Source organism: Anas acuta, chromosome Z, assembly GCF_963932015.1.
Source record: "Anas acuta chromosome Z, bAnaAcu1.1, whole genome shotgun sequence".
Lineage (NCBI taxonomy): Eukaryota > Metazoa > Chordata > Aves > Anseriformes > Anatidae > Anas > Anas acuta.
The window spans coordinates 51,481,412-51,553,500 of NC_089017.1; positions in this window are offsets into that span (position 1 = coordinate 51,481,412).

Below are 72,089 nucleotides of genomic sequence, written 5' to 3' on the forward strand. Positions count from 1 at the left end.
GATAAATATTTAGGAAATAACATCCCCCCCCCCCAAAAAAAAAAAAAAAAAAAAAGGCCTTTTCAGGTCTCCAATCTTAAACTGACCTTTGCTCTTAAATTCAATTAAAATAAATTTTAATAAAATATCTTCAAAGACAAAGCAAAATACTGCTATTACCATTTGCAGGTGGTGATCCAATGGAACTATTGAGACTTCCTGTAGAAAGTGAAAAGGGGGAAAAATCTTCTGTATGGTCATTAGCAACAACTATTATCTGGGCAGTGAGCAGCCTTGGACAGCAAACTTGATGAGATACTTCTGCTGATTTATCTTTTGTATCTTCTCAGCAGCCATTTGGGATGGAACTTAAGTCTCAGTTTGTCCCTGTTTTATTGTTTCATTGCAGACACAAAAAACTCTAGTGTTGGATTCCAGCTGTACTACTTCATTCTTGGGAACAAGACATTACTCCAATGACAATTTAACTGCAGGTTGGAGGTCTTAGCCTTTATATCTTGCAGTCTTTTACTAGTTCTGTTGATCTGCAAGTAGAGATGAGTCCTTGAGGAAAGCTTTTTCCACTTGCTCAGAAAATACATTAGACTATACTTTTATCTCAGCCTGTCTTGGCATTCTACTTTGCTAATTTTACAAAAACAAAAAATTCTGAAAAGAAAGCTTTAAGGAAGGTGCTACAGCTTCCTTCAAGACAGAAGAGCAAAAACCATTCTAATTTGAAAGAACAGGCAGAGATTCAGAAATGCTCATTCTGTCACAAGCAGTCTTAACAGAAAAAAAAAAAAAAAAAAAAAGAAAGTACTAGAATGTTTATTTCCAGGAGATGGATAGAACAAGACTTGATAAAAGCACACAAGACGAAGAACATTACTAGCATTAGGATTCTGTTTCATATCCTCCGTAAAGTATGAAAAGGGGTACATTTAAAAAACTCAGAAAATAGCTGATAACTGGATAAAATATTTATAAATTTCCTTCCACATAATGTGAATTTACCATATATAACTTACTGTAGCAAATTTACCTGTATCCAAATACTAACAAGACCTTGCTATTTTAGCATTCATGCTAAATACTTCCAAGCATTAATGAAAAATGCTTCTGAAACTGTCTGAAATGACATTAAATACTTGCACTTCTTGTGCATAAAACATCACCTACATGAAGGGGAAATGAATATTTAAAAATAAATTTTCTCTGTGAGTAGCTAGCACTAGCATTGTTTGAAATCTTATGAAGTAGGTTGATCATTGGTCTAATCTGCAGAAAACCTTATAATCTTTCCCATATCAGAAAGAAATCATAATTGCTAAGAAAGACCTGTTTTGTAAAAGAAGAAATAGTTTTAGATGTTTTCATTGAAGTCCAGCCTTACCAAGAGAGTTGGTGATTTACTCTTTTACCCATTAGAAACAAATAAACTCAAATTATCCCTCAGGTACTCTGCTAACTTATTCTGATATTAGAGTTTATAATTTGTATTAAATTGTTTTGTCTAACTCTTTCTTTTTGTATTCTTCTTCAAATGCATGGAAAATATTGGAAAGAAAGTTATTCCTCCATTGGGAGCTTTAAAAATATAAATGCAAAAGATGCTGCTATGGTTTCAGAATGGAGGACGAAATAAGGAAAAGTGCAAGAGTGAGAGAATATAAAACAAATACTAATGTATGTCCACGACAAGGTATAAGAAGTATAAAGTATAAAAAGCAAACAAAAATCCACAAAAAAAAAAAAAAAAAAAAAAAAAACATTATTATTATTATTATTGTTATTGTTATTATTATTATCACTATTATGTCACTTTGCAAACAACGGAGATTTGAAAAATCAAGGGAAATGTAAGTAAGTAGCTTCAGCTCACTCACTCTCACTCTGGTCAGAAATGTAGTAGACTCTGACATGAAATTATTTGTTGAGGCATTGTGAAATCACCAGGCAGAGGTAGTTTTATGTAGTAGAACCTTCTACTTCATTTCACCTTCTCAAAATAAAATAAAACCTATGCAGAATATATAATAGGGATGACATGCTGTACACGTGGACAAAACACTACTAAAAGGGAATATGAATTCATGGAGGCTGTCAGCCTGTTAAAGCTCAAATCCTGGACAGAATGGGAGACAAATTCTAGTAATAGCATGCTTAAAAGTGATAAATTCCTGAAAGACATATGTGATTTCTTCTTTCAACCATCTTTTTACCTAATTTCCACATTTTAAAACTACAACTAAAAAGAATCATTTAAGTAACATTCCTTTTGGTTGAGCTAAGTAAGCGTCTTTGGAAAATAAATGTTAACTTAGACACCTTGAATGTGTCATAGGTACATTTTTCATAGGCATTTAGCTAAATCTGGAATTCAGTTCTAACCACTGATGGAAGCTGACTATGGAAAACCAAAATTCAGAAGTTAAACGGTACTACTGTGATTTGTAATATTACAATTCATAGAACATTGCCAAGCACATAGAACAAAAATCATTCTTGTTGCTCCCACCTTGACATATTCAAAAAATTAGACAAGCTATCCAAAAATATGATCACAATATACCAATCCATGCAGAAGTGTAGTGACCTAGAAGGTAACTATTAGAAAATAAAAGGTCTAGAGAAACAGGCAGAAGCACTATGTCTGTAGGTGGCACATTTATGTGAAACTGGGGAAGGTGCCTAGATGACAAGGCAATGGAAGGAATGATAGAAAGAGAAGGTGTGACAGGGATTTATCAGTTAGGTGCAGTTATAGTCAATTCAGTCAGAATAATGATACTATTATAACTGCTAAAAACATTTTTAAATCAACAAGCATTCAGAGAAGGAAAAGGTGCAGAAGTGAAAAAATAGAAGGAAAATTTCATGCAGAGGGAATATAATTAAACTTATTAATTAAAAAAAATATAAATTATAAATTTTATATATATATATATATATATAAAAATTAAAAAATAATTATTCCTCACAGAAAAAAATATTACAATTCCCATTGGACATGAAAAATATATGAGACTTAGGAAGATTTTCCAGCTAATATTAGGTCATGCAATTAAAAGTATATTCTTATTTTGCTCTCATTAAACTCTTTCTAAATGATTTTATATTTCAAAGGCATAAAAATAAAATTGCAAGTATTCTGGACATTTTTAAAGAAAAGTAAAAAAGCTTTCATAGCTAACAGTCTTCTGTAAGAAATACTATTCTCTTACGTGTGAATTGTATTTAGTATCTCTGCTTCTCCATCAAGGTCCTTATAGCCATATGTATAGGTAATCTTACAAAATAGATGATAAAAACTAAGCACTACTCCCCCCCCCAATAATAATAAGAATAATAAACAACACTAAAGCCCTTACCCAGAATTAATTTAGTTCATATCAACTGTAATTCTGAGACTCCTTATGCACTTTCATGAAAGGTAAATGTGGGGAATAAACACATATATTTCCTTACCATAGAAAAAATGTGCACATGGGCAGTCAGATACCTTGGCTTAATTGAGTCATGAAAGGTCACAAAAAAAAAAAAAAAAAAAAAAAAAGAAAAAAAAAAAAAAGAAAACCAGCAAAAACAACAGTGTTGTTTTTTCTTCAACAGTGTTGAAGTCCACATGACAGCTTTAGCAGATTCACATTCTCTAATAAAATACACCTAAGACGACAAGAAGACAGAACTACTAACAGGTCTATTGGGTATGCTTGGTAAACACTATTTGCATAATTTGACCTAAATACTGGGAATATAATTTCACATACATTCGTTCTAGTTTATACTGAACTTCCATAAATACTTTTTTTTTTTTTTTTTCTCTGACATGAACAGCAGTACTGCCTTCTCTGGGCAGTAATATATTGTATTTCACCTCCATCTTCAAAATGGTGGAGAACTTAAATTCATTTCAACACGTTTAAACAATTTGTGAATTATTTTTCTTTGATCTTTCTATTTTTCAAATTGGAATAGCCAACAAAATGCAACATAGCACTTCATTTTATTGCTTTATGGATGTGACTAGTTACAGAACCTGCTATCTGCAAAGAACAGTTAATAATTATAATATACATTAAAGAAATCTGTTATATTCATTGACTATTTGTGAACTTTCCAAATAAAGCAATTCAATAAAGCTAAATTCAATAAATTAAATAAAGCTAAAGCATGTTTTGCAATAATCTATTAATTTTTTGATAATGTAATTTTGAGGCAAGCATCTATATAGCTAGTGAGCACAGAAAGGTAGCTGGAAACTAAAGCATTGAAATATTACTTTTTTTTTTTTTAAATAATGGTGGTTAAACTGGTCAGATATATAATACTGTCAATGAGAAAAAAAAAATAAAAATAAAAAAAAAATCCAGATCTATTACTTTAATTTAGGAAATCATTCTCTAGCAGCCATTAGGAAGAGTATGCACATTTAGAAAGGTAAGTTTATTCTTCAATAATAAAAATTATTTTAAATACTTGTTTGTCCTTTCAGGTGCTTTTCTGAATTACACCCGACCACTGATTTCGTATTAAAATGTATCAACTGTCAAACCATTGGATGTGAAAAAACATTTGACTTGATAAGGATTCAGATGAACTACAGAAATTAGATTAGTTGGTTCTCTTCTTGAAGCTCTTTATTCTTTGAAGAAGAAAACAGTATGAAGGATAGAAGAAGTATCTGGCAGAAAAAAAGTAAGGGATTCCTGGGAAAAATTACATTGCAGATTTTTCTGTGAGGCAGATGTGGAAAAAAAACACTATATTTATTATAAATAAATAAATAAATAAATAACTTCCATGAAGCGAGGAAGATCAGCTGCAACAATATAGATTGTGTATTTATTTTTTTTTTTAATTTTTTTGGCATTTCTGAAAACATAGTTCAAGAAAAAAAAGAACTTTAACATGTTCTTAAAAATTTAAACTGATTTAAATCTTCTCTCATGCACTGAGAGCTCATCATAACTAACTATAACTAATAAAAATTAGCAACCGCAATTTAAATTATTCATCTTTACTGTTTTCTACTATTTGACTGTGTTACTACACTTGTGAGCTTATCCTCTGCTAGCACACATATGAATCCTCTGCAACATTTTAGAAGTATAGAATAATTCATGTTGGAAAGGACCTGTCAATGTAATCTGGTCCTATTTCCTGCAGAGGCAATGATAACCTCAAAGTTTTAGCAGGCTGTTCAGGGTCTTGCTGAATTTTGATTATCTCCATTCTCTCAGGAGGAACATTCTTACTATGACTTATTTGTTTGTTATTCAGTATTTCCCATGCTGTAGTGCATAACAGTTCATCTCTTCACTAGGCACTTTTGAATGAAGACTATCTTTATCTTTTTTATAATCCCCCAACAGTCAGATTAAATCAGTCATAAAATATCTTTCTCGTACTCTCTCCTCCAGGCTGTAAGAGCACTGAACTTCAACCACACCACAGAGCCCGGGTCTTCCAGGCCCTGGTTATCTTAGGGGCACTGAGTTGTTGCAGTTTACTAGTCTCAGTTTTACAGAATCACAGAATGTTAGGGATTGGAAGGGACCTTGAAAGATCATCTAGTCCAATCCCCCTGCCAGAGCAGGAACACCTAGATCATGTCACACAGGAACATGTCCAGATGGGGTTTGAATGTCTCCAGAGAAGGAGACTCCACAACCCTCCTGGACAGCCTGTTCCTGTGTTCTGACACCATCACTCTGAAAAAGTTTCATCTCATATTTAAGTGGAACCTCACTTAAATCTCACTTGCTTGCACCCATTGCCCCTTGTTCTATCATTAGATGTCAATTAGTTTATCTCTCTTCTTTTTGGAAGTCCCAAACAGGACAGAATATTCAGGATGCAGAATCCATATAGGTAGTACAGAGAAAAATCACATCTATTGACCTGCCAGCTATGCTCTTGTTGTTAATAGGCAGGTGTCTTTTTATACTCAAGGCTGCACTGTCAAACCCACATCCACCTTTTTGTCTGGATGGGCATTTTCTGCACAGATGTAGTACAGAGTTATTCCATTTCAGGCACAAGACTTTTTAAAATTGTTATTATATTCCATAAAGTGCCTTCTTTCAGGCAGGTCCTCCAGACTGTAAGAAGTCCCTTTGTTGAGCATACAGGTCGCTTCTCCCAGATTGGTGTTACCCATAGGCACAACGACAGTGAAAAGATTACTTTGTTCACTTCCTTATCTTTATGCCCACATTAATATGCACTTTCCTTCTGACCCTAACATAATCATCTGTGCTTGCCATTCCTATTTTACTTTTACCCATTGCTCTACTCCAGGCATGCAAGTTATTCCAGCAGTTCTTTGTAATCCCAGAGATGCTGCAGGTCTGTGCTTGAACATGAGTTATCCATTCTGCATCAGTTTATGTACATAGACGTCATCTTTCTTTATTCTTTTTGAAATTCAGATGTGAAGTCATGTTGAATTGCAAGGTAGTTAGCCTACTCTTCTCCCCCCAAAAAATCATTTCATAATATAAATGCATTAGCTTATAATTAATTAAAATTAATATTTAACAAAATCAATGGTAATTAATTAATTGCTAGGATTAAAAGTAATCTGAGAACAAGATAAAAGATTTTCACAAGTCCCTGCTTTTCCTAAAGCCATTAAATGTCAAAAAATAGACAGGATTTTACATTCTGGATATTGCCAGAATATGCCTTGTCATAGTTAAACATAAGGACCATTGGCACATTTTATTTGCCTGAAGAAGAAAGAAATCCACAAATTATCTCTACAGTTCATGTAATACAAAATACTACTTTCCTAGTTTCTTAATGTCAGCAAATGAGCTTTTGTCTCTGGTAAGACATGAAAGATGTGTTTTCATTTCGCTGTAGCAAGAGCTACACGTTTCTCGTACTTATCACCTGGGCCTCTGTCACACTGCATATTCAATTTTTCAGGTGAACACTTCCGAGCTGGACATTAACTGGCAGGTATTACCTGACATTAAACTCTAGCAGGTACCATTAGCAGGCTCCATCACAACTGTCATATAAAATGCCTCAGTTATGTACTATACTTATGTGGCAAGGCTTTGGCAGCAGGTGGCTGCAGGGGTAACCTTTGCGACAAGAATCCTGCAGCTGCCCCATGTTAGATAAAAGGCAGTTTCAGCCAGCTCCAAAAGGGACCTGCTGCTGGCCACAGCTGAGCCAGTAAGTGACCCTGGTTGGGCCTGTGAGAGAAGGTTTAAGAAAGGGAAAAAACTCCTGCACAACAGCAGCCAGGAGAGAGTGAGGAGTGAGAACCAGCCCTGCAGACCCCAGGTGAATGCCGAAGGAGGGCAGGAGGTGCTGCAGGCAGGCAGCAGCAGTTCCCCTGCGGGCTGTGCAGGGAGAGGCCCCTGGTGGAGCAGGCTGTCCCCCTGCAGCCCATGGGTCCCCCATGGAGCAGATCTCCACGCTGCAGCCCCCCCATGGGTGGAGGAGCCCCCGCTGGAGCAGGTGGATGTGGCCTGGAGGAGGCTGCGGCCCATGGAGAGCCCCCGCAGGAGCAGGCCCCGGGCCGGAGCTGCAGCCCGTGGAGAGGAGCCCACGTGGAGCAGGGGCAGAGAGGGACCGAGAAGGAGTGGTGGAGATGAAGTGCTACAGACTGACCACAACCCCCAGTCCCCCTGTTCCCCTGCGCTGCACGGGGGGAGGAGCTGGAAGAGCTCAGATGGGGGGAAGGAAGGTGGTTTTGGTTTCTTTCCTTTGCTTCTCACTTGTCTAGCCTGGGAGTAGTAGTAGTTAGGCCGGAAATCTTCCTGTCTCCCTATGCTGAGTCTGCTTTGCCCATCACGATCCTTGTTGAGCGATCTCCCTGTCCTTGTCTCAACCCTTGAGCCCTTTGCATCGTATTTTCTCTCCCTTTCTCTTTGAGGAGGGGGAGGGAGAGAGTGGCCGTGATGGAGCTCGGCTGCCCACCCACCGAAAAGCACTGCAGCTGCAAAGGACTGGAAAAGTTTTCAGAAGCAACAAGGTGTTTAACAAGGAAATGTATAGTTTCCTTTTTCAGGCTTCCTAAATAATTGGGCTTATTTCATATTCCCAACTCGGAGGAGGAGAATTGTTGATTTCACCTTCTTTTTTCTTCCTTGGAAATCAAAGGTGAACAGCTCTAAAAGTAAGGGGAACGTATCAGAAGCAAGCTTTTTTTTGGCTTGTAATCCTTTCTTAAGGAAAAGATTTCTCACACACCTTCCCCAGATGTAGGGGGGCAGAGAATAATTTTGGAACTACTCCAATTAAAGTCAGCTCGGGGAGAGTGGTACTTCTCTACTTGTTTCTGAGACATTCGCATTAGCAACAGAGAGTGTTGTGTTGCCGCTGCCAGGGGCCTACGGTGATGACTTCAGAAACAGAATTGAATGATGTCACTGTGACACCTTGGTAACAGCTGCCTCTGAGCAAGTTTAGCGAGGAGGGACAGAGAAGTGTGCTGGATGAAACCACGTGAGGACTTGTGGATCCCACGTTGAGGCGCATCGAGAGGGCCCACCCTTCTGTAAGTGTTTGGATGCTTCATTTTAGTCTTCTGTAGTTTGTGTAAAGTCCTTTCACAAGCATGAAGTTTGGTACTTTGGCTCAGTGATGTAGCTGCACAGAGTGACAGGTGCAACATGTGGCTGAGGGCCTCTGCATGTTCTCTCTTTCCCACACACGATCAAGAAAGAAGGGTAGACAAATAAGAGTGTGCTGTGGTCCTGCCATAGACCTCAAGTACGACAGCATAAACAAGAGACTTAAAAGTAGCCCATCACATGAAACTTCAGGACCGCAATGCACTTCATCAGCTGGTCTGGCCTGTTGAGTGGAGTGTCTCAGGATGGAGTGTATGAAGATGCACTCCATCTGCTTTCAGATTAGCGCTTGCAGTGAGCAAGCTGCCTGGCCTTAACATTTTTCATTTCATTTTTCACCCGACTTTTGCTGGTTCTTCTCGGTCTAGAAAAAAAAAAAAAAAAAAAAAAAAAGTGAACTCAGATCAAAATAGAAGGATTTCCTTTTCATTAATTCCATGTTCTTAACTCGACAGGTTTGGTTATTGACGTAGAAGGGACATATCTGGCCTGACTGCAACACCCATGCTCGCAGTGTGGGACAGTTCTCATAAAGGTGATTCAGGGTAGTTTCTGGAAACGAAGACATCAGATGGCAAAGGTAATCTCCAACATTTTTTTTTTTTTTTTTTTTTTTTTTTTGTGCTAATGCAGGAAAGGCAAGTAAGAGTAAAAGTAAGAGTCCAGATAGTGTAAGAAGCAGCAGCTGTGAAGGAAACTTCCTTCTGGCTGATATGGCTCCATATCTAGTTGTGGAGGTCATAGTGCAGGTGGAAGCATGTTCTCGTCCAAATACTTAGCTCTCTGTTTTCACAACAGGTCGAGCAGCAGAATGTCTTTGAAACAACTGTGCCTATGACCAAGTTCATGCATCGTGGTAGACAAGGTAAAAGCTCTGGACAAGCAAAGGGGAGGGATGGACGGGCATGCAATACGATCACTTCAATCTTATTTCTCTAAGAAACCTTACTGAGAAAAGAAAACAGAACAGAACAAAGCAGAACAGAACAAATGAAACAAACAGCTAGCTTGCTGGAGACATTGTCTGGGAAACAGTGAAAACACTTGCAGACAAAAACATATCAAAGGACTAACACTTTGAGCTTAATTCGAAACCAACATCCTCAACTCAAACTCTTGTTTAGGTTCATTACAGACTGGTAGAATAACATGTCACATTTGATGACTTTGCAGCATAGATGTCAGGAATGCAGCTTGGGATCACCTGCTTCTACTTCGAGTTCAGTCTGAAGGGATGAGCAAGTAATTGTTCCTGGGCTGATGGAAATCTGTTCTAAAGTCTGTTTTCTAACACTCTTCTAGATGCTTCTCTGTCCATCGCTCTGACCTGCCAACTCTGGTGCAAGTGTGCAGTTGTGGCAAGAGGGATTTCCTAGTCCTGATTTGACCCGGTGGACACCAACTTTCCTAGTCAATTGCCGATGTTGCTGAGGAGGCAGCAGTATCAAAGCCCTTGTTGATGCAGATAGAACAAGTTTGGGGAGGCTTTGGCATTTCTGCACAATGCTGCTTCCTGATTGTGACCCAAGACGCAGATTCGGAACTAGGCAAAGTAAGCTAGAGTAAGCTAGACTGCATGTCCTGGTCATTTTCTTTTCTTTCTTTATTTTTCATTCGTCGCTTGTAAGAAAATCTAAATCTTGAAACCATTTGTTTGAAAACACAGTTTTATGGAAATGATTGTGGGTGTGCTCCTTAACCTGTTTTGGAACCTGTTTAACCTCGCTTCAGTTAGAGGAGACCTGTGCTCCAATTTATGCTTACCATGATCAAGTGGCATCCTTTTGGTATTCTTGACTTTGGCGCTTGCAAGTGAGGTTGAAAAGAGTTCTCAGGATGATTCTTCTTTTCCTTTGCAGTATCCCAAACTCCAGATTACATCTGATCTTCATCTCTGATCTGAAAAGCTTCGCAGGCCAAAAGAGAATTGAGATGAGGAGTGAAATACAGAATGCTGGTGAATCTTTCCAGTTGCCACCCGTAAGTTTTGTGAGAGAAGCAGGTGCGTTGCTGTAGTGGTAGGAAGTCAATAAGATAAGGATCATGCCCTTGAAGGCGAGTATGGTAGAAAGATGAAGAATGCAAGGCCCTGCTTAAAGACAGTCTTTAGGCTGCTTCTGGATCAGCAGTTTGTTTGGTTCTTGCACAGCCTCATCTCCACTTGCTTAGAAGCTGTGAAGATGGGAAGAACACTTGGTGTTTTTCGTCCACTCTCAACCTCATCTCCATTTCCTCCGAAGCTGTGAATATTGGAAGTACACTTGGTTCTTCCAATGATGTGAAGAGCCAAGTGTCTTGGGTCTTCCATCAACTCAGAGATATCAAGAGAATAAGGTATTTGCTTGATAGGACAGTACTTAATGTAGGTATTTACGAAGTGAAGAAGAACACTGAAACCAGCCAAAGCCGTATCAGACATGGTAAGGCCATGCTTCTGTTAGGAAGTAATTCAGAGTGCTTCCATGGCGTACTTTGGACAGATGAACTCTGGTCCTCTGGACTAAGCACCCCCAAGGGACAATTCTCTGAAAAATCTCTCGGAATGATCTGTCCTTATCTCTTACACTGTAGTCTCCATTAGGAAAGGATAAATATTCATTGCCCATGTGGAAAGGAGCTCCTCATGTAGTTGTTTCTAACCAAAATCTCCTTCTTGTGTTCTGTTGACAGAAACCACTTGGCGAGCCAAGCCAAATCACCGAAAATGCAAGTAGTGGAACTACTGCCAAACCGTGCTGCTGCTTCTAAACCAAACTGCAGTGTAGGTGGGGACAGAGCAAGGGGACACAACCCAGCCAGGGCGAAATTGAAAGTCACCTGTCTGAGCCGCGGAAGGAAGTCAGCGCTTCCCAGTTTGAGACTGTTCCCTGACTGGTCCCACAGCAGCTGGAAGGCTTCCGATTGCTGCTGATGGATTCCCATGGATCAGCCAGTGACACAAGCTGCCAGAGCGACTGAAGCGATGTGGAGTTACGCTTCTCCCCCTTCTGCGTTCCGATCCGTGAAAGGAAGGAGAAGAGGGGAGAAGAAGAGGGGAGAAGAGAAGAGAGGGGGAAAAAAAAAAGGACAAGAAGGGAGGGAAGGGGAGGGAAGGGGAGGGAAGGGAAGGGAAGGAAAAGGGAGGGGAGGGCAGGGCAGGGCAGGGGCATGTAGGGCATTGTAGGGGAGAGTAGGCTAGTGTAGGATAGTGTTGGGATAGTGTAGGATAGTGAGGGGAGCGTAGGGGAGTGTAGGGGAGGGGAGTGTAGGGAGGGGAGTGCAGGGGAGGGGAGTGCAGGGGGTTTGGGGGAGTGTAGTGTAGGGGAATGTAGGGGAGGGGAGTTTAGGGGAGTATAGGGGAGGGGAGTCTAGGGAAGGGGAGTGTAGGGAGGGGAGTGTAGAGGAGGGAAGTGTAGAGGAGCATAGGGGAGTGGAGTGGAGGGGAGGGGAGTTTAGGGGAATGGAGGGGAGGGGAGTTTAGGGGAGGGGAGTTTAGGGGAGTTTAGGGGAGGGGAGGAGAGTTTAGAGGAGGGGAGGGGAGTTTAGGGGAGTTTAGGGGAGGGGAGGAGAGTTTAGGGGAGGGGAGGGGAGTTTAGGGGAGTTTAGGGGAGGGGAGTTTAGGGGAATTTAGGGGAGGGGAGTTTAGGGGAGGGGAGGGGAGCTTAGGGGAGGGGAGTTTAGGGGAGTTTAGGGGAGGGGAGGAGAGTTTAGGGGAGGGGAGTTTAGGGGAGTTTAGGGGAGTGGAGTTTAGGGGAGTTTAGGGGAGGGGAGTTTAGGGGAGGGGAGTTTAGGGGAGGGGAGGGGAGTTTAGGGGAGGGGAGGAGAGTTTAGGGGAGGGGAGGGGAGTTTAGGGGAGTTTAGGGGAGGGGAGTTTAGGGGAGGGGAGGGGAGCTTAGGGGAGGGGAGTTTAGGGGAGTTTAGGGGAGGGGAGGAGAGTTTAGGGGAGGGGAGTTTAGGGGAGTTTAGGGGAGTTTAGGGGAGGGACGTTTAGGGGAGGGGAGGGGAGGGGGGGAGTTTAGGGGAGGGGAGTTTAGGGGAGGGGAGTTTAGGGGAGTTTAGGGGAGTTTAGGGGAGGGGAGTTTAGGGGAGGGGAGTTTAGGGGAGTTTAGGGGAGGGGAGGGCAGGGGAGGGGAGTTTAGGGGAGTTTAGGGGAGGGGAGGGGAGGGAACGGGGGGGAGGGGAGGGGAGGGAGGGGGTGGGTATTGGTGGGAAGTAAGGAATGGGCCAGGGAGGGAATGGGAGGGGAGGGGAGTGCTACCCTAAATAAAATGGCCAAAGAAGTGACATTTTGGATCTGGAGCCAAATATGTATGTTGCCATTCATTCCACAACGCGATTCATCACTGCAATGTGCGTTTTGCACAGTGCCATTAAGGGTTTGGCATGCACAGAGGTGACTGAGTATTTTCAGAACTAACTTTCCTTCCTAACTGATTGGAGACTTTTGCTGGTGTTATAAATGGCTCAGTCTTCAAAACAGGGCAAGAATCAAAGTTTACAAGGTATGAAAGGAACGCATTTCCCTTCAAGCTCTCTATTGACACGAATTGCTAAAACCTTCCTCACACTGGAATGCAAAAGATCAGGTGATTGGTTAACGTAGGGTTGGCAGCTGAGCAGGGGAAACATCTTCAAAACTTCCAAATATTTCCCCTATGCAGAACTCCAACTCCTTCTTCTCTGCTCTCTGGTTGTGAAAGTTTCTGTCACCTGCTCAGGAAGCAGAAGCAGTCAAATGGGATTTCGAGGGATCCAGCTACAGCATCAGTGCCAGTTAGAGGAAGCAATCAAATCCCAGGTAGTCCAGGGTTTGAAGAGAGTTTAAGCAGCTTTCCAAGCAACATGTCCAAGTGCAAAGCAACCAATTGATCTGACTCTCCAGTGAAAGAAAAGGAAGTGCAGAGCAGCAAATGCTTGAGAGAGGGCAACCTTTTGGAAGCACAGCCATTTTGGGCCGAGACCTGTTCATGTGCTAGGCAGTCCCAGGAAGCGTCAAAGTGTGAGCCGTGCTCTCCATCCAGCACTGGCGTCCTGCACTTTCTGGAGGTTCTTGATTCTGTAATCTGTAATAAATTTCTGTAATAAAGAAATAAAATTTCTGAAATAAAATTCTGTTATAAAGGACTGAGATGAAGTCAGGGACTGACCACAGCCCCCATTCTCCTGTTCCCATACACTGCTTGGTTGGTGGTGGGTGGATAGAAGAGGGTGAATGGGGGGAAGGTGGTTTTAGTTTGTTTTTAATTTCTTACCACTCTAGCTTGTCAATAATAGGTAGTAAATTATATTAATCTCCCGATGCTGACTCCCTTTTGCCCGTGGTAATTATTGTTGAGTGATCTCCATGTCTTTATCTAAATCCTTGAGCCCTTTTCATCATATTTTCTCCCTCTTTCCCTTTGAGGAGGGGGAGTGAGAGTGCAGTTTTGGAGGAGCTCTGTTGTTTAGTTGGGTAAAACCACCACAATATGTCCTAAGAATACAATTATGTCATTATTATTTTCACAGTGTCTGCTATGTCCATTACTTAATTTTTGTTTTTATTACATTTTTCGAAGAGACAGGTCTAAATTGAATAAGGGATCCGTCCATATTGTTTACCTATAAAACTTATAAATGTATTGATATTGGAACTGGAAATCTTTGACATCTTATATCCGTCAGTGCCGTTAGTGAATTTTAGCCAGCAGCCCTTTGCTCCACATGTTACTGCTATAAAATAAAGTTTGAAAAAATGCTCCTTTGTGAGAGATTACAACCAGAGTACTAAGCAGTCAAATGTGTAAGGTCTTTACCACAGATCAAAAATGCCAGCCCATATGCTAACTGCGCCCGTGTAAGTCTCTGGCTTTAATGAATATCTGGCAAAGTGGCTCAAAAGAAAAGTTTATCCTAAGATCCTACTAGAGATGGTCACTGGTGTCTCTTTACTCTGCCAATCCTAATGTGTAGTCTCAACTGAACCAGCTTGTGCTGGTTCTTCATACCAACTCTGCATCCAAAAATGCCATCATGGCTATAACTCAAACCTATTGATGCTGTAAGCTGCCAGAAATGAATCTCAGCAGTACAGTTATCAGCTGCTGGGCTGGCTGCTCCTGGGCTCTTCACCAGGGCTGTTTGTTATTTGTGAGAAGTGATGGGAGTGTTCTTCACAAGTCCCTGTGCAATGTTTCAGAGCAGGAGGTTTTTTAGTTGCTGTGTACTGCATCGTTACTAGTGTTGGATGGTAAATGGGTCTCTCAAACTACTGAGCTAGATAATGATACTCAGATGATAGTGAACACACCAAAGACATGGGAATACAGTGTATGGATCCCATTTATAATTCTTGAAAATGGAAATTGGCAAGGCAAGGATTTCTAAACATAATGAAATTTGTAGCTATGTTGTGGAGAAGCTTCACCACCTTTAGCCCCACTTTTCTGCTTTCCTGGTTCTGGTGAAAGCATGAGGGAAGCAAATGAATACGTAGCAAGCACCTCAAGATCTCCTAAAGATGCAGGTATAAGGTAGTGGAAAGAAAAAGATTGTTGTGGCTCCTAAAACAAGTGGTATAATAGCATAATCACACACTTCTGACAACAGCTGGTTTATTTTACCTTTGGGTTGAAACGCAAATCAGGTGAATTTAGTAGCATAAGGTTGAGGTGCTATTAGCTGTCCACTTTGTGTGGTTCTGCTTACCTCACTTGCAGCTCCCTGTATGTGCTAAAAGCTATGAGAGACCCATTGTTCCCATGGTCTAGGGCATTCCTTTACAGTTTTGCCTTGCTTGGATATGGAACGTTAAAAACTTTAATAATGAAGGTAAAAATCCAGATAGATATGTGATGTCAAGTGAAGTTAAATACTCCACAGATTTCTTAGATGAAAAACACTTTAAAAATTTTACTTCAAGAAACAAAATGTAAAAATACTTTGATCTTACCAGAATATTTTTCCTTATTTTCTTTCTAAATCAAGATCTGTTGAATAATATCTTTCCACAAATATTTTCACAAATATTTTGCTTTCAGGAATTCTCATCTAGTTATACAAAAAAGGCACCAATAGATCCATGCATTTTGCCATGGAAAAAGTGTGCCTGAACCACAGGCAGTTGCTGCGCCACCTGGGACACTGCCATAAGGCAGTTCTGTTCTCTGCCGTATTTCTGCCCTAGTGAACCTGGTGTGTCAGGTTTGTGTTGTTTGAGTGACCTAACATCAATCCCTATTTGCTTCTTTTCCACTATCTAATTTCCATTCTCCCTTAGTCAATGAACTTTTTTTTTTTTTTTTTTTTTTTTTCTGAGGTGAAAACCTACCTAATCTTCTCACTTCTGTTGTTGATTTTGTTGATGTTGTTAAGATTTGGGAACAACATGAAGTACAATTGAGATACAGCATGTTAGATGATGTTTTCCCCTGACATTCCATTGAAAATAATAAGAAAAATTAAACATGCATTTAATCTTTTCTTCCTATTAAAAGAGAAATTCCCCTGAATTTAGTTTCCAAGACAATCCTCGTTTAGCTTAGCATCTTGTTGCCTAGAATAAATTCCTACGTATAAGCTGTAGTGGTCCAGAAAATGAAAAATATCTACTAAGGAACTCTTCTTTTAAAAAACAAAAACAAACAACAAAAAAAGAAATCTCTGCCTGGCCTACATTCTTGGACTTGGATACAGGAAAAGATAGTGAAACTCAGAACTTGGTTTAGGTGAGCTGTACATATGTAAGTCCAAAAAATATAATTCAATCCTTGGCCCTCTAAGCTTACAAGCCCTGGTTTTTGATGTGTCATTTTCTGAGGTGCTCCCAGCTGGGCACTGAAATGACTCCATAGGTGAACCTACAGCCTCTCTGGACTTCCAAGAGCCATCAAAGGAAGCACCCAAAGTCCTCTGCCAAGTAAATCTTGATCTAGCAGGAGGACTCAAATAATAGGAATGTGGACACTTAGATATTTAGATTTAGACTTAGATTTTAAATTTTGAAGAAAACAGAATTTCACTCTCCCAAATCCCAGAGTTTTTCACTTTGAAGAACTGTACTGCAGAAAGCAGTCCTGGCTTTTTATCATGTGAGAGAGAAAAACCTGACTGGCAAGTGGAAGTCATAGGTTTAGTTCCTTCCCTAGACTGAAGTAAATTTTATGTATGTTTTCCAGCTTGTATTATGCCTTAAATACCCAAATGTTTTGGAGTGTGCCTCTGTCCCTTTTCTTATTGAATTCAGGAAACTCACAGGCAGACACAGAGCTTTCAAATGAGGAATGAACATAAATCCTGTGACTCCTAGCGAATGATAATTTGATAAGCCGTTATTTTTTGGATGTAGGAAGACAAAGATATGCATTTCACTTTACATAGATTTTGAGAAGAGCAAAATTTTAGATAAACAAAGTATGACTACTTTAATAAATTAATGCAATACACTAATATAAGTGATATTTTAAGGAAACCTATAAATTATGTAGTCCAATTTCTCTTTAGGATTAATTGTTTGAAGCAAAAATAACGGAAGATAGTATTTAAATGCTGTATCAGCAGTTTAAAAAAGGATCATCAATAGTTTACTTTCCTAATAATATACATGTACTATGTAAAGATTTGTTTCTATGCTCTGTGAGAAAAGATTTTCATTTTCCTGGCTTAGGATGAAAACATGCAACCAGATCTCTTACTTGAAGACTAATATGTGTTTGTGAAATCCTGTCACAAAAAGGTTCTTAAATATCTGAATAATTAAATAATTTTAAAAAGTATATAATGATAATAATAATATTTATTAATTTAGGGGATTCTTTTTGTATATATCTTTATATGTATGTTCTGTGTTTTTTTCTTACTAGAAAATGGCTTTCTTCTAACAGCTGGAGTCCACTGGCACTTAAAAAACAGTAAACAGACACAGCATTTGCAATGGATAAAATCATTCTCACTTTAATGGAAGAATTTATCCACACCACACACACAGCCATCTATCTTTCTTATCCATCATCACTGGCACTCTGACTCAAATGTCCATCTTCTTTCTAGCAAGAAAGAAGAATGGGGAATACATCAGAGAGCACAGTTCAGAATGCTTTCCATCTACAGGAAAAAGGATTACTGCAAAACAAATGGGGGACATCCTTCCAGCTACCACTTCTCTTATTTTGATGGGATTTTAAGTCAAAGTACTGCACCAATAGCAGTAGCCTTAGCATGTCAGAGGAAAGGAGCTGCTTTTACAGATTTTAAACATGAGTCAAACTACAGGTGCTTTTTAATCTGATCTGTACAGAAAATGCTTCTACACAGATGAAGAGAAATGTAGTGGTTTCACAGTGATGAGTAGCTAAATTCTACCACACCACATTCTCAATCTCCCTTCTCAAAATAACAGGAGGAGAAAATATGACGAAAAAGGTTTCAAGGGTTTAGATAAGACAGAGAGATCCAATCCAGCTCACCAATCACCATCACAGCCAAAAACAGACATTAGTGTTAGATTAAATAATAAAAATAAATGATACTAATTTATTAAATTAGTATAATTTATTTATATTTATACATTTATTAGTATAATTTATTAAAATTATTTTAAAAAACAGATAAAACAGAAAATAATATCATTTATTGCCCATCACTAGCAGATTAGAACACTGTGAAAATAAAATCTAAAAATCTAAAAACACCTTTCCTCCTCCTCCTCCCTTCTCCCCCCCTCCCTTCACTGAGAACAAACATAGGGCTTAAATATAAATCAGGTATTGCCAGAGGGTTATCTCTCTGAGAATCTGACAGTGCAAAAGATCTAAGGCTCATTATTATTCCAGATGTTTTCACTATTTTAAATTACAACAATTAGTTGTGGAATTAGTCAATAGAACTATTCAGAGCTGTTCACTGTGACATCCAGTAGAGCACACTGTGAAAAATTCATCTGTGATGCAGCTGCTGTGACTTTAAATGAATTACAACAAGGAGAAACATGGCCCCTAACAGCCTATGAATTTAGACAGGCATTCAGAGAATTAGAAACCTATATGAATATTGTACAAATTTATTAACTTTAATGTTTTAATTGTTTTTATTGTTGAAAGATTAAGGTTCAGGAAAATTCTTTTAAAAGATCAGTTATCAAAATAGAATTATTTATTATTTATTTTTTGGAATTTGATGATAACAGCCTTTGTGATTTCCTAAACATCTACTACGAGCAGCACCACAAATATAAGTTTCATCCTTTTGACAGTTCTTGTCTTGAATGACTGAGAAGCATCCCAATACTAAAACATACATGGTTTTTTTTTCTATGGAATTGCCGAGGATTTGTCTCCAGGATGCAGTACAATGAATTTAGAACCATATAGTCCACAGATGGATTTCAGTGTTGAAGGACACAAAGAAAAGTGTCCTTACTGGAAATTTTTCAGAGACATAACCATAAAATTCAATAAAAAAACATTTTCAAGTGTACCTGTTTGGAAAAGGTGCAGAAATATTTTTCTATCTAATAAATATTAAGGAAAACTTCCAAACACAATGGATAAGTTCTCACACTATTGTAATCTACAAATGGACAGCTTATTAGAATAATCCTAGCAATAGAAGAATACGGTGAAAATTGAATGAACTAGGTCTTTTAATACCAGCAAGCACTAATGCCCACATATATTTCTAGAATCTGTGAAGGATCTTCTCATCTGCTTTTTCATCCTGTGGAATAATTAAAAGGCTAAACTGCTGCTTTTTGTGCATCAGATTCTATCAACTTTCATTAAAAATCTTTTTCTTCTACAGTAATTTGTCCTCTTCTTCTTCTTTTTTTTTTTTTGACATATGAATCAAACAAAATACTTTTCTGAGGATTTTAAATAGATTGAAATGCAGAACAATAGTCAATTTAAGAGCTAGAAAAATGCAGTGTGCGATTATTATGAAATAACTACATAAGCAGAGTTTTGTCAGTCTCTTTTATTTCAGTTAGCAAACCATTTCCTTTGTGAAATAAAAAATAATTCTAACATGTCTACTTTGTTACCTGGGATATTCATGTATAGCACAGGTCTGACCTGGTGATACAAAGGGAATTTAAAATTAAAATTAAAATTAAATAATATTTGTCAAATTGTGAATTGACCATATTTTCTCTTTGTGTGCAGTTTAAATAGTTTAAAAAAGGAGTGACCTATGGCTTAGGGCAATGTTGAAATATATCTGCTAATATACATGAAGTCCTCTGTTGGGAGGACTGCATCGGTACTAATTATGCTGTAACTGTAAACTGTTACTCATCTTTAGACTTCTTACCTGCCTACATATGGTTTCAAAGTCTCAGAAACTGTCACACCTCAGTCAGAGGGTCCCAGAGACTCCAGCAGAAAATGAAGAACTGATGAAAAACTGATGAAAAAAAAAAAAAAAAAAGGTGGATTCTCATTATAAGGGATAAGCAGAGGGACAGGCCAAAGGCAGCAGCTGGACATGCTACTACTAAAATCAGTAAAATCTTTTTTAAAAGCTGTTTTAAAGCTTCTTTTCATAAGTTTCAATGTTCTTGGGAACTTGGATAGCTGCCATGTTGCATTTCATACTCATGAAATGTGGTATCTCGCTCTTTAGAGTCACCTCTTATTTTCCTTAGTTTCATTGCTTCTTCATGCATGGACAGTTCCCACGGAGGTTCATACTGACTGAGAGTGAACCTGTTTTCTCCAGGGTGAGAACATTACCCTCTTACTGGAATTACAAACCTTGTAATTCAAACAGCATCTCACCAGTGCAGACATCCCAGTGTTCAGCACATATCTCACATCAGCTATAGACCATCTATTGCCATCTTGCAAGCTCTTTCTCTTTTGACACCTGAGTGCGATGACAGGTGTTCTCAAGACTGTCTCTCTTTCTCTCTCACCCCCCCCTTTTTCCTTCTATTACTTAAATCTTGCATTCAGAGTGAATGTTTTCTTCCACCAGCTTAGTGGTATGCTTGCCTCTAAGAACCTCTAGGAAAGCTCCAGGATTCATTAGGCCAAACTTTGCCTTCCATCCACCATTGCTCATTTTTTCTTTGCTTCTAGATGTCAGCATATTAATTTGTTCCTTTTGCTTGGGCCTCTGGTGGTCCACTAGTATTCTGTGTTTCCCATAAAAAATCTATTACTGTAAATATTTTTGTGATTTTAATAGGACACGCTATGATTTAGATACATAATCCTAGTTGGTAATTTACTTCCCAAATATTTACACAGTCCACTTCAGGGATTTTAACTCAGCTTCAGAGATTTAATTTATACAAAGATTAGGTACAAAGCTCAAGAACACTCCAGTATGCATTCTAGATTAAATCTTTAAGGAAAAATATCTAGGATCCATAGTATCTATTCAGATGTGGCCAATAAATTTCACTTCCTCGTAGTTCTCCTCCTGAATACTCAAGTTCCAAAGACCCAGCTGCAAATTAGCTGCCTGATCATAGACTCTTATTTAATCTCTGTCACAGAGTATAATTCTAAACACTGTATTCAATAGCAGATGCTTAGATTGGTGTCTTAGATAAAAAGAATTCACATTCCTAAATGTTCCACAGTTAGTATTCCATATGAAGAAACCCAACAAGGGCATAAAAAATACTGTTTTATTTAATAGAAATGTGAGAGCCAGGAACCAGAGTTCAATTTGTATAGCTGTATCAGCACTGTGATCGTAATATCTACTTTTTAAGATTTTTTTTTTTTTCTCTGATCACTATCATGCCCTTAAAAGTATAGATTAACTTCTGTGTCTTTCCTAGTTTAAGTACCTATTCACTAATTTGAAAAGATATGAAAATCCAGAGCATTATTTCTGGCATGTAAGCATGAAAATGCAATAATTACCATCATACAAACAAATGAAAATACTAAGTGTAAATGAAAACATAAATAGTTAGTTTCTAAAAAACATATGCTAATAAGAATTAGTATCATGGTCTGTAAAAATCCCAACTTTTATTCATGTGTGATAAAAAATACATTTCATCATAGACATGATAAAAGGCAGACCACTGATATGAAGCTGTTGATCTACCAGGAATGTAAAGAGAACAGATCTGTGTATTATTAGTCAGCATCATGGTAAATTACAGACAGCTAGGGAAGAAATATTAGACCTTTTGCCACAATTCAGGATACTATTTATATTTATAATGCCAAACACATCCAGATCAAAAAATTTTGCTGAATTAAGGAATAGTTTTTTTACTGCTGGCAAATAACTAATAGTGAAGCATCTGTCTTCCTAAACAGCAGCACACCCCCTCTAAGCTTTGCAGTAGGTGCTTTTTGTCATAATGACAATACATCTAACTTCTACATAAATTCTACAAAAATTCTGCACATCCTGTACTCTTAGAAGCTAGGTATATAAAGAATACATTTTTAAGTGTCACCTACATTAAGAAAAAATGTTAGAAGTATCAGCTGAGCTTCACATCTGATTCCCATCCATCTTTGCAAAGTTCAGCTGATGCTGCTTATAGAATCATATAATGGTTTGTCTTGGAAGTGACCTTAAAAATCATCTAATTCCAAAACCCCTGCCATGGGAGGGAACACGGACACCTCCCACCAGACCAGGTTACTCCAAGACCCATCTAGCCTGGCCCTGGGCACTGCCAGGGATGGGACATCCACAGCTTCTCTGGGCAACCAGTTCCTGGTGAATTCATCACCTTCATAGTAAAGAATTGTTTACTTTTATCTAATCTAAACCCACCCCTTTTTAGTTTAAAACCATTAACCCTTGTCATATCACTACACCCCCTGACAAAGAGTCCCCAGCTTTCCTGTAGGTCCCCTATAGGTGCTGGAAGGCCTATAAGGTCTACCCAGAGCTTTCAGGTCAAACAACCCCCAACTCAGCCTCTCTTCATAGAAGTGTTCCAGCTGCTTGATCATCTTCATGGCTCTCTCCGGACTCACTCTCATAAGTCCATGTCCTTCTTGTGCTGGAAGCCCCTGTGGTGAATGCAGTGCTCCAGGTAGAGTCTCATGAGAGCAAAGCAGAGGAGGACAATCACCTCTGCAGCCCTGCTGGCCATGCTACTTTTAATGCAGCCAGCTGGGCTTGTCAGTCATCACTCCCAAGTCCTTCTCCTCAGGGCTGCTCTCCACCCCTTCTCCACACAGCCTGTATTTGTGCTTGGGATTGCCCCAGCTCAGAGCACTTGGCCTTGTTGATCCTCATGAGGTTCACACAGGCCCACCTCTCAAACCTGTCCAGTTTGTGGATGACATCCTTTTTTCCTTTTCCTTTTCCCTTTCCTTTTCTTTTTCCTTTTTCTCCATTCTTAATTGAGATAAAGTTTAAAACTTGAGTGTAAAAAAGTCCTCAGAAGAAACAGTTGTTTAGCAAAGGAGATTTAAAAAGAAACAAGGAATTGAAATAAAACTCCCTGCTGTTTTTCAGATGATGCAGCAAAGGGAATCACAGCAATATCTTCTTCAGAATGTCAAATGATGCAGCACATCAACAGGAACCCTATCTAATAAAAACTGAACCACTGATAATTAAACCAATAAATCAGTCTAATCTTATCAAAAATACTCAGAAGTTCTCATGGTTTCACAGAGCTTAATGTTGCTAACAGTAGAAAAGAAAAGAAAAAAAAAAAAAGATAATAGAAATCTTAATTTATTGATTCAGTCTCTGTAAGTATAGTAGAAGTTCTCCTGAGGCTGCAGTTATGTATAGTCTTATGAATGGTTAAGCAGTGTTACTCAAAACCAAGACATATACCATTACTAAGATTACAGTAAGAAGTAACTATTATTTTCTTTTTAAGACATATTGGTTTAAGATCCATATTGGATTAAGATCCATATTGGCTTGATCCATATTATGTTAACTGTTGTACACACCTGCATACTGAGAGACAGCCCCTACTTGGAAACATAACCGTCTTAACAGATAAAAGGCACAAGGGAAAAAAGACAGGAAATCATTATAGTTTCCATTTCAAAGAGGTAAGTAGATCATAAATTTAGATGTAAATTTGATTGTGTAGCAGCACACTGGATATATTGGTGTTATTTATCCCACAGTACAGCTGATGATGGGCAAACTGCTGATCAACAACACTTTCTGAAATTCACGAGTTACCTGGAGTGATCCACATTTGCAATGAGTAAACAAAACAATCTGTTTTCTCTTTGGTAGTGAACTTCTGAAAATTTGCAGAGACTAGAGGTATTCTTTTCCCTTGTTCAAAAAAGTGTTGCCTCTCTCTTAGAAGATAGAAATCAATATAACTTTCTCAAAGTAAATGTTATGATATAGAGGACCACAGTTCTCCTGCAGTTGTTCATTTTTCATCTGATCATTTATTTTATATAGACAGGAGATATTTCACTGGATTTTTTTCTTTTTTTTATATATTATTTTTATTACAGCATCCCAGAAGACAGATAAGTTTGATTAAGTAACTGCAAGGAAAGTAGTCATTAACAGAGAGACTAACAGCTTTCTATATGTCTTGAGTTGCAACACAAGCCAGAGATAACTGACTTTTTTTAATGATATGACTTTGTGTATCTTTTTCCATTTTACTTTTCCAAATGTTCTGCTCTTGGAAATTTGCTTGTACACTGTTCCCAGAAAACACCTTTAAAAATGTTTATGTGTGAATATTCACCTACACTCTCCAAAAATGCTCTGACAGGCAAGGGAGCAGGAACAAGGAGATGAGCTCTACTCATCTTTGTTGAAGATGAGATATGTGAAAAAAAACAAAACAAAACAAACAAAAAAAAAAACTGGCATTGCAGAAATATGTTTTTCATGTGTTGTTTTTAAACTTTGAGCTTTATTTCTATGGAAAGTGAACCAATACCAATAAGTTCTTGTTCTAACACTGTTCAGAAGTCTTGAACAACAAAGTCTGTGTACATGTGCTGGGGTAAGAGGTCACCCTAATTTAAGGCAGTAACTTGCAGGTTACAACTCAAAGGAAAGAGAAGTGATTTTCTTGTGATTTTATATGCCTGTAAGGGAGAAGAAAATACTTAAAAGCCATCCTCTAAGTTGAGGGACATGTTCTCAGCATGACCTATAGTTCTTCTCCATGAGGAAAAAGGAGGGGAAAAAATGAGCTGAGCTGAGTGTTAGTTGGAGGTGCTAGTGGAGTGAGGCAGTCTAGACTGCAGCTAACAAAAACATGTCACACCATGCAGCATGACACACCTTAGCCTAAATCACACTTGCTATCCAGTAAGACTTAAAGTCATGAAGTGTAATTGGAGATTACTGCAAGGTGGGCAAAAAAATATCTGCTAGTTTCACCACTGCCTGCCTAGATGACCAGATTTTAAATTGTTAGAGCTATGCAGTGGGAAGTAGTGATTGTAACCCCATTTATCTATCTTGTTAAGTGTTCTTTTCTCCCTTAAAGACAAATATTGTTTGTTGGCTATTTCATTCATATTAGTGTGCAGGGTAAGTAAGCATTCCAAACACTAGAAAAGTATATTTTTCAGTTAGGAAAGGTAGTTGCATTTATGATAAGTGAGGTGGAGGTTATTTTCTTCTTTTTTTTTTTTTTTTTTTTTTTTTTTGGTAAAGTCCCTTAAATTAGAGTTGGCTTCTTTTGCTAATGATCGATCCCTGACAGAAAAGTCACATCAGTTTTTTTGTTTGTTTGTTTTGTTTTTTAACAAACAAACAAACACACATTTCTGTGACAATAAGATCAGACATTTGAACAAAAATTTTGCCTTTTTTATAATGCAAAGAGTTGTGCTAACTCTTGTTGAATAAAATGGAAAATACCAACCTGGTCACAACTTAACAGTGCCAACAAGACATGCTTAATATTTGATAGTTATGAATCATTCTTTCTGCTTTTTCCACAAGATATTAGGAACTCAGATTTATTTTTAGTCATCTGTAATCAATTTCAAATGACATCAAATAAGTAATAATGCTTTATATTTCATGCCAGTGAATACGTGCTTCCTGCCAGCTTGCTAGGCTTTATGGATAGATAAGGATATCTGTAAGGTAAAAACAACAGTTAACTGTCCTGCTAAGCACGAGTATATTGCTACTTGCATGATATTGTAATGGGAAGATTAGCATTTAATTATGTGACGAATAATGGAAAATATATATTTCTAGTTTTTACTGACTACTTCTGTTATATTTTTGCATGCTAAACTTCCAAAGACGGTTTCCGCTATTTTGTGCTCTGCAGTGCCTTTGTACCTAGATAAAGACAACTTTAAAATTATTTTCAAGACTTTTCACAAAAGTTTCAATTTCTTGTCAAGACTAAATTCTCTAAGATGTGATATGTAATGTCACTGTAGTATGTAATTTCTAGTCTAGACAGACAAATTAGAATTGAGTTTAAAATTGAGTCTAGATTTTCTCGAGGTCTGGATAGTTTGTGGAAAGAAACAGAAGGTTTTCTTTCCTGTAGGTTAGGCTAAATACAGCAGACTTTGATTTTGATACTGGCTTGTTAGTTATTACAATGAAAAGACATCATTGTCCAAAATTTTGTACCTTTAAACAAGTGAGAAGTTAGCTTAAGGAGACATTTTCTAGGAAAGGGGTTGAATACCTATTTTCTGCTTTTTAAGATACTGCTTCCGAGGGAAACAGCAAATTCTACTTGAATTCCCCAGTACAAGAAAGACAGGGATCTCCTGGAAAGAGTCCAGCGAAGGGCCACAGACAGGATACGGGGCCTGGAGCATCTTCCTTATGAGGAAAGGCTGAGAGACCTGGGTCTGCTCAGCCTGGAGAAGAGAAGACTGAGAGGGGATCTCCTCAGTGTATGTAAATATCTGAGGAGTGGGGGACAGAAGGATGTAGCCAACCTCTTCTCAGTGGTTTGTGGGGATAGGACAAGGGGCAATGGCTGCAAGTTAGAACACAGGAAGTTCCGCACTGACATGCGAAATAACGTCTTCACGGTGAGGGTGACAGAGCACTGGAACAGGCTGCCTAGGGAGGTTTTGGAGTCTCCTTCTCTGGAGATATTCAAGGCCTGTCTGGATGCCTACCTGGGCAGCCTGCTCTGAGGAACCTGCTTTGGCAGGGGGGTTGGACCCGATGATCTTTTGAGGTCCCTTCCAACCCCTACAGCTCTGTGATTCTGTGATCTTATTGGTGGTCCTTCTCTTAAGACTTCCTTGACTTTTTTTTTTTTTTTTTTTTTTTTTTTAATTTAATTCCTTGATTTTTCTGGGCTTATAACCAAGAATATCATGATGTTTTTTACAATCATGAAACTTCTAATTTTTCGTTTCCTGGAGTAGACACCATGATATTCACAAAGGCTGACTTTATAGGACTGTATAAATACACTGAAACACTTATTGCTGAGGCTCTTCAGCCTCTTGTATATGCAGCTCATGGGTCTTAGTCTTGCAGGAAACATGTTTTAGACTTAGTGTGCTCCATAAAGCTGTTTTATATATGTTCTGATGATTTATGGAGGAAATAATTCCTTAGTGTAACTTTGTCTAAAAGAGGATTCTTCTAATCATAAACTGGAAGAAATGAGAGAATTTCCTGTCATTAAGTTGAATTCTTGAATTTTTAATTTATACTGCTACAAAATTATCTGTTTTAAGTAAGGAATTGTTTTTTAATACAAATAGCCTACCTTTAATAAGCTCATTGCATTTTTATGATTCCTATCTCAGGATCTCATAAATCTGAAGCATGTTAAAATATTTTATTTCCATGTTTTAAAAGGGCTACAGGCTAGAAAACAAATATTTTGTTTACTAGCTTTTAGATATAATATAGTACTGTAAGTTAGAAAAAAAAAAAAATGGGGAAATAAGTAACATTTATGCAATTTATTCACTAAACTTGGACATGTGCCAAGGAAGTCCCTGGAGTGTTCCTGAGTACAAGCTGCAAAATTTAACAGGTCCCTTAATATCATAAATGTTAATAGTTTACATAATGAAAGGCAGTATGCGGATTACATATGATGAGCGGACATTTTAACCAATTTTAGCAAATAATGGATCTTATTTTGTTTGCCACAAGTTTATTGGTGAGACATGCTTTACTTCCACAAAAATGTTGCTTTCAGAAGGAAAGCCTTCTTAAGGAATTTCCAATTCTAGTTTTTGCTTGCTCTTATTCTGGCTTTTGTTACTCCTGTCAGAATAACAGCACTGTCATGATAGTGGTCTGACTGAAAAAAATACATATTAGTTAGTGACATTTATTTTTTCTGGTGCCTTTTGTCTAACAAGGATCAGTTTAGTAATTCAGTTTATATCAAGACTGTAATAACAATGATGGGTACAGTTGGCTTCTTGGCTTCAGCCATAAACTATGGCTGTAAACTGACATCTCATAGTAGTGCCTTACACTGTGATTGCTTATATTATAATAAAAATAAACAGAACATAAGACTTTGTGTACTTTTTAAAATGTATTTGTTGGTATCTTTAAGTGAACAATTTTTTTCTGAAGTAGGACTGCAGTGTTTCTGCATAATCAAACTTCCATTTCCCATCCTCCTAGGTATAAGATATTACTTAGGCTGAAGAGGCATTGATTTAAGAAATGACTGACAGCAGACCATCATTTAATGAACCAAATTACACTTTTCAAATTTGTGTTATGAATTGCAGGACTTTCACTGAGTCTGAGAAAGTATGTAACTTAATGTCTTGAACAAAAATACTTACTAAATTCAAGCATTTGAATGCTGAGGGCATAAAAAATTTCCTGGGTGGGGCACATTTTTAGTCTGTCAAAAAGAAAATGAAGGAACTTCCAGTTCAGTCAACCATCCAGCAACACAGCAGGTCTGTGACATCCATCTCAATAGTGGCATATTCTTGGGGGAAATTCTGATAAAGTGTTGCTGAATGTTAACTGTTAGTAAATAAGAATTTTAGCCAAGAAAATTGAAACAGAATAACTTAGAAGTGAATGGAGTAGTACATTTTTCTGAGCAACCTGACAGTATGGACTAGTTTTGGTATTGAACCTAAACAAAACCAGGGATGTGGGAATTTCTGTAACCTTATACATTCTTTCAGCTTTATCAGGTTACAGTTTCCTTTGACCTAGTTCCTTCTTTAATTTCATCTTCATGTACAGATGTCATCTGTTATTTCAGGCAGTTCTTGATTGATGTCACTTATATCCTAGCAGAAAAGAAAAAACTCTTTTGTAAGTATATTCCTTGTATTTTGTTATTTGCAAATTTTATAGATTCCAGTAGTATTTTACTTTAACATAAAATCTCCTACCTGTATATACTATTTCATCCCCTTGCTACTTTGCACTGCTGCTGAGAAAAAGCTGCCTACATGTCTTCATTTAAATATTTGAGCTCAGACCATTCTAAGTCAATAACTGTTTTAAAGGGTATATCAAGACCAGAATAATACTTATAGATATTTGCTTTAAGCAATTGAATTAAAATAGCCCTTCAGAATTTCTGGTTTTCTTGAAGAGTAATAGTAACAAGCAGAAAACTTTGCAGATTGCTCTTAAACTTTCAATGTAATTATTTTGAATTTGGTCTGCAGTAAGGACGCCTAGAACAAAGAAAAGAACAAGCAAAAACAACAAAGCAAAACAAACAAACCCCGACCATTGAAGAGTTCCTATTTCTGATCTTAAAAAGTAGCCGCAATAACAAATTCTCAACAGGAAGTGAATTACCTCACTCCAGTGAGTTTCCAGTGGGTGAGTATGGGGATTGTAGATGGATGTGATTTGCAATGCTGAATGTGAATATGGTTCTGCAGTGGTGTTGCCTGTAGTCAGCTGTAATGAGAATGAACTTTTGTGTGTGACGTCTCTGCCCTTCCTGAAAGTGATAACTAAATATTAATAGAACTGTTATCTTATTTATATGGACATCAATAACATTACATCATTGTACCTTTTTTTTTCTTTGTAAAAAATCAAGTACTTCTGCTTCTCCAAACTTCAGCAGAAATGAATTCATTAGAAATACCTAGCAGTAATTATACTGTTGAACAGCAGTTTCATCCACTACATTTTTGTATTATGTCCTGACCCCCCCCTTTTTTTTGGGGGGGGGTGGGGGTGGGGGAAGGGGACAGAAGTAAGAAATATTAAGAAATATTAAGGATATAATATTAAATTATTTACAGTTCAATAGCCCATTGGATGTATGAAACAGGATTTTAATGTCCACGTTTTTTTTTTGTTTTTTTTTTTTTTTTTTACCTTGCTTGTATTAAAGAGTTATGCAACTGGCAACTTTTATGCAGTTATGGATAAAAATAAAAATATAATTTAATATCTGTTCAGTACCTAAAGTATAAAACCAAAGCTAGGCAATAGTACATAAATGGAGCAGTATTTCAGCAGTCACCACTCCAGCGTATGAGTACAGCTTCATAAAAATCTTTCAAAAATAAGTTGCCTTCATAAAAGGGGAGGAAAAAATCTGTGTAAACAGAGATATTTTATTCTTAGCCTCTTCCCTTAACCATTTGAGAATATCTGCAGATAGTAGCCAAAGCTCACTGACCATTTGCAACTGTAATTTTAATCAGTCATCAGAACCTTCGATGTGCATAGTCTTAATGATGTCTCATACATGAATTTTTAGATTAATTTCTAAAAAAGAGATTCAATCTCACTGATTAATTAAAAAAAAAAATAAAATGCAAGGTTTGTTAGCCTATTTACTGTGAAATATAGTCTTTCCAGTAGATGTGTCTGCCTCTTGGGACGTGAGCTAAAATAATATGTGTTTTGTTTTGTTTTGTTTTGTTTTTTTTCCAGTAATTATAGAGTAGCATATTCAGACTCTAAATCTAGATTTTCTTGTGTTAGATGTTTATATACCAGAAAAAAAAAATATATATATATATATATTATAAATATATATATACATATTTCTTTAGATATATATATATTTATTTTCATCATTTGGGTAGAAATTGAAATTCAGTTTCAAACACTATTGCCAATGACTCAGAAATGTTACATACACTATGGCAGATTCAGAATAGAAGACATAATCTGACCTGTTACTCTGTCTTCATAAAAATTGACACAAGAAGTCAAGGGGGATAATCCCTTTGTTTCTGTATTGAGGATAAGATTTGTATTTAAATATATTGTCAAGGATGTCTCTGTTTTATATAAACTTGTCTTCCAAATATATATTCCTTCATAGCTCAAGACATTTCAAGTGGTAATTCCTTCCCTCTCTCTGGCTGTCTTGAGCCAAAATCAGAAAATAGATAAATAAATACGTAAATAAATAGATAAATCCTTCATTGAAGTGGTTGTATTGTTGGGAAACATTAGGATTTAATGACCCAAAGTGTTCCCCATTTTATCAGATAGCAACACAATTCTGAGAGTGTGTTGCTTGTGTAACACTTACCAGACATCAATGTCCTGTTATAAATATGTAGTATACAGGGCTGCTACAAAGCTAGTTACTAAGGATTTTGGCATATCAAGTCACCAGTCTGAGAAAGCTGTCACAGAATCACTGAATATTTGAAGTTGGAAGAGACTTCTAAAGATCATCTAGTCCAGCCTCCCTGCCAAGCAGGGGATCTGGCATGGATCTGGGTGGGTTTTAAAGATCTCCAGAGAAGGAGACTCCACAAAATGTGTGCAACTTGTTCCAGTGCTCTGTCACCTTCACAGTAAAGAAGTATTTTCTCATATTTAGCTAAAATTTCCTGTTTTTCAGTTTGTGTCCTTTGCCTGTCATCTTCAGAGTCCATTCAGCCTTCTTAGACATCTATTCAGTATGTTGCAATGCCCTCATAGCAGTTAAAGCAGGAATACATTAATACAAATAATGCTGCTGCATCTGCTTTTAAATCCCATTTCTCGATCTCCTACAAGCCTTTGTCAGACATTGTTTTATAGCTATAATCTAAATAGGATAGGATAGGATAGGATAGGATAGGATAGGATAGGATAGGATAGGATAGGATAGGATAGGATAGGATAGGATAGGATAGGATAGGATAGGATAGGACAAGAATAGAATAGAATAGAATAGAATAGAATAGAATAGAATAGAATAGAATAGAATAGAATAGAATAGAATAGAATAGAATAGAATAGAATAGAATAGAATAGAATAGAATAGAATAGAATAGGAGTACCATAAAATAGTTCAGTTGGAAGGGGCCTTCAAAGACCGTCTAGCCAATATGCCTGATCTTTCCAGGGCTAACCAAATGTTAAAACTAGTGAAGTAGATGGGAACTTTTACATGCAGTATGACATAATAAATGATATTGAAGAATATTTAACATTCCTTAAGTTAGCCATACATTTAGTTAACATTCCTTCTTTTTCTGGGAAATACTGTCTTTTTCAATCTGTAATTTTTTTGCCTCTGCTTTCCAAATGCCCCTTTTAGAGCAAGCAGTTAACTCTACTCAACCTAACTGTCTGTGTTAGTTCAGATCAAAACATGCTCATAGATTTGTTTAGATTCCATTCATTTTATTATATTTAAATATTTGTAGCACTCAGTTGCCAAACTGAAAGTTCCAGTCCTTACCAGTATGCTGGCCACAACACTCAACGATGCAAAGATAAGATACCTGCTCCGAAATTTTAAGGTTAAAATTTTAGGTCCCTGCAAACTTCTACATTTCTGTGTAAATGCTCTTACAGTAAATGTCCAGGGGAAATAAGTAACACTGCATTTTGCAGTAAAATTGCAAAAAGATCAAAAGCTTTGGAGGATAAAACCTTAATTTTGCACGAGACATATATATTTTTACTCAGAATCTGGTATCACTTAGCACACTTAGCAATTTAGATAAGTTAGTTAATCTGTTAGTAATTTTATTTATTTATTTATTTTTCCAGCTCTGTCTTCCACTGAAATTTGCTTTTGCTTTGCAAGTAGTCTAGACTTTCTGCTAAGAAAAATTAATTACTGGTGTAAATATGTCTTTTATGTTATCTCAGTTCTGTAGAGGACAGTGTAGTCAGAAATAATTAGATATATAGTGATAAGGTTAATTAAAATATACAGAATTGCCTACCAGAAAATGAACATTTCTGGAAAGACTTATTCTCAGCACTTGGAGTTGAAATAAAATTACTTAGTTTATACTTGTAATACACAGAAGATTTCATGATAAGGAAACAAAATAACCTGACATTATATATTGTGGCAACTATTTTTGACCTGAACTAAGGGGACATTTGAAATATATGGAAATTTTCAACTAAATAAATTATTAAGAGAAAGACAATTTAATTTCCAGGCAACATGTAATTTGTGCAAGTTTGAATCAATTGGTAGCTTTTGCTGAACTCAAGATACAGGCAGCTCTTACACAGAATGTTTAAGTAGAGGAGGTGGAAGGTAAAGAAATTTCTTGTTCACTGCAGTTCTTTTGACCAAACAAAGGTGTTTTCTGCAGGTCTGATATGCTTATTTCCTAGCAATGTCTGCATAGATACTGACATTTTGTGCAGAGTAACATGCCTTTTATTGAGCCTCAAGCCATTGGGAATTCTAGTACAAAGACATCCCTGGTACCAGGCTACCTTTTGCAGTCTGAGTGTGTGGAAGAACAGTGTCTACTCCTTTTTGGGTATCTGGTCCAGAACCATTTTCAATGCAACAATGAATAATAGAAAGGGAGGAAGCGGTAAACAAAAGTGCACAGGAACAGACACCCAACCAACAGAAGATAAGTGATGGGAACCAAACCTGGTAAACCACATGGATTGGTGACAAAATGAAATAGGGTGAGAAGGCTTATTCCAGCAAGGTTATCTGATTGGGGATCTGGTCTGTTGGGAAACTAAGGGATAAAAGGAAACCAAAAACCAGAATATACTGAGACACAGACCTGACAGAATGACATGGAGACAATGACAAAAACAAATCTCTCAGTCACGCTGGTTGATGGGCTATGGAAAAACTACAGGAGTCACTTCCAGGAAGATCAGTCCTGTCTGGGCAGATGGTAGAGCTGTGAACCAGGGGCCTGGGCTGCGAGGGATGCAGGGATGGGCAGAGCTCTGCAAACCCTTGGGGGATGTGCAGGAGAAGGGAAGCAGCGAGGTGCAGAGAGGGGTCTGTCAGAAAGGGGGATAAAAGGGTGCTTTGTGTGTGAAATGAGGTTGTCAGCATGACTGTCTGGCAGAGCCCTGCACCTGGTCAGTGCTGTCTCTCCTGTCTTCTCATTTAATCCTTTTTTACTTTTTAATGTCCTGTGTGCATGGGAGCAGTGGGCACTCAGTGCCAGCTACTGGAGTCAGACCATGAGCATCAGGTGGGCAGAGGTCCTGTGCTGGCACTCATGGAGGGGCTGTGAGAGTGGGTGCCAGTGGGATGAGTCCGTGGGCACTGGTGCATGCAGCCAGCCCCAAGAAGTAGTAGTAGGTAAGCAAGGGCCCTGTGGTCAGGCAAGGGGCCAGGGTGGGGGCTGGGGTGCCAGGTGGGCTGAGGGGCAATGCTGGGGCTGGGGAAGGTGGATGTGCACATGCTAGTGGCCTGGGGACTTTTCCTGTGGGCCTGCACCAGGGTGTGCTGTCTCTGCCAGCCCCAGGGCAGGAGAGGACAAGGCCATTACCCTCTGGTATAGATGCTCTTAGTACACACCAGTAACGTGCACTACAGAATGCTGCAGCAGTACCTGAGCATATTGCCTCCTCTACTTTTGGTACAGAATGCATTTCTAGCATGGGAGAACTCTTTGAAAAGCATCTGTAATAATGGTATACCTTATCTTACTGCATAAAGCCTTTTCATTTTCACAATAAATTTAGTATAGATTGTTTAAATTAATAGACAGAAAGGACTGTCGTGCATCCCAAGACATGCATCCCAACTTAAATACAACGGTAGCCAAATGACTGTAAAAACAATTAACAAAAAATATGACAGTTTTTGTATTCTTTTAGTAGGTATGCCTATCATTTATAATGATTATTTTAGGATATTTCATATAATGTGACAGAACTAAAATTTGGGGTTAGGCATGCTTTTACATAACAAGAGAAAACAAGCTGAGATATAATGATTTATCTGGAGACTGATTTTTTAAATTTTCCTTTTTGATTTTGTTAAAAATATCTTGCCTAACAGAACCCCAGGGCTTGTCTAAATCAGTCCTAAGGAGGTTTGTTTGTTTTTCTTGTTTGTTTATTTGGTATGTTTGTTTTAAAACGTATTTTTAAAAATGTTTTGTATGTTATAACTTTACTCTTTCAACAACTCAACAACAAGAACTTTCAACAACAAGTCCATATCTGATATGTTTCTAGAGGAAAAGACAGTTTGGTCTTCAGTTTTTCTTAAAGAAATTGGTATGTAAAAGTGAAGATGCGTTTGTAAAATGATGAGAAACAATATATAATGTCGTGACAAAACCGTTTAAATCATATTTGCAAATGCAGTGAAATACTGTTTTAAGTAAAACTTCGATCCTGGAGAGAGAAAACACTAATTTATTTTGTATGCATCTAATGCAATCTCAGAAAACTTATTATTAGTGAGTTTAGGGAGTGGAACAATTTAATAGATACTCATTTTATTGCTTGCTGTGTAAGATTCATATAAAAATTATTCTTCATAATATACACTTATACTATCATACATATAGCATTACATATATATTAACATAATATAATAAATGTTAAGCAAATAATAATTCATATATAAATAAAAATGAAAAATTAAAATAAATTCTAGAGGAGGATTCTAAATGTGGAAACTTACAATAACATCTACATGCTAGTTTGTCTAGGCTATCATAAGATTTAATTGGGCACAATTTTGCATCTGTCATCCGCAATACTAACGACCAGGGACACCTATTATATGCTTAGACATTTCCAATTATCTATGGACTTGAAGTTCTTGTAGACTTTCAGCTCGAAAAGGCTAATTACAGTTTGAATTTAGTTAGCTAGGTTTGCTTGAATGGTTTTTAAATAAAAAGGTCTGAGAAAATAAATTTAAAAGATAGGTTATTTATCTGAAACGTCAGAAGTGAGTGTCATTTGCATAACAGTAAGCAATACCTTTGATTCTGCTTGAGTATAATAATTTCCACTTGCTTCAATGTTTTTTATTTTGTTTCTTGGATTTTATTTTCTACAACATTATAATATTATAAATGGAAAATAACACACAATTCTAAAATAAAAAATAATTAAATTACACTGAACATAGTATTCAAAAGTTCTGTGAGAAAAGATTCTAAGTTCAGTTGTTTATTCACACAAAGGTCTGAAAATGATTCTTGGTCATAAACCTGAAAAGTGAATAGGGGCTTTTCATCAGATTTGCTGTGTAATCATAATGAAGGAAACAAAGAAAATGTGGTATATAAATTAACAGCCAAACAGTCAAATTCAGCACTATTTTGACAGAATAATTTGAAAATTGTATTTATTTAAATGAGCAAAGTAAGATCTGTCATTTGTTTTTTCTTGCTTAGTAAACACAAAGAAAACTACTTATTTGTGATAGATGCATTGAAAAATAAATAAATAAATAAATAAAATCTGTTCCCTTCAGGGAAGTATTATCATCTGCTAAGCTAAGTCACAGAAAGAAAAGTATTTCTGCAGTTTAGATCACCAACACAATTCGAATCAGAACATAGCCAAATAGTTTGCTTTGTCTTAGCCATATCAGTTCAAGACTTCTTTTATCAATTGCATCTAGCCTTTGACAATGTAATACAATGGGGAGACACACACACACATACACAGTGTTTCCCTCTGAGGAATGATAAAATATTATGAGGCAAATTCTTTGTTACTTCTAAGCTGCTTTTCTAAAAGCCTCCTCTCACTCAGAGCACTGAAACTGTGTAGAACATCACAGCTCATCCATGAAGGCAGCTTTGTGGGATCCAAAGTTGCTTTTACACTTACCAGTGACACAGTCAATAAAGATGATAAAGTGAGAAAGAGATAAAACTGTTTTCTATTTCACTGTCAACAAACATGATGCCCTTGAAGTTATTTTAAAATGACTGTCTCCACTACTACTTATTGAATAGTTCTATAATAAAAAGGGAGAGAAAGATGAAGTCTAAGGGGAAGGAAGTTAATTCTTTCTTGAAAGAGGTTAAAGCATTTTTGATCACTTTCTCTGTCTATTCTAGAGAAAAAGAACAATCTTTTTATATTTAAGTGAGGAAATACAATCTGACAGGTAGTATATGAAATTAAAGAGTAGAAGAGAAAATGGTTTACATGACAACTGGTTATAGGGTACAAAGATTTTGCACCTAACCTTTGCAACTCAGATGCAAATGAAGCTAAGATGAAGAACTCGGGTCCAAGTCTATCTCCTTTTCTCAAAACAGAAGCCTGAAATAAGCAATATCAGTAGAGCAATCTAGTCTAACACCATTCCCCTGAACTAACTATTCACAGACTTCTGTATACCAAAGAGCATTAAAAAAATGCAGCCTGGTCAAATGTTTATATGGTTATAAGCTTCTTAAGAGGAAAAAAGAAATCAATATGAATCTCTACACTTCTCTACACAAATACAGAAGAGAAAATAAAGCCTGGAGTCTGGGTAAGCATAACAGCCAAACATATAGAGATGAAGAGTTAGCTTCTTGGCTTAACCTGTCATCTTGCAATGAAAGGCCTGGAGCCTTGTCCATATAGCACAGGATATGGCTGCACTGGTGACAGTAGAACATCTTGCTTGGTCTGCTTTACCAAGTGAGTGTGATTTCATTGGAAGCTTAAAAAAAGATTTGCTGGTTCTGGGTCTTCTCTGGGCTTCCTGCACAAATAACAGTTATGCAATACATTATTTAAAAGGTAAACTTAAAGTGCTAAACTTATCTTTTTGTTTTGGAAATAATTCTGAGATAGCAAATAGAGTGTATTGAACCTAAAACAAACAAAACAAACAATCAAACAAACAAAAACACAAGGAATAATTCTACTGGGATCTGCAGAATTTCTGAACCAAAAAGAGATAACAAATAGGTTTTGCATTTGATCATGACATTAAGTTTCCCAGGAAAAATAAAAATAAAAAAATAGATAAATAAATAAATACATACACACACACATATATATGTGTATATATGTATCTATATATCTATACATATATATGTATCAACTCCAATGAGATGCTTCTTTTAGACAAATAAGTAGCTCTTAAATGCTATCAGGTAGGCTTTTATAAATTGCTTCAGGAATATAAAATAATACAATGAAAGTTTACTCCAGGGCATCATAATAATGGTGTTGACTTGTGAGATTCTCATTTTACCATCTGCCTCTGGGTCAAACAGTTTGAAAACAAAGTGTTGGATGGGTGCTACAGGTATGTAGTCTTAGTCAAATTAAGTTTCTTTTTGAAAAAGCTCTATATAAACAACTACAGATGTTTATGCTAGGAAGGTGGTACTCATAAAGTTTTGACATGAGTTTAATTCATAGTAACTTACACTGGAAAGTTTCCCTTGTAGACAAGCCCTCAGTAAGAAATATTCCTCTATAGGTCTTCCTCAAGTGGGACATGTTCCAAGATGAAAGGATTATTCTGAGGAGCTGATAGATGGATTTATTTTAGTTTTATGCAGGATTTTGAATAAAAGCTACTTTTAATGGTTTGTGCTCTTTTTCAAAATGTGTGGGTCTGCTAAATTAGCTCTCCATAGTTCCTTTTTACCCCCTTCTGTAATATAATATAGTCTAATGAATAATATAGATAATGAATCCCCAGGTGGGGATTTGTGACTGATTAAGAGTGTGCTTTTCTGAACCTGTTGTACAAGTTTCCTGTGCCTGATATGCTTACCTTTAAAATAGATATAGAATATATTAACTGACTCTGGAAAATAGTGAGGAAGAATTCAAAATGAGTCTTTAATATCAACATTTATCAGGACTTTTACTTTTTAAAAACAGTACGATGACACATAGATCTTAGTTTATATTTACTCAGTTTACATTTGCCTATTTATTTTCCCTAAACTGAAACATTTTATATATATATTTCTCAACACTGATTAACAGACCCTTCAAAAGATGTCTTTATGAAAATATTGAACACAAACAACCAGCAGTCACTTAAACTGAGAGTAGTTGATGTTACCATTAACAGAGAAGGCAAAGAATACCCTATTGACTTGTAGCAGTTAATCAGACTGTAGTTTATTGGCTGAAAGTTGTAGTTTCATAATTTTACATGACATGTATACTGTATTATAAACCTTTGTAGTAAAATCACATTTCCTGTGATTTATATGATCCTTGCATTCAATTCCAATAAGTTATTTTCTTGTAGAAAACAAGATACGGGAAAGTCTTTAAAGTTTTTCCTGCAAAGGCCGCATGACAGAAAAGAGGAAACTTTCAAAATTATAAGAAAAAAATCAGAGGTTTGTTCAGTTCTATGGAAGTTTGACAAATCAGTTTCTAATATCTTTTGAAAATTTCTACTGACGCTAAAATATTCTTGTTATTTTCATATAGGTCTTTTAACAGCGATTCCCAAATCATTGTCATATTGATTCATTTTTATTTTTATTTTTTGGTTGTTATTCATTTTCCTCTTAGGAAAATATCTCAGTCCCATTAAGCCATGTCCACAGAAGTCCATTGATAGATATACTGGTATAAATTAAATTATTTCTGTGTCATTAGAAATTAAGGGATTGTTTACCAGGTCTCCATAAAGTTAAGCATCTCCAAACACAGTCTTCATATTTCTTTTACTTTAGCTTACATAGATTACAATTACTCTGATTTTATTCTTCTTAATATTCCTAATACAAAATCCAAATCCAAGATTTAGCCTGCTCTCTATGTTTCACTGGAAGTAATTGACTTGTTCATTCACAGTGTCTGTTTTCATAATACTCCTTTTTATTTTTTTTCAGTCATGTTCATTTTCTGTGTACTTACTCCTCTTCCCTTCTCCTGGCAGTCTCTCCATGTTTTAAACTCCCTACCAGTGCCTGCTGTCCTTCTGTGAGAACAGTATATACATTCTCTCTCCTAAAGCTGTTTCTAATTCTTCTCTAAATAAATAAATAAATAAAAATCTCATCCCACTTATTTCGCACTTCCAGCTAAATTTTCAATTTTATGTTTCACCGTGTCTGGGGCTAAAAATTGTACAAACTGTATGCTTAATCCTGGCATGTCTCATTGTTCGGGTGTGTGAAACAATGTTCATGGTGGTGTTACATTAGAGATCAGTCACTCCTCTCCTAGGTACCTTCATGAGTCTTGCATAAAACAGACTGTAATAGACTGAGTGAAAGAAATGCAGCTAGCATACATATGAAAAAGAAGTTATGTATTGAAACTGGGACGTAGCAGTCCATCCACGATAATCTTCCCATATGAAGGCAATCAGATAAGAAGGTAAACCATGGTTTCTATGGAAAACAAACAAACAAACAAATAAATAAATAAAAATGCTTTTGCATATAGTTAATTGGCCTGAGTTTCTGCATCCTCAACGATAATGAGTGTTTCTTTGTAATGAGACAAGAGCAGAAAACAGACAGAAGTACATACAATAATACTAACACAGGAGTTCTCTCAGCAGTAACTGGGAAGGGACACAGGTAAGCAGCAGTAGCACTGTGAGAGCCTGGCATGAAACCCACTGTGCTGATCATTTAGGCTGTCAACATTCTCTCACTTTTTTCTCCCTGTGTCAATATTCTTGCCTTCTGGAGCATGTATGGGAAGTGATGTCCATCAAGCCACATTTTCACAGTTCTGTTTCTCTTTCTGTGCATCTTTGTCTGTGTCTGTCTCTGTTTGTCTCTCTGTCCTTCTCAACATTCTAAATAGTGCAGCCTGGAAGATAATGAAAAGCAAATATTTGCCAATATTTAAAAGATAGAAATCTTTTAGCCACCCAAATGTCACACACGGTGTTCTCTCCCCAGTTTTACAACAGGGAATAACCTAGAATATGTTGTAGGACTTATATGATGTTTTTTGGATGAGAATATTAGAACTGTTACTGTTTATACAGTGAAAAAAAATGGAGTTCAACTTTAAATAAAGAAACAAAGAAGTTTGAAAAGAATCCTTTAAAAAGGGAATGGTCAATGCACTGAAACAACAGAGCTTGAGCTATTAATGAAAGATGTAGCCAGATATCATAGCCATGTAAAAGAATGGCAGCTGAGATGTAACTCAGGTAGTTATTGCTTGGGGAAAAAAAGGCTTTAAAATTGTGAATGCAGCATTGTAAAATAAAGATTTTGAGGAAGATCAAGGCATTGCTTAAATGAGATCAGAATCTTCTGAGAAGTGCAAACAAGTTTCTGCTGAGATAATACCTATATATTCTAGGCTTCTGAGATAAGAACTGGAGATGGGTAGAGATGCCAATTCATTTATTAAAATAAAAACTCTTCAGAGAATTGGTCATTAAAAAAAGATTTTGATCTACTAGATCTGAGGAACAAATGCCCTCCAATAAGTGAGACCCTGACATCCATAATATCTTTTTTTCTTTTTTTTTTTTTTTCCTTCTTCATTAATCGATTGGCAAACTGTAATCATATCTTATGTCTGGTTCTGGGAAACAGTGATGAGTGCTGGACCACAGAGAATAAGCCTTAAGATTGCTTGATAATACTGCTTATATAAAATGAAAGATTAAAAAAAAAAAAAAAAAAGAACAACCTATAGGCTATGATCTTATTTTCAAATTGAATGTTCAAATAAATGAATGGTTTATACAATTAAGAGAGATAGTGTTCTCCTGAATTTGCATTGAGTCAACCAGACAGGAGGTAATTCAAGAACAGAAACTCTTCAGCATTAGCAAAGCACAACAAGGAGGCTCCTTAGAAAACAATGCCTTGATGTTTAGCCTAATAACATGAAGAATATTATCACCAATGTAAGACAAAGAAAAAAGTTTAGCAGAGCTTTCTTGAGAGGCTTTTCATGCTTGTCATGTGGTTGATGATTGTATCATTTTTAAGTGTAATGAAGATTATTAAAATCTTAAAATAGTAAGGGCTTTAATGAGAAGTGGGCAAATACTGTTTCCAAAAACCCTGTCAAAAATTATTCAACATCCACAGTCTTACCATTAATGTAAAATGGGGTGAAAAGAAATAACTTTCTGTATTTCTTCCAGTTTGTTTCAGAAATCACATTTTGTGCCACACTTTCTTCCTTGCCTTCCACCTTTAAATAACTGCTTTTACACAGAAGCTCTTCATGTTACCAGCAAAAAATAAAAATAAAAAAATTTAATAGTGGTCACCTTCTCTTACTCTTTGACTCTTATACCTCTCCTCTTTGACTCTTCTTCTTCCTCTTAGAAGGACTAGTTTGCCAGTTCATTGCTGTCTTATTCTTTAATTCCCCTCTGTGTGAGATAATTGAGATTCATACAAAAGTGAAGGGGAGAAGCTAGAATAATTTATTGAATACAATCCTGCAAAACATGCCTGACAGGAATGATATTCATTATTTAAGCGTGAACTCTAAAGCATAATTATTTCTGCTTGCCTGTATACTTTCAAAGTCATTGCAGACTATATGCTGAGATTACCAATGTAGCTGAATACTTACAGTGTTGCTCTTTCATGATATATATAAAAAAAATAACAGTGTGAGAAGCAATGACATTTGAAGTCAAGTGAGGGCAGCTTATGTCCTGCTTATGCAATTCAAATAACTTTAATAACATTTACATCTAATAAACATTAGACTACTTGAAAAAAAGAAACCATCTTTATTTTAAATTAACTTGATATCCTGGCACTAATAAAATTTAATTAGTCTAAACATTAGTGCTTAAAATACATTACAAATTAAAATTTCATCTGGATCATGCTTGAAGCTGGTAGAAAATGCTTGAAGCTGGTAGAAATAGGATTTGTAGTAATTAAATCTAAGTTTACAATCATAAATCAAATATTGATATCGGTATTTCATTTGCCTGAGGGACTTTTTTATGGAATTTCACAGAAAAATCATAAGTTTGCAATCAATTAAATTAAAAACTGACTGTAAAATTCATGTTTTTAATTGTAGACTTATTCTAAGCATAAAATTATCTAATGTTTGCCCCTTTGGGGAAACTAACATGAAAGACTACAAAAACTGCCTGCATGGCAGGTTCAGAAACATGGAGGTTCATCTGGGATTTTTTTTAATGGATACACATCTTTCACTTTGCTTCAGAAAATCCAGGTTTGAAAAACTGAAAGTTTTTGCTATATAGACTGTTCTTCAAGAAGGCTTTGTCTGGAAAGATTTTTGTAGATCAGCATGAAAATTTTTGCCAAGATAAACCAACCCCAAATTTGGTCAAGCACTTGCTTGAGGTTCTGGTTCCAAGCCAGGTAAAATTCATTCTAGAAGCTCCATCCTTGCAAACCACTAGCTTGAATGGCATTTCATGAAGATGGATAGCAAGATTTTCTCTGAAAACTTTTGTGTAAGTAACTATGTACCTGGACTTAAAAATAAAATTATTTACTGCATATTATTGAAAGCCTTCACTTTCATCCTTTCATCAGATGATCTGTTTCTTGTAAAGCTTATAACTTTCCCACCTATCTTTAGGTTTCTAGGTTGGAAGAGACCTCAAGATCATCGAGTCCAACCTCTGACCTAACACTAACAGTCCCCACTAAACCATATCCCTAAGCTCTACATCTAAACGTCTTTTGAAGATCACGTCTTTGTCTCTCCCTCACACTTCTATGTGTAGTACAAAGTTTCCAAGTGATAGGGAGTCTCTTCCCTTTCTTCATGAAATACAAAGGAAAAGGGAACCCTGATGTATTAATTATTATTATATTATTATTATTATCACCATTATTATTGTTGTTGTTTTGTTGTTGTTGTTTTGTCTATTTATTTACTTTTGGGGATGGGGAGGGAATATTGCTGAAAGCAAGGAGAAATCGTGTTAAAGCATTGACTAGGAACTGGGGAAATGAGACTGGTATAGACTTCATTAAATTTTGTGATCCCTGAAGTTAATTAAAACAGACTACATCCTTGAATAAGTAAATTGTTATCTTTTGTGACTTCTAGTCTTACTTAGAGAGAATTATTTATGTTTACCAGCTACTTTCAGAGAAAATACTGCTATGTGTAGACCTAGAGAAATACCCACTCCTTCTGGAGAAAGAGAGGGCAGAGAAGACAACATATAGATATGTCAGAGAACTTGACACGGGTGTCATGCTGCAGGCAGCAGTACATGCACTTGCACAATATCATGTGCCTTTGGCCTCAAATAACTGTAAAGAAAGTGTAGCACTGTAAGCACTTACAAACAACTTGTAGCCCCAAATCTTTGTTATACAGTAGTAATACCTACACCTACACAGAATACAGAGAGGTCAGAGACTGAGAATAAGATAATGAAAGGTTTCTAGGGTGCTAAGTTTAAGTAGGAGTGGCTATCACCTGGCAATGTTGAAATTTTGGTGTGCAATTCTTCTCTTTAAAGAAAATTGCTATTTTTTGATATAACAGATGGCTAACTATATGATGATTTTTTCTCTTCTTCATCTCTCAGTGGAGTAAGTTAAGAATATTTCATGCTCTTGAATTAGAAGAGAAAGAAGCATAATAATAAAAATAAAATTATCCATTCTAAATTAAGACATTATGCTGTCTGATCAAGGTTGTACAAATCATTAAGCCCTTCACCACCACTTGGTCTGAGTTCTGTTTCGACCTGTAGAGGCTGTTTGAGCACTTCTAATCAATGTCAAGTGGTTGTACAAAATGCTTTTTCAGTTATCAGTTTTGTATTATCCTACAGGCATTAGTAGATACTTTTGCTTAGATAAATTTACTTCAGCTGGTCATTTCATATTTTGAAAACTCAGTTCTTCAGTTTATGTATAATTTCCTGCGTGCTTACTGGGTTATCAGTTGTTGTAGTTGAGTATAATTCAATTTTCCTTTCAGGTGGAATCAACTTGGGATAACAGACTGGGTAAATCTAAGGGATATAATTCCTCTTGCATCTGAACAAGGAGGTTTGGAACAACAACACGACTCCTAAAAGTATAAAGAAGACAACAGGTATCCTTGAGAGAATACCTGTTTCCCACACTGGCCTATCTTTTGAAGGCCAATGTAGGGAAAAACAAAAGCTAGTTTTAGCTATGTCCACTGCTGACAGGCCAGCAAGTAACACGCCTGAATTATAGTAAACTTCTGGTTAGGCTTGGCGAGTTCTTTCTTATCATATAAGTCGCATGACAACATGTGACTGAGGTAAACTAGTAAACTAAGCCTTCTTTCCCCAAAAGAAATTCAGTAATATCAACATTTTGAAATATTTACACAATATTTTATTTATTTATTTATTTATTTATTTATTTATTTATTTATTTATTGGTGGGCACCTGAGCCCGCAACCACCCCCTCATTCCACCTCCTCAAAAGGAAAGGGGGAAACACTGTGATGAAAAGGGCTCAAGGGTTGAGATAAAGATGGGGAGATCACTCAACATTCATCGTCAAAGGCAAAACCGAGCAGGGAGATTAATAAAATTTATTACCTATTACTAACAAGCTAGAGCAGTGAGAAATAAACAAACAAACAAAACAAAACAAAAAATAAAAATACCTTCCCCCACCCACCCTCTTCCACCTCCTCCCCACAAGCAGCACAAGGGAACAGGGAATGGGGACTGCAGTCAGTCCCTAACACTTGGTCTCTGCCGCTCCCTCATGATCCCTCTCTGCCCCTGCTCCCCGTGGGGTCCCTCCCACGGGATGCTGTCCTTCCCAAACTGAGCCTGGGGGGGCTGCACGCAGGCTGCAGCTCTTCAACCACTGCTCCCACACGGCTCCATACCACAGGGTCCATCCATCGATTCCCCAGAAGCAACCTGCTCCAGCACGCGTCCCCCACGGGTGGGCGGCAGCTCCCCACAGACCCCCTGCTCCTGCGTGGGCTCCTCTCCACGGGCTGCAGCTCCGGCCCGGGGCCTGCTCCTGCGGGGGCTCTCCATGGGCCGCAGCCTCCTCCAGGCCACATCCACCTGCTCCAGCGGGGGCTCCTCCACCCATGGGGGGGCTGCAGCGTGGAGATCTGCTCCATGGGGGACCCATGGGCTGCAGGGGGACAGCCTGCTCCACCAGGGGCCTCTCCCTGCACAGCCCGCAGGGGAACTGCTGCTGCCTGCCTGCCTGCAGCACCTCCTGCCCTCCTGCGGCACTTCTCTTGGGAGCTGCAGGGCTGCTTCTCTCACGCTTTCACAATCCTCTCTCTCTCGGCTGCTGTTGCACAGCAGTATTTTCCCCCCTTCCTTAAATCTGCTCCCCCGAAGCCCACCCAGCAGCACTCCCTGCCTCGGCTCTGGCCAGCAGCAGCTCCTTTTTGGAGCCATCTGGAGCTGGCTCTGCTCTGATGCTGACAAGATGGGGCTGCATTCATTTCCAAACTGGCTGTCCTAAAGGCCTTCACCTTTGCATTACATTGAGGCAGCGGTGATCTCAGCCTTGTTGTAGTTCTCTGCGTAATGTAGCTCCCAAAAGAGATCCCAAGGTCCAGAACAGACATGGAAATAACTGGGGGGTTGTAAGGAAAACAATTGTATTCCATCCTACAGCAACACCAGAGCTGTCTGGAGAGTTTAGGAGTCATTTGAATTTTGTTATTTGTGTTTGACCTGAACTAAGGAAGAAAGGACCAGTTACTAGAAAAGAATGCATGCCTGACAATGATACAACCAGATGGGAGGCTGTTTGATCTGGGTCTGTGGGTTTTGGATCTGTATGCTGTTGAGGAGATTGTTGGAATTCTGATTACAGAATCAAGAACCTCCAGAAAGTGCAGGACGCCAGTGCTGGATGGAGAGCACGGCTCACACTTTGACGCTTCCTGGGACTGCCTAGCACATGAACAGGTCTCGGCCCAAAATGGCTGTGCTTCAAAAAGGTTGCCCTCTCTCAAGCATTTGCTGCTCTGCACTTCCTTTTCTTTCACTGGAGAGTCAGATCAATTGGTTGCTTTGCACTTGGACATGTTCCTTGGAAAGCTGCTTAAACTCTCTTCAAACCCTGGACTACCTGGGAATTGATTGCTTCCTCTAACTGGCACTGATGCTGTAGCTGGATCCCTCGAAATCCCATTTGACTGCTTCTGCTTCCTGAGCAGGTGACAGAAACTTTCACAAGCAGAGAGCAGAGAAGAAGGAGTTGGAGTTCTGCATAGGGGAAATATTTGGAAGTTTTGAAGATGTTTCCCCTGCTCAGCTGCCAACCCTACGTTAACCAATCACCTGATCTTTTGCATTCCAGTGTGAGGAAGGTTTTAGCAATTCGTGTCAATAGAGAGCTTGAAGGGAAATGCGTTCCTTTCATACCTTGTAAACTTTGATTCTTGCCCTATTTGGAAGACTGAGCCATTTATAACACCAGCAAAAGTCTCAAATCAGTTAGGAAGGAAAGTTAGTTCTGAAAATACTCAGTCACCTCTGTGCATGCCAAACCCTTAATGGCACTGTGCAAAACGCACATTGCAGTGATGAATCGCGTTGTGGAATGAATGGCAACATACATATTTGGCTCCAGATCCAAAATGTCACTTCTTTGGCCATTTTATTTAGGGTAGCACTCCCCTCCCCTCCCATTCCCTCCCTGGCCCATTCCTTACTTCCCACCAATACCCACCCCCTCCCTCCCCTCCCCTCCCCTCCCCTCCCCTCCCCTCCCCTCCCCTCCCCTCCCCTCCCCTCCCCTCCCCTCCCCTCCCCTCCCCTCCCCTCCCGTTCCCTCCCCTCCCCTCCCCTAAACTCCCCTAAACTCCCCTCCCCTAAACTCCCCTAAACTCCCCTAAACTCCCCTCCCCTAAACTCCCCTAAACTCCCCTCCCCTAAACTCTCCTCCCCTCCCCTAAACTCCCCTCCCCTAAACTCCCCTCCCCTCCCCTAAACTCTCCTCCCCTCCCCTAAACTCCCCTCCCCTCCCCTAAACTCCCCTAAACTCCCCTCCCCTCCCCTAAACTCCCCTTCCTTCCCCTAAACTCCCCTCCCCTCCCCTAAACTCTCCTCCCCTCCCCTAAACTCCCCTAAAGTCCCCTCCCCTCCCCTAAACTCTCCTCCCCTCCCCTAAACTCCCCTAAACTCCCCTCCCCTAAACTCCCCTCCCCTCCATTCCCCTAAACTCCCCTCCCCTCCACTCCACTCCCCTATGCTCCTCTACACTTCCCTCCTCTACACTCCCCTCCCTACACTCCCCTTCCCTAGACTCCCCTCCCCTACACTCCCCTAAACTCCCCTCCCCTACATTCCCCTACACTACACTCCCCCAAACCCCCCTGCACTCCCCTCCCCTGCACTCCCCTCCCTACACTATCCTCCCCTACACTCCCCTCCCCTACACTCCCCTACACTCCCCTCACTATCCTACACTATCCCAACACTATCCTACACTAGCCTACTCTCCCCTACAATGCCCTACATGCCCCTGCCCTGCCCTGCCCTCCCCTCCCATTCCCTCCCCTCCCTTTCCCTCCCCTTCCCTCCCATTCCTTCCCTTTCCCTCCCTTCTTGTCCTTTTTTTTCCCCCTCTCTTCTCTTCTCCCCTCTTCTTCTCCCCTCTTCTCCTTCCTTTCACGGATCTGAACGCAGAAGGGGGAGAAGCGTAACTCCACATCGCTTCAGTCGCTCTGGCAGCTTGTGTCACTGGCTGATCCATGGGAATCCATCAGCAGCAATCGGAAGCCTTCCAGCTGCTGTGGGACCAGTCAGGGAACAGTCTCAAACTGGGAAGCGCTGACTTCCTTCCGCGGCTCAGACAGGTGACTTTCAATTTCGCCCTGGCTGGGTTGTGTCCCCTTGCTCTGTCCCCACCTACACTGCAGTTTGGTTTAGAAGCAGCAGCACGGTTTGGAAGTAGTTCCACTACTTGCATTTTCGGTGATTTGGCTTGGCTCGCCAAGTGGTTTCTGTCAACAGAACACAAGAAGGAGATTTTGGTTAGAAACAACTACATGAGGAGCTCCTTTCCACATGGGCAATGAATATTTATCCTTTCCTAATGGAGACTACAGTGTAAGAGATAAGGACAGATCATTCCGAGAGATTTTTCAGAGAATTGTCCCTTGGGGGTGCTTAGTCCAGAGGACCAGAGTTCATCTGTCCAAAGTACGCCATGGAAGCACTCTGAATTACTTCCTAACAGAAGCATGGCCTTACCATGTCTGATACGGCTTTGGCTGGTTTCAGTGTTCTTCTTCACTTCGTAAATACCTACATTAAGTACTGTCCTATCAAGCAAATACCTTATTCTCTTGATATCTCTGAGTTGATGGAAGACCCAAGACACTTGGCTCTTCACATCATTGGAAGAACCAAGTGTACTGCCAATATTCACAGCTTCGGAGGAAATGGAGATGAGGTTGAGAGTGGATGAAAAACACCAAGTGTTCTTCCCATCTTCACAGCTTCTAAGCAAGTGGAGATGAGGCTGTGCAAGAACCAAACAAACTGCTGATCCAGAAGCAGCCTGAAGACTGTCTTTAAGCAGGGCCTTGCATTCTTCATCTTTCTACCATTACTCGCCTTCAAGGGCATGATCCTTATCTTATTGACTTCCTACCACTACAGCAACGCACCTGCTTCTCTCACAAAACTTACGGGTGGGAACTGGAAAGATTCACCAGCATTCTGTATTTCACTCCTCATCTCAATTCTCTTTTGGCCTGCGAAGCTTTTCAGATCAGAGATGAAGATCAGGTGTAATCTGGAGTTTGGGATACTGCAAAGGAAAAGAAGAATCATCCTGAGAACTCTTTTCAACCTCACTTGCAAGCGCCAAAGTCAAGAATACCAAAAGGAAAAAGGATGCCACTTGATCATGGTAAGCATAAATTTGAGCACAGGTCTCCTCTAACTGAAGCGAGGTTAAACAGGTTCCAAAACAGGTTAAGGAGCACACCCACAATCATTTCCATAAAACTGTGTTTTCAAACAAATGGTTTCAAGATTTAGATTTTCTTACAAGCGACGAATGAAAAATAAAGAAAGAAAAGAAAATGACCAGGACATGCAGTCTAGCTTACTCTAGCTTACTTTGCCTAGTTCCGAATCTGCGTCTTGGGTCACAATCAGGAAGCAGCATTGTGCAGAAATGCCAAAGCCTCCCCAAACTTGTTCTATCTTCATCAACAAGGGCTTTGATGCTGCTGCCTCCTCAGCAACATCGGCAATTGACTAGGAAAGTTGGTGTCCACCAGGTCAAATCAGGACTAGGAAATCCCTCTTGCCACAACTGCACGCTTGCACCAGAGTTGGCAGGTCAGAGCGATGGACAGAGAAGCATCTAGAAGAGTGTTAGAAAACAGACTTTAGAACAGATTTCCATCAGCCCAGGAACAATTACTTGCTCATCCCTTCAGACTGAACTCGAAGTAGAAGCAGGTGATCCCAAGCTGCATTCCTGACATCTATGCTGCAAAGTCATCAAATGTGACATGTTATTCTACCAGTCTGTAATGAACCTAAACAAGAGTTTGAGTTGAGGATGTTGGTTTCGAATTAAGCTCAAAGTGTTAGTCCTTGGATATGTTTTTGTCTGCAAGTGTTTTCACTGTTTCCCAGACAATGTCTCCAGCAAGCTAGCTGTTTGTTTCATTTGTTCTGTTCTGCTTTGTTCTGTTCTGTTTTTTTTTTCTCAGTAAGGTTTCTTAGAGAAATAAGATTGAAGTGATCGTATTGCATGCCCATCCATCCCTCCCCTTTGCTTGTCCAGAGCTTTTACCTTGTCTACCACGATGCATGAACTTGGTCATAGGCACAGTTGTTTCAAAGACATTCTGCTGCTCGACCTGTTGTGAAAACAGAGAGCTAAGTATTTGGACGAGAACATGCTTCCACCTGCACTATGACCTCCACAACTAGATATGGAGCCATATCAGCCAGAAGGAAGTTTCCTTCACAGCTGCTGCTTCTTACACTATCTGGACTCTTACTTTTACTCTTCCTTGCCTTTCCAGCATTAGCACAAAAAAAATTAAAAAATTTTGGAGATTACCTTTGCCATCTGATGTCTTCGTTTCCAGAAACTACACTTTTACCTTTTCACCTTTATGAGAACTGTCCCACACTGCGAGCATGGGTGTTGCAGTCAGGCCAGATATGTCCCTTCTACCTCAATAACCAAACCTGTCAAGTTAAGAACATGGAATTAATGAAAAGGAAATCCTTCTATTTTGATCTGAGTTCACTTTTTTTTTTTTTTTTTTTCTAGACCGAGAAGAACCAGCAAAAGTCGGGTGAAAAATGAAATGAAAAATGTTAAGGCCAGGCAGCTTGCTCACTGCAAGTGCTAATCTGAAAGCAGATGGAGTGCATCTTCATACACTCCATCCTGAGACACTCCACTCAACAGGCCAGCCCAGCTGATGAAGTGCATTGCTGTCCTGAAGTTTCATGTGATGGGCTACTTTTAAGTCTCTTGTTTATGCTGTCGTACTTGAGGTCTATGGCAGGACCACAGCACACTCTTATTTGTCTACCCTTCTTTCTTGATCGTGTGTGGGAAAGAGAGAACGTGCAGAGGCCCTCAGCCACATGTTGCACCTGTCACTCTGTGCAGCTACATCACTGAGCCAAAGTACCAAACTTCATGCTTGTGAAAGGACTTTACACAAACTACAGAAATCTAAAATGAAGCATCCAAACACTTACAGAAGGGTGGGCCCTCTCGATGCGCCTCAACGTGGGATCCACAAGTCCTCACGTGGTTTCATCCAGCACACTTCTCTGTCCCTCCTCGCTCAACTTGCTCAGAGGCAGCTGTTACCAAGGTGTCACAGTGACATCATTCAATTCTGTTGCTGAAGTCATCACCGTAGGCCCCTGGCAGCGGCAACACAACACTCTCTGTTGCTAATGCGAATGTCTCAGAAACAAGTAGAGAAGTACCACTCTCCCCAAGCTGACTTGAATTGGAGTAGTTCCAAAATTATTCTCTGCCCCCCTACATCTGGGGAAGGTGTGTGAGAAATCTTTTCCTTAAGAAAGGATTAAAAGCCAAAAAAGCTTGCTTCTGATACGTTCCCCTTACTTTTAGAGCTGTTCACCTTTGATTTCCAAGGAAGAAAAAAGAAGGTGAAATCAACAATTCTCCTCCTCCGAGTTGGGAATAGGAAATAAGCCCAATTATTTAGGAAGCCTGAAAAAGGAAACTATACATTTCCTTGTTAAACACCTTGTTGCTTCTGAAAACTTTTCCAGTCCTTTGCAGCTGCAGTGCTTTTCGGTGGGTGGGCAGCCGAGCTCCATCACGGCCACTCTCTCCCTCCCCCTCCTCAAAGAGAAAGGGAGAGAAAATACGATGCAAAGGGCTCAAGGCTTGAGACAAGGACAGGGAGATCGCTCAACAAGGATCGTGATGGGCAATGCAGACTCAGCATAGGTGTGGTGGTTTTACTGTGCTGGGCAGCTAAACCCCACAACCGCTCTCTCACTCCCCCTCCTTTAGATGAGGAGGGGGAGAAGTAAAGCAAAGAACAACTCACGGGTTGAGATAAGGATAATTTAATTAAAGGGAAATAACTAGAATAATTAAATAAAGACTACCATGAACTAAACAATTTAACTAAGGGGAAATAAAAAGGGAAAGGGGAAAAGGGAGGGGAAAAGGGAAAATAAAAAGAAGGGAGGAAAACAAACAAACAAAATAAATGAAAGCTATATGGAAGTGCAGAGGAAAGAAATTAGTCTCTACTTCCCACAAATGAGCGATGATTGACCACGTCCTTGAAGCAAGGCCTCAACGCACGCAGCCGGTGTTGAGAGGAGGACCGAGGTCTTCTCAACGAGAGCCCACCCCTCCCCTCTTCTTCCTGTTTCCACCTTTTATTGCTGAGTTTGACATCGCATGGTATGGAATATCCCTTTGATTGGTTTAGGTCAGCTGCCCTAGTGATGTTTCTCTCCTCGCTTTTTGCCCATCCCCTAGGAGGGTTAGAGAAAGGCCTAATACCGTGCCACTGCTGCTCAGCAGTAGACACAACACTGGTGTGATAACACTGCTGTTCCAGCTACAAGTACAGAGTACGGCACTGTATGGGCTGCTGCCGGGAAAGTCAACATCCCAGCAAGACCCAGTACAATCATTTCCATAAAACTGTGTTTTCAAACAAATGGTTTCAAGATTTAAAGGGCTTCTGCCCTCTTGCTGCACTCAGCTGGGGGGCTGCAGGACTGCTTCTCACTCCTGTATTTCCCAGCTGCTGTTGCACAGCAGTGTTTGTTGTTTGTTTGTTTGTTTGTTTTGTTTTGTTTTGTTTATTTCCCCCTTTCTTAAATATGCTGTCAAAGAGTTGTAAACAACAACTCCTACTGGCCCAGCTCTGGCCAGCAGCAGGGCCTTTATCTCACATTTGTCTTGTAGAAGCCACCCCTATGGCTATCCACTACCAAAACCATAAAACCTTGCCACATAAACCCACTACAGATATGTAATGCCTAATAATATGTGTGTATGTGTGTGCATATGTACTTATAGGTCAATTTTGCAGGGCATTTCCTCAAAAAAAAAAAAAAAAAAAAAAAAAAAGGTAGTTGCAGAAATGACTATGCCTTAAGTAGAAAGAAAAAAAAAAAGTTGGTCATCTCTCACATCAACAGTGTTGTCAGTGTTGTATGTAGTACTGAATAGTGAACACGAGCATGTAAATGAATTTTCTTTAAATATAATTCATTTTGATATCATAATTTTTATTATTATCCTAGTTGAAGTTTGTGATGGTGTAAACAGGTCAGCAAAAACATGGCTATTAAGAATAGAATTTTGTTACACTAAGAACAAAATACAAGAGCTTTACTTTAGAAAGCAAAATGTCAGTATGAGAGTGAACGTTTATCATTCATAAGCACTTTGAATGGAGAAAATCCAATATTAATAATAATAATTTTAAAATATATATATGCTAAATAACAAATAACTATACATTGCTAGACAAAGAAAATTAAAAGATTTATTGCCATCAGACTAATAAGGTACAGAATATCATTCAACTGTGAGGTAGTAAACAATGAATGGAAAAATAGTAGAAGTGAACTACTTTTGATACTGAGAATAACTTGAGGGAGGACTGTAATGACTAGGCAGGAATTCACTTTCAATCATGTCTTCTCATGACTGTAATATAGTTGTTTATTGCAACTTATTCCTTATTGTTTATAATTGCATCACTTATTAGTATTTGTGAAGGCAGTGGAGGAGAATGTTTGCTACTTAAATGTCTGATGAAGTGTATGGAAACTATTTGGTTTGTGGAGCTTGAAGGCAGCGTATCTGCTGTTGCAGCTTCTTCTAGCTTCTCTTCTGTGAATTAGCCAGGTTTGTGAGCCAACCTTGAGTCTCTCTGCAAGCGTGCAGCCAAATTAAAGGGTTTTCCATAATGGTAATAGATCCTTGTTATATGCTCTAGCACAAATCCATATATTGTAAAATTCTTTTGAGTATGAAAACCTCAGCAGGGGTTTAGAATGCAAAGAATTTTCACTGCATTTTGTGCTACTGAAAAATGGAGCTTTTTTTTTTTTTTCATCTAAATGAGCCAAAAATCTGAAAAACTAAATCTGACAGGTCTGATAATACAACATGCCAAGTCTGAAACACTACTAACTGGCTGAATACTACTTTTGAGCCATAGAGGGTTGAGAAAACCTTTACAAGAAGATGTTCTTGAAATTCCTTTTTTTCTTCCAGTGCATTCTAATATCTGAATTCTCTCCTATGGGATCTTGTCTGTTAGAATATAATGGAAGGAAAACATAGAACCTCTCTGGAGGTAGTTAACAAAGATATACAAAAAGTCAATGACTGCGGAGAGCACAGTCACATCAGAAAGAATTGTTTCCTTGTTTCATTAAATGAGCCCACTAAAGATAGAAAGGAAGGGATGTAGCTTTGCAGATATTTCACACTTCTTCGTTTAAAAGAAATGAAGAAAAGGAACTTTCATTCACTAACTTTCTCCATTGTCTTAAACAATATATATTCTCTATATGATTCTTGAAATCAGTTTCAGCTATTTTTTGCAAAATTTGTTTTCATAGGAAATTGAAAGGATGGGCTTCTGATATATGATACCATTTTTCAGCATCTCTGGAGTCACATTACCGGCTGACATGGCTTTATATGAAATCAAGATTATCCTGAGACTGCTAAAACTTGCATTTCTTTCCCTGTGAGTTGAATTAAGAATGTCAAGCAAATAAGAGAATTATTTCTCATGCATCAGTTCACATATTCACTTTGTAAAGAATATTCCTAGCTCCCCTAATACAATGAATTCCAGCTAAAAGAAGATTTATTATTTCAGGCCTTTTTTGTAGCTTTATTCATTTCTTATTGTGATTATTTATTGTCCTTATGTTAAACCAAGTAGTCTGTTTGCTGCAGATTGACTCTGAACACCTAATGTTAAAGCGGTAGAGGCCATAAGATGAACAAACAAGCAGAATCAAGAGTATATGCAAATCAAATAGGCAAATAGGGATCTGCTACTGTTTTGCTGTTTATTCTATCCACACCTCTTACTAAGCACTCTGTAGATGCTTTGAAAGGAATGGAGGAAAGAGCAATTCAGTTGACATTTCCAGTATCAGATGAGATTGAAAATAGGACTGTATCATTTTCTACCCTTTCAAATATTGTTTTCCTGTGATCAAGATTTATTTTGACTTATATGGCAGGTATTAGCACATTGTTCCATGTTTACATCTAACTGCAGCCACTACATCAGAGTTCACTACATGTAAGTACACATCTGGTTCAGAAGTTATATGAAAAAATACACTCATTGGTGTGTTGAATGTTGAACTACACTCTAAATGTTGGTCAACATTTCCAGTCACAATCTATGTATTTGGGTGACCATAGTGTTAGTACGGAAACAGCCACAAAACTCTTGATTCTGATTAAAACTTTTCACTTTAGCCAACTAAAAATATGTACTGAAATTTGATCTTAATCAGGGAGTGGAGGGTTGTTGCTTTTGTTGTTGGTGGTGGTTTGATTTTGTTGTTGGGTTTTCAGGGCAGGGGAAGGGGGAAGAAAGAAGGGGGAAGTGCACGTCTAGTAAAGAATTGGTAAATTGATGACATATTTTGGCCTTAGGGACACCTTCTCCACCATGCTGCTACCATCCCTTCAGCTATTCTTCCATCAGACAAAGTCACAGCTTATTTTCCCTGGCAACCACAGCATCTGACAGAGACATGGCATACAAGTCCCTGTTTGGTATATCCCTAATAGATATGCCCAGAGATCTGCTAAGGAGTTTTTTCAACTTCATTACCATTAACGTTTTCAGTAATCGAAGCTCAGGCATGAGAAAGAATGCAACCGTGCCATATAAATGAATGTATGCTTTCTGCATGAATACTTCTTCAATTTTATTTCCTTGATGTTTTCTCTCTTTAATTTCTCTTAGCTGTCCATTATAATTCTTATCTGGGAATAATAAATATGGAGAACATGCTATTTTTATTTCAGCTGGTAAAGTGTTTCTCTTCTGGTTCTTGCTAAAAAACAAAACAAAACAAAACAAAACACAAAGTGAACTTTTCTAAACACACATATAAACACACTTCTTTAGACCCAGATCTCCTAGAAATACTAGCTTTTCAAAAGGATAACATTTCTGATTACAATTATGGTACTAAATAAAATGATTGGGCAACTGTTTCCTGGTCCCAAGGCCTTCTGGTATGGTGTAAATTTTACTAATGCAAGTAAACTCTCCCTCCTCTATTAAGACTGAATCTGATCTCATGCAACCTTATGAACTAGGCATTTTATAAAGCCATGAAGATTGCTAGTTGGCTTGGGTCAAAACTAGGTCATGGATGATAACAGCTAAAAAACATGGATGATTGTGTTTGGACTCATGTTCTGTCTTTATTCATTTTACTAGCATAAGTGTAACCTTCATGTATATATGAAGCCCATGTTGATAAATAGAGAAAGGAAGGAGGAGCAAACATACCTCTTAAAAAAAAAAAAAAAAAAAAGTATAAAGACAATCAAGAGGTGCAGAAGGGCAGTTATAATGAGAGCGACAGTTATCACCAGTTTAATGAGGGCATGCACTGTCTGAAAGCATTCCCTTAATTAGAATTTCTAGCATGTAGTTACTGCTAGCAGTTAGAAAGACAGGTAAAATTAGCATAGCTATGTTAAGATTTGTTGATCAGAAAAGTATTATCTCTGTCACCCTGAAAAATGATCAGCAAGATTCACTGGAAAATATATCAGTCATTATCTTTCAAATGGAATATCCTGACTTCCTAAGGTATACCAGTACTTTTGTACATGCAGGTCTTATTCTTAGTGACTACTTTCTACATTTTCTTTGCTGTATGCTGAGGTGAAAATAGAGTTGGTTTGAGGTAAAGGGTTCTTTGAATATTTCCAAGCATTGATGTATTACAGTAAGGCATATGCTAACACAAAGTGATACTTAATTAGAAGCAGGATTAGAGATGTCTTCCATTGTTTGCCTATGCAAATCATGAAAATAAAAAGAATTACAATAAACTGTGGATTATGTGGGTTTTCTTATATCTTCTCCATATGGAAGGAAATTTATTTTTTATTTCATTTTTTTTCCATTATTAATAATGCTGGCATTTTGATTTATGGTTAAATAATAGCATTGTTGCAGGGTATCTTAGAAAAATATTAGATTCTTTTCAGAGAAAATAAGTGGAAACAGAGTTTAGGTTTCCATCAAATGTACGTCTTCTTCTTTGTTTCTTTGCAGATGGAGACTGAAATCAAAACTGGAGATCAGATTCCAAAATATGTTGCTATAATATGTGGACACTTAGGCTGGGGTTTATAAAACCAAATGTACAGATGTACTTTTCAGCAAGTAACTTTCAGATCCCTTTAGAGTCAAAGGTACAGACTCTTCTGGATAATATTTCATCTCATGCTAATAAACATTTCTAAATTCACTGTAAGTTTACTAAATTATATCTAGTTTAGTGTAGAAAGAAGATTAATAATCTGTAATAGGGTTTACTAAAGGGACCTTGGAATGACTAGCTTAGATTTTTACTTTTTTACCTTGGGCATCTGCATTTGATCAGATGAGTCTTATCTGTGTTATTTTTAGACCTTCTTCTTAGTGATTGTCCTGGGTCTGGCTGGGATGGAGTTAACTTTCCTTGCAGCAGCCCATATATTGTTGTGCTCTGCAGTTGTAGCTAGAATAGCATTCGTTTCACACCAGTGTTTTTGTCTATTTTTGAGCAGCGCTGGCACAGCACCAGGACTCCCTCCAACCCCCCAGGAGCCAGTAGGCTGGAGGTGAACAAGAGGTGGGGAGGGGACATCACCAGGGCAGTGGACTTAAACCAACTAAAGGGACATTCCATGCCATAAGAGATCACACTCAGCAATAAAAGCTGGGGAAGAGATAAGAGAAAGGGGTGACTCTTGTTACAAAGAAGTCTGTCCTTCCAAAAAACTACTACATGTATTGAGGTCCTGCTTCCCAGAACATTGCCAAATATCACTTGCTGATGGGAAGTAGAGTATAATTATTTCCTCTCTTTGCTTCTACATGGCTTTTTTTTTTTTTTTTTTTTTTCCCCCACTTTAATTAGACCATCTTATCTCAACCCATGAGTCTTTTACTTTCCCATCATACTTTCTCCCATGATTCTCTCCCATGATTCTCTCTTTGAGAAGGGGGAGTGAGGAAGAGGGACTGGTGAAGTTAGTTGTCCATCAGGGTGAAAACACAACAACAATACTGAAAGAAATTCGTTTGTGGGTTTTTTTGTTTGTTTGTTTACATTTTTATCTGCCAAAGTGAGTTTGATGATGCAGGAATCTTTAAGAGGATCACCTAACTATGACAGATGTTGTGATTTAACTAGAGTGGGTGAAGCTCTTTCGAAAATATTCTTACATTTACATTAGAGGTAAAGCCAGCATTTCTGGAAAACAGAACCTCTACCTCTACTTCTGCTTGGAAATTTGTTTTTACACAATCTGAAGCTTCATTGTGACTTCAGTAATTTTCAAGCTGAGAACTGAGCAGGATTCAGATTTAATAGTTGTTCCTAGTTTAAACACAATGTTCGTTCCCAGTAAACACAAGAACATACATGTCATTCTGTTTAGTGATGTGCTTCCTAGATAGATCAGATAGAGTTCCTACCTCATTTTAGAGGAACATCTAACTAGTATAAAATTCAAAGGAAAGTAGTGAAATGATCAGAAAGCTATAAAAATGACATGTGGATTAAGATTAAAAGTGTAGGAATGTTTAGGGAAAGCAAGCCGAGGGCTAAACATGCTAACAGTTTTCAGACGGATAAAAGGCAGCAGCAAAAAGATAGGGAAGAAACTTCTCTGATCTATTTCTACTGAAAATAGATAAAGAAATTATAGGTTTAAATTACACCAAAAAAGAGTTAGTTTAGAGATTATGATATGATAATGTACCAGAATGGGTGGTTCAGCACTGCTTTAAGAGGTAAGACAAATTCTATCATGTATTCTATCAAGTGTATATATGTCTTCTAAAGCGTGTTTGTAATTTGTTTGTTGAGAGTGACACAGATCAGAGTTGATAAAACACTGTGGGAGTTAAATGATCCTTAAAAGACTTGTCCAGGCTTATTTTTCCATAATTTTAGTGTATTTCTACTGAGACCCTCTGGAACCGTCAGTTTCTTTTTCTCCTGTTGTGCTCCATTTCTGTTTTCATCTGCCTTGTTTTACCTCAAAACTCAAAGAGAGTTCCTTCCCTCTCATCTCTCTTCTGACTCAGGCACTGTCAATTGCCAGTATATTCTCCACAGGCCACATACTGGATCTTTTGTCAACATTTGCTGCCAATGCATTTTTATCTTTCCTGAATTTCTGTAAATATATTTGGGGGAAGTCCTTAACACAATGAAATCCCTAATTCTTGTTCTTCCCTTTAATACAATCAGAGTTATGTTTACTATATTTTTTAGTATATGCTTGAATTTATCAGAAATGTATCACCACAGCAATCAGCCCTTGAAACAGCTCACCATAAGTCCCATAGCTTATCAGTAGTGGGCCTGGGTTTGTCCTTTTCTCCCTTCAAATGTAGTTTAAAGCCCTATTAGTCAGCCCTGCTAAGTCCTGGGCAAAAATCCTTTTCTCCCTCAGAGAAAGGTGCTCCCTGTCAGGAGTCTGTAGGCCCAGTGTCATGTAGACCTTCCCATGATCAAGAAAGATGAAACTGTCAGTAGCACCAGCCTCAAAGTCACATATTGATCAGTTTGGTTTGCCTAGTCCTTTCAATGTTGTTCCCTGCTACTAAAAGGATGGAGGAAAACACTACCTGTGCACCTGATTCTTCAACCAATCACCCCAAAGCCATAAAGTCCATTTTGATTGCTCTTTGGCTTCTCTTTGCCACCTCATCACTGCAATTTGAAAAAACAATAAAGAGTAGTAACCTGAGGGATATACCAGGAGACTCTCCGAGCAACATCTCTTACCTGTGCCCCAGAGAGACAACAGACTTCCCTATGGGTCAGGTCTGGACAACAAATTTGGCCCTCCATTCCCTTCAGAAGGGAGGCCTCTGTAACTGTAATCCATCTTTTTTTCTTGGTGGGGGTTGTTGTGATGCATGGCATAGGTTGACTTGTCCTGGGTAACCTCCCCAGTGTGGACAGACCTTTATCCACATTGTCATTTGCTTGCCCATCAAATTTCAGAGCCTCATGCCCATTGCATAGGAGCACCCGGGAAGGTGAGGTATGCAGCAGGGGGGTTCACCTGCTGCAATGAACAGGAACCTACTTCCACTCCCCCATCTCTTAGATCCCCTCCCTCTGCAGCAAGGGAGTAGGGGAACCTTTGTTTCTTGTGCAGTGGCAGTGGCTGACTAGGGAACCTGCCTCAGAGATGGCAGAGCCCTACCCCACCGATCTCGTTCTCTGACTCCCTGATGGTCCTCCTAGTATGCCCACCTCCTCCAAAAGCTCTGCCACCATGCAAAGCAGTTCTTCAACCTGGGCACATCTCCTGCAGCTGTGCCTGTTACTGCCATCCTGTACTGCCGTAGGGCACACCCAGCAGCCTGACACCTGGGTGGCAACATGGAGCTGTCTGGAAGGCTGCATCAGCTGTGGTGGATGATCTGTGATGCCATGGCCTTCTGCCAGGTGGATACTATCACTCTCTGGTTGATCTGGCCAAGATTCAGCACCCTCCCTGCTCACCCTGTCAAAACAGAGCAGGCATCAGTTTCAGGTATCAATTACCTTTTAGAATCATTCATAAAAAGATGAAGGCACAGATGCTTGGTACACCTATTGTTTGCAACACTTCTATGCTTCTTGTTTTAAGATTAGCTTTCACTTTCTCTGCTTTGCAAAACTGATAAATAGACTGACTAATTTAGAGTTACAACAGTATTTAGTAGTTTCTATAGTTGCTCTGTTCTAAAAGTTTCCAATGGAGATCTGGCACTGTTCGTGTTCCTGAATGCTGCATTTCCTCTTTAACATACATCTTTCTGAAGTATTTTGCTTTTGAATTTCCTATTTGTTTTAATTTGTATGTTTACTCTTTTGCACTTTCTTCATCTTTTTAATCCACTTTGGTGATTGGTTTTACCTTGGCAATTGATTTTTTTTTCCCCACCATGATTAGTGAATATAAATCAACATGAACAGCAATTCAATATAAAACACAATTTCTTGAATAAATATATTATATTCTTATCAGTTTTTACCTGCATGTAGCCCCTTAAATCTATCAGGAGACTCTTAAAATTCAAAGAAATATTATAGTAGTATGCTTGCCTACAAGAAAACAAATAACAACAAAAACATAAACTATCCCTGGAAGTTAAAAACACGAAGCAAACGAACTCCTTGGAGGAAGTCCTTGACACAATTAAATCCCTAAAAATCTTGCTCTTGACTTTAATAGGGTCAGAGTTATGTTTACTATATTTTTTAGTATTTGCTTGAATTTATCAGAAGTGTATCACCACCACAATCAGCCCCTGAAAGAGCTCACCCAGGAATGTGGTGATAATTTAGATTTGATTAATTCTAAATGGAAAACTACGTCTTACAGAAGAGTTGTAGATTTGGTCAGAAATTAGTTCTACAGCCTTTATTTTCTATGGAATCAGAATAAATGATCAATAACAGGGCTACTCCTTTAAAAACTTTTGATTCAATATCATGTTTGTTTGCTTGATTTTATGAGGAGGTACAAAGCAATACTGTTTAGTAATGCTGTAAGTATGTGGAAAACTTTGTACCAAAAAAAAAATTGCATAAAAAGAGTAATTTATAGTATCGAAAGTAATGAATGGACATAAATTCCCTTTTGGCAGGGTTTGGTGAGTTCTTCCAGAGATAAATTACTGTAATTAAATATAAGTAGAGGTGATTCCCACAGAACATTCATGTTAAGTGTTAGACTTCAACAAAGGACACTGGATGCTTGTGAAATGCAGGCTTAATACAGCAGATTTACACACACCACAAACTTCTTTTCCTTCTGTTAGTCTTATAGACTATGTTGCCAGCTTGTCTGCTAAGTAAAGCTGCCTGTTTCTTCTATTTATTTATTTTTTATTACAAGTGATTAATGATTTTGTCTTATTTAAATGAAAAAAAAAAAAAAGAAGAAGAAAAATAATGGATCTGCTGGTCTTTCCTTGTTGCAGTATGTACATAAATAATTGTCTGCCTCTGGGGTGGACAAGGTTCAAGAATGGGCATTGCACCAGAAAACTAGTAGTAGTAATCTTCTAAAAAAAGATTTTTAGGAGGTTTCAACCCTAATTTAGAAAAAATGGGGGTAATATTTTGTCATCACGTTAACAAAAAATCAGTAGAATTCTTTTTTTCCCGTTTTTTGAACAAAATGAATATACTGGACTATAGCCAATTTTTTCAAAGATTACAATTCATTTGTTTGAACATTATATTGATGCTTTCTGTCCTTTTGTTTTTAATTTACTAGAATAAAGCTCACAAATAATAAAACTATTAACAGTTTGAGTATAAATAAAAACAAATAATTAAATCAGGCTTTCCAAGAATATTTAACTCATTTTATTATGCTATTTTTCCCTTATGAGGGAGTTTTTACAACAAAAGGTATGAGGAACTTTAATTGCCTTGTCATTTGGTCAGTATTACTTCACTTAGAAACATAGCCAATAGCTGTTACAGGCTTAGAGAAAAGTGTTATTAAATTGAATTTTTACATAATACATTAACTCGTAATAAAATCTGTAGTATAATCATAACCTGAAATCAATACTTTTTCACAGACAAAATAAGCTTTTATTCCCCATGAATCTTGCAGAGCACTAAAATTTGGGGAATCTTGAATGACAAAGAAGATAATGACATCAGAGAAAATAAGTCACACTGAAATCACAGTCCTGTGGATTTACCAGCAGGCACTTTGGTATGTAGTAGTTCTTCTACCTATTAATCTTCCAATTTTTATTTTTTCCCCCAGAAATTTTGTTACATATGCATCATATAAGGAAGAAAAGAAAACTAATGATCTTTTTAACTTTGAATTTGTTGTGGAGCTTTTAATACTGTACTGTACAATATGTTCATGATCTTCAAACGAAAAAGGCAGCAAGAAGGATGTTTGGGAAACTCCTGCAAGCAAACAGAGAAATAAAACTACTTGGTTTAATGGATTTAGCAAAAGATGTGTGTCTGATAAGCAGATGAAATTCTTAAAGACACTTTTTTTTCAAAGGTATTCATCTTCTTTATTTCCATTTTAGATACTGAGATATATATATATATTTATCTAGCTGTTAACCTCTTTGTATCAGCTGCTTCAGATTATTATATTGACTTAAATACTCCAAATTCACAGACTTTTCTGTTAGGTATCTTCAGAGGCTCACACCGGTTCTATTTGGTTTTCCCATTCTTCCAACAACAGCTGGTTACTTCAAGAATGCTATCACCAGCAGTGAAACTATATTCAAGCAAAATATGTCAATATGTGCTATCTGAAAACACAACCTCCTAGTAATTCTCATGTCAATATTATACAGGGTCACAAGGTTATCCCTGGTGCCAAAATTAATTGCCAAAATAATATGAATGAGGAGCAAAATGATGTGGACATCTTCCTAAATTAGAAAAGGAACTGAAATAATATATCAAAAGTAAGGAAAATGTCTATTTAATTTACACGTCAAACTGAAACAAAAGCAGTTTCCATAGGCACATTCTCTATTGCTGAAATAGTAGATCTTGCTAAAAATCCCCTGTTTATATGACCTGTTCTACAACCTTGAAGTGTACTTCAGTGTTTTTCGAATGTATCATTTGGATTGAGATGACAGAGTTGCACTGGTACCTCTGAGAAGTTCTAAGGCAAACGTCTGTCTGATGAATAGAAAAAAAAAAATAAAAAAATGACAGGTTGTTTCCTTTGTAGAAGGCCTAGCAAATGGTTGGGTATTTGTCATCCCTTCATCCCCTGTCAACGCTGAGCATTCTCATTGGTCCTGACCACACATGAGAGCCAAGCCTTGATTTGACTGGAAATGGATCCAAATAAGCTACAGATCATGAGAAAAGCAGGAAAGACATGGAGTCTTTGATCTATTATTACTATATGTGCATATTGTTACAGATCTTGCTCTGGTCCATAATTTCCTTTGTTTTGCAGGAAAAGCATATTCTGCTAAGTGATGTCTTTTATTCACAAAGGTTCTCTTATATTCTCTTTTGAAGCTATGCTGGGAATAGAATTGTAGGGTACTGCTGGAGACCTTGTTAGTGTTTATCAGAATCTGTGGACAAAATAGCACAGCATTCCTCTGAGAGGAATTTTCTTCTGGATTGGCCCATTCTTTGATTTTTCTCTCCTCTTGTCTACTGTGACAACATAGATTCAACACTTCTGCAAGAGTTTTCCCCCCTTAGACTGCCCAGTTTTTGAAACATGCTGGTCTAAAGTCCATTAGACAAAAGGCCTTCAGGGCTGAACTCAGACATAACAGCTGAGGGGTGTCATGCTCACAGACAGAGCTGTTGTTTTTTGTATTTACATACTGATGTCTGTAATGCAGGGCAGAGCTTCCCAACACTGAAAGGTAGAAAGCTAGGGTATCAGTCTGACCCATATGTCAAACACTTCTTCCTACACTGCACTTATATAGAAGTGATATTACATCACTTCTACTAAGAAACACATCAGCAAGAGAATAAAAATAAATAAATAAATAAATAAAATAAAAAATAAAAAAATGGATGTCTTATGTGAACAAGTTTCCAATGCCTTGGTAACATGGATATAACAAATCATGGAATATCCTGAGTTGGAAGGAAGCCACAAGAATCATTGATTTCAACTCCTGTTTGCACACATGAACACCCCAAAATTAAGCCGTGTATCTAAGAATGTAGTCCAAACGCTTCTTGAACTCCATCAGGCTTGGTGCCATGATGACTTCACTGGGGAGCCTGTTCTAGTGTCACCTTCTCAAAGAACCATTTCCTAACATCCATCATGAACTCTCCCTGTCATAAACTCATTCAATTCCCTCAGCTCCAATAGTGCTGGTCACCATAGAGAAGAAATCAGTGCCTGCCCTTCTGCTTCCTCTCATGAGGAAGCTGCAGGCCGCCATGAAGTCAGCTCTCAGTCTCTTCTCTAGGCTGAACAAAGTGACTGTATATGGTTTACATGGCAAGATTTGAGTAATGGGGGGCTGTAGGGGTAAACTTTGTGAGAAGAATCCAGGGGTTGCCGCATGTTAGATAAAGGCCAGTTTAAGCCAACTCCAAAAGGCACCTGCTGCTAGCCAGAGCTGAGCCAGTAGGTGACCCTGGTTGGGAAAACAAAACAAAACAAAGACAAAACAAAAACAACAACAAAAACAAACAAACAAAAACTACTGCACAACAGCAGCTGGGAGAGAGGAATGAGAAAATGAGAGAGGAATGAGAAAATGAGAGCCCTGCAGCCCCCAGGTGAGTGCAGCGGGAGGGCAGGAGGTGCTGCAGGCAGGCAGCAGCAGTTCCCCTGCGGGCTGTGCAGGGAGAGGCCCCTGGTGGAGCAGGCTGTCCCCCTGCAGCCCATGGGTCCCCCATGGAGCAGATCACATTGTAAGGAGAGGGCGAGGGCAGGGCAGGGCAGGGCAGGGCAGGGCAGGGCAGGGCAGGGCAGGGAAGGGAAGGGAAGGGCAGGGAAGGGCAGGGAAGGGCAGGGAAGGGCAGGGAAGGGCAGGGAAGGGCAGGGAAGGGCAGGGAAGGGCAGGGAAGGGCAGGGAAGGGAAGGGAAGGGAAGGGAAGGGAAGGGAAGGGAAGGGAAAAGATATTTGTTTTCTGATTTAAAGTTTCTGGCATTAAAAGCAGAAGACACCTTTGCTCAAGAGCTAAGTTTACCCTTCAGTTTAAGTGACTGAATTTTACAACTTCTACAACCTCAAACCACTCTAGTTTGTTCTGCAACTTCCAGTCTCTGTCAGATAGAATCTCTCTCCTCCTTTCTTCTCACAGCTATATAGAGTTGCAGTGACTTATCCCCCTACCCCATAATGGGTTTATTGATCTGTGGTATCCTTTCCAGATCCAGGACACAGGAGCATGTTATAGACAGATGCCATAGCCAGCAGCTAAAAGAAACCTCACTCCTTAAGTATGTAGGTACTTCTGATGTGCCCCAGATTACCATGCTCTGCCATGTCCCAAAACTAGTTAAACAGACTGTCCAGAGCTGAGAGAAGTGTGGCTTCTTCAGAGTTCTGTTCTTTAGCTGTGATGAAACAACTAAACAAACATAAAATAAAATAAAATAAAATAAAATAAAATAAAATAAAATAAAATAAAATAAAATAAAATAAAATAAAATAAAATAAAATAAAATAAAATAAAATAAAATAAAATAAAATAAAATAAAATAAAATAAAATTAAAACCACCTCTGTATTCTATGCATAAGAATCTGCCAGGCAACTATTTTGTCATCTCAGAATTCATTTAAAGCACTTTATTAAATCTCTTATTTGCTTTCTTGCCTAGAAGCAGCTACTAATCTCCTTATGAGTTCAGAGAAGATCAAGGAGGATTTCTTAAGTGAATATAAGTTTTGGTGCCTGAGGACACATAGAGAGTCAAAAGTACAGAATTCAGGGACCTGTGGGGAAATTTACATCTGGCTTATCAGGAAAGACATATGCACTTGTGAATTGATTTTATATATATATATATATATATTTTTTTTTTTTTGTATAACATTTTGCAAAGAGATCTACATTCCCTAGGATATGGCCCTTGTAGCTTGATATCTCTCTCTCAGGGTGGTTGACTTTCATTTTACAGAAAGCAGGAAATTCCAGCAGTAGTGTTGAATTTTCAATCTGCATTTACTCTTTTATTGTAAGGTAATTCTGGAAATTTCTTACAGAAACACATTTTCATCTGCAGTGCTTGGTGTCTAGTGTTTTTTTTTCTGAGTTTTGCATTCATAATTAAGTTGATTGCATATCACCTCTAATAATTTTACTATCCTAGTGCCCCAGTGATTTTTATAGTAAACTCATGGCCATGATTACCCTATGGCAAAGAAAAACATAGTCATGTCTCTCAGAAACAACAGGAAATGACAAGTTTATGAGACCATTATCATAGACCACTGTCATAGATGATAGTCTGCATGACAGTTTCCACTGTTGGGATAGATAACTTTTGTTGTTTTCATGAAATGAAGGTACAGATATGCCTTTTATAATTTGTGGATTTTTAAATGTCATTGGAACTGAAGTTTGACTAAATGTACCAAACAATAAGAAATGTTGGGAAGAATCTTGGGAGAAATGTTGAAGACACTGCTGAACAGTGGTATGATGATTTTTATTTTGCACCAACCCCTTGCTCACTTCCACAAAAACATTTGGACGAAATATGAGAAAAATGGCATAATTTTGTTTTCTGACTTATTTTGAATTTAAGAGCTATTGATAACTGGTTTCTTATAAAACACAGTGGATTTTCTTCCTCTAGACCTAATTACTTTTTTTTTTTTTTTTTTTTTTTTTTTTTTTTTCTGAGATAACCACAGTAAATTAAACAGTTAATGAAACAAATACTGTGATAACATTTTTATGATGCAGAATTAATTTTTCCTTAGTGTCTTCATAAACTTTAACTTGACTCTGTTCCCAACTAACACACGAAGATGATGCAATATAAATGGACAGTCTATTATGTTTTATACCCTTTGGAAGCATAACAGCTTTAAAAAGTATTTTATGACTCTTTGGGGACTGATTAAATTTATGCAAGCAAAATTTTTATTCCCAGCGCTGTTTAACACCCTCTTGCATTACATTACATTTTTCCATTAGGGTTTGAGTGTTGGACTTGCTGAGAAGTAAGTGCTTCACACTCAGTTCTGTCGAGGATTCCAATAATGCACTTAAGGTGCATTCCAATAAGATGCACTTAAGCACATTGTTGAATCTGAAAGAAATCTATCTCTTTGAATAGAAAGTCCTGAAATAAGTATGCTTCCTCCTTTTTCAATAGCAAAAAGCTGAGATTTTGAAGATCAATAAGAATGGGATATAGAAATGTGGTATACCTGAGTACAGTCAGCCTGAAAGTGAGTGTGCAAGCAAGACTGGCAATCAGCCAGTTTGAATTTTATTTATGTGAAAATGTAACCTCTTCATTTCAGAGAGAAGAAACTACTTAAAACAGTCCTCAGTCCAAGTAAAAGTCAAATGCTGCTCTTTCCTAAGTTTGAAAAAAAAAGGCATTGTGATTTATTTGCCATGTGGTGAATGAGAAAGAAAGAAAGAAAGAAAGAAAGAAAGAAAGAAAGAAAGAAAGAAAGAAAGAAAGAAAGAAAGAAAGAAAGAAAGAAAGAAAGAAAGAAAGAAAGAAAGAAAGAAAGAAAGAAAGAGAAAGAAGAAAGAAAGAAAGAAAGAAAGAAAGAAAGAAAGAAAGAAAGAAAGAAAGAAAGAAAGAAGGAAAGAAAAAGAAAGAAAGATCAGAGTCAAGGAAGTGTTGATGAGGAGTTTCTCATTTGCTCTTACTGCCTCTGGACAATTTTTTCAGGGAGGTATGTGAATCTGTGTACCTGTGATGTCACTACATCTTTGCAAGGTCTTTTCCAGAACCCAAGCAAGATATGTTTATATACAATACACACCTCATCTTTTTGTGCTTATTTTCTTACTGTATTCCTTTCCTTTCCAATTGTATTGGTCAAAAACCTTAAGGATAATTCAAAAATGCTGGTAATTTTTTTGCACTGAAATCTCACTACTTGAACCATGCGTAAAACTATTAGTTCTAACCTACTCTTTGCCTTTTTATTTTCTCAACCAATTTTGACATATCACTGTACTCAGGCATAAGCTTGAGACTATGAACCAAAAAGAGGCCATAAACTTTTTTTCTGAAGTCATATTTTTAGGTAAAAGATACCTAATAAGAACATTTTTTTTTTCCAGGTACTGCTGCTGTTTGAATTTTAAGTGTCTGAAATAGACTCAGATTTACTCACATGTGCCTGCCAATACATAATAATAACCCATAAAAATATTTTGCTTACAGAAAAGAGTAGTTGTTGCCTATCAGTCTCTGAAAGTCAGATTTCAGGACACTGCTACAGAGTAGTCAAGAGGTGACTGTAACAAGCACAGCATTCCTGAACTAAATACACTAAATATGCTAAAGGTGTGTGCATACTAGTCAATTAAATGTGCCCAGAAATGCACATGAGCATGTGCTCTGACTGAAATGGGCTGTCCATTAATGCTTATTAGATCTCATCTACCAGAATAGGCTGGTTGGAGGCATGGGGATAGCCCAAGTGTGCTCAGAGTTCTGAGCCGATGCTTGACAATATTTCAGGTGACATTTATCAAAACCACACCAGGTGATGTCCTCATAGATGACTACATTTCAGCAATAATCCTTAGTAATAGTCCTTAGTAATAATCCTAATTTACTAGCATAGGCATATGCATACAGACCAGGTCATAAAAACAAGGCATAAAAGCCTAGATCAAAACAAGTATATTTGCTAAAGCAACTATCTACTTTCAGGTCTTCAAAGCTTTGCTGCTCATTGTAGCCGAAAGAAGTGAGTGAAAGGTTTAGAATGTTTTTAATTTTGTATATTGTAGCCTAAATGAGAAATAAAAGAAAAAAAAAAAGAGACAAAAAAAAAAAGACCAAGTCCATAGCTGACATATGATGATTGCAAATTTCTTAACATCTCTAAAGACATTCCAACACTGGATGAAGTTGTCATACAGAATATATTTATTTTTCTAAGTGGCGTTAATTTTGCTGTCAGTTTAAAACATTTTCTTGTTTTCTTAGCATTATGCTATGCATAAAAAATTTCTTAGGCTTTTAGAACATTTTAACCTATACTGTGGTATAAACTATACTGTGGTTCCTACAAAAGTAAATCTCGACTAGAAGCTTCTAGCAATTCTTTTGGCCTTATTAAAATATTACTAAAACTGTCAGGAGTTTAATCAAGTTAATGGGTCTCTGTAAAATGTCATTTCAATAAAGGTTCATACTCTCTTTGCAGAATTCCTTTGTTATAGGTGAGACTAAAATACAAGAGAAAAATTAAAAGTGAAGAATATATCAAAAATAAATTTAAACTTCTGAATTGTGTTCTATGGAAACAGGAATAACCTTCACAGGAATAAATCAATACAGTTGCATGCATGTTCATACAAAGCACTCAACTTATAGCACCGAATATGAGGCTTAGTTCCCACAGTCCTTATTAACACAAAACTTCTATAAACTGCACTGGGAATTTTACTTAAAGATATGCAAACTCACTCAATAGTATATTTTCTGGAAGTAAGACCCCAAGTGTATATAATCTTCAGTAATGTAGTAATGTAAAGTATGGATCTACCAATATTGACAACAGATATGTGTTAGGTGGGTTATTTATGTAAAATATTTTACAGAGACAGAAATGTTTCAGTAAAGCAATGTTTTGTTTGAATATATTAACTTACACAGATTGAAAAGTTATATGCAGACACAGTTTCATTATACATAGGCATGCATATTTTATAGAGAAACAAAGTTGTTTCTTTGGCCTTACTTGTCTGGCAGCTCAGTGTGAGAAACGCTCCATAGCCAATAACTTAGACTCAGGCGAGGATCTCAGTGAAGTAGTAATTTATTTGCGATTGCAATGGTGGGCACCCCACAAGCAAGAGAGCACACCCACTAGTTCCAAAACACAGTTTATATACTTTTTGATGACAGAACCCTCCCGTTTCCCCACTGAGTGGGTAATCCAAGTTCACAATCTATCTGATGCTTCACTGACAATGCATGGCCTTCAGTTGCCGGCCTGTTAAATTTCAAATTTCTTTTGACATTTTTACTGTTTAAAGTGGTAATGTTTCTTCACTTATCTGACTTGATGTAACACCATGATTTTCACCTAATTGCTCTAAGGAGTCTGATTGTCTGCATTTTACAAGGTCGCTTGCTAAGCTTTCTTATCACTGTAAGCATATCCCAATACCACATTCCTTTCCTCTAAACAATGTAACTCTGCAAAAACAACATTTATATTCCCACATCAAGAAAATTATCTGAGATAGATCTGGGTTCAGTGCTGTCTGCTGGGTCAGTAGATTTGAATTCATTTTTTTTCCTCCAGCTAAACAACCAAATCACCAGCACTGCAATATAGTAAGATGCTTTCCTTTTCTTTTTGATAGTTTCACTATCACTTTACTTTAAAATTATTTATTTAAATATATATATATAATTAAAATATTTAATTTTATTTTAAAATAAATATTTGTATACTAGTAATTTAAAATATTGTCTATTTCACATTATTGAACTGGAACAGTGTCTGGAAGTCTGAGAGCATGTGTTCAATGCCTCAATGACCAGTGATCAGGGTTCTCACCAAGGTAGTCAGGGACCTTGGTCCCTATTCAGTCTCTGATTATTTCAGGACTGAAATACAGAAAATAATATCTCCTTTTGCATAAGTTTGATGAATATTTCCAACAGGTGCAGCTTTTATTTATTTATTTATTTATTCATTTGTATACTTTACAATCAAAACTATGCAATACTATTTTTATTTAAAAATAAAAGAGTAAGAAAAAAGCTTCTGATAATACCCAGTAGAAAGCAGAGCAGTCAATATTTCTCTAACAGAGGTCATTGCCATTTATTTTTTAATATTTCTTTGGGATTCTGTCATGCTTTCATAAATATGATCTTCCGAGAGAATACAAAAGAAGCATTAATTAATGTCTCTGACATAATGATGACATCTTGTAAGTCTTTATTATTTTTTTTCAAATCTCTTGACTGATATTCTTTGAAATTATTTTCTGATTTTGAAAATGTTTTTTCTCTTTGTACCAGGTAAATATTTGGTTTCTGATTCTTTATTAGCTCTATTTAAACCCACTCTTTAGATAGCAGCTTTAGTACACAGCTAATGATTCATTCTCATGTGTCTCATATTTAAATACAAAGTTTTATCTTCCCAAGTCCATGTGTTGTGATAGCCACGCCACATATCA